General features: G+C 45.6%; 2 protein-coding genes across 2 annotated transcripts; one reads left to right on the top strand and one right to left on the bottom strand.

The window, feature by feature from the left end:
* Window positions 1-15,650: 15,650 nt before the first annotated feature.
* STARD8 (StAR related lipid transfer domain containing 8) lies at window positions 15,651-39,906 on the top strand. The gene is made up of 11 exons (XM_070952180.1): window positions 15,651-15,713; window positions 18,261-19,591; window positions 24,718-24,891; window positions 27,078-27,237; window positions 30,709-30,907; window positions 31,769-31,979; window positions 33,867-33,981; window positions 35,446-35,670; window positions 36,764-36,981; window positions 37,776-37,952; window positions 39,648-39,906. The coding sequence occupies exons 1-11, from the start codon at window positions 15,666-15,668 to the stop codon at window positions 39,763-39,765; spliced, it is 2,976 nt and encodes a 991-aa protein (XP_070808281.1). The 5' UTR covers window positions 15,651-15,665; the 3' UTR covers window positions 39,766-39,906.
* An 18,905-nt stretch (window positions 39,907-58,811) lies between these two features.
* Window positions 58,812-64,919, bottom strand: GPR83 (G protein-coupled receptor 83). The gene is made up of 4 exons (XM_070952105.1): window positions 64,548-64,919; window positions 62,973-63,098; window positions 61,203-61,336; window positions 58,812-59,448 (listed from the first exon to the last, which is right to left on the bottom strand). Exons 1-4 carry the CDS (start codon window positions 64,917-64,919, stop codon window positions 58,812-58,814), a joined length of 1,269 nt encoding a protein of 422 aa, XP_070808206.1.
* Window positions 64,920-71,056: the final 6,137 nt, after the last annotated feature.

Genomic DNA, 71,056 nt, shown 5'->3' with positions numbered 1-71,056 from the left:
AATTAATTATTTGGATTAAATTATGATTTTATTGTACTTGTTTCTTAACTTGTGTTCGCCGCCCTGAGTCCTTCGGGAGAATGGCGGCATATAAATACATGTAATAAATAAATAAATAAATAAATAAATAAATAAATAAATAAATAATAAATGAGATTGGCTCCCGTGCCACCTTCACTCAGTGGGTCCTTGGTATTATTAAACAGGAGCAATCTGACATCTGGAGCGGGTGCAGTGGGTTCCTCAGCCGAGCTCCAGTCGCCCTTCTACAGCTCATGGTACATTTTGTGAGTCAGGGACAGATGGATGTGCGTAAGTCCTGCTATCCCGGATGCATAAGCCTGCTTTCAGGATATCACTCTGGCCATCTTGTATCCTGTTTGGCAAGGCTCCTTGCATTCTTGCTAAAGCGATCTTGTCTTTTGACACCCCGTGTCATGTTTTAAAACCGAAAAAGCCTCGCCACAGAGGGGAGGAGGCTTCTAATTTTGGGGCCACGGAAGGAGCTCAAAGAGACGCCCTCCTGCAAACCTTGCTCGGTGGCCACTTCTAGTCTGAAGGGAGAATAACTTCCTGGTTGAGAAAAAGAGACCAGCGTGGGGGCTCCACGTTTTGGTGAGGCAAGGCAGATTGTCTTCCCCTTCTCTGCTCTCTGGGAAGAAGATCTCATTCTGAAGCGTGAAATCTGCCTGTGGGTTGATTCTGTAAAAACTGTTTACAAACATTCATTTGCAAACATACCCTTTGTCACCATGTTTTTCCCTTAAGTTTGGAGTCTAGCCCTGGAGTCCTAGAAGAAAAACTTGACGGTAGAAATCCTAGAACATAGAATCCTGGGGCTGGAAGGATCTTTACTGGGGTTGGAGGCCTTCTAGTCCAGTGTTTCTCAACCTTGGAAGCTTGAAGATGGGTGGACTTCAACTCCCAGAATCCCCCAGCCAGCGTTGCTGGCTGGGGGATTCTGGAAGTTGAAGTCCATCCATCTTCAAGCTACCAAGGTTGAGAAACACTGTTCTAGTCCAACCCTCTGCACAAGGCAGGAATCCTTATACTATTCCGGACCATTGAATGTCCAATCTTTTCTTGAAAACCTCCACTGATAGAGCACCCATGGCTCCAGGAGGCAGGCTCTTCCGTGGATTAATTGTCAGGAAATTCCTCCTTAGTTCTGAGTTGGATCTCTCTTTAACAAGTTTCTACCTGTTATTTTTTGTCCTGGCTTCTGGTGCGTCGGAGAATAAGTTGACCCCAGCCTTTCAAATATGGGAAGATGGCTCTCATATCTTATTTATTTATTTATTTATTTATTTATTTATTTATTTATTTATTTATTTATTTATTCATTCATTCATTCATTCATTCATTCATTCATTCATTCATTCATTCATTCAATTTATATGCCGCCCTTCTCCGGAGACTCAGGGTGGCTTACAATGTGTTAAGCAATAGCCTTCATCCTTTTGTATATACCTGCTTAGTAGGGCTTTCGCCCCCCCCCCCCACAAGCAGTGTTCTTTTTTATACAAAGTCAGCTTATTGCCCCCACAATCCGGGTCCTCATTTTACCTACCTCGGAAGGATGGAAGGCTGAGTCAACCTTGACTTCTTCTCTTCATTAGTCTAGGCATACGTGATTCCCTTAACCGTTCATTGTATGGTTTAGCCTCCAGACACTTTATCATCTTTGTTGCTCTTCTCTGTACTCTTTCTAGGGTCTCAACATCTTTTTTTTATTGTAGTAACCAAAACTAGACGTAGTATTCCATGTGTGGCCTCACTAGCATGGTATAAAGCAGTCTTATCTTTCTAGAGTTGCTTAAAGATCCTCTTCTCAGGTCGGGCAGCAAAAGCACATTCCCACAATTCAAGAAGAGTAGCCTTTGAGTCTCTTTCTTTCTTTCTTTTTCTTTCTTTCTTTTATTAGATTTATATACCGCCCTACTCCCGAAGGACTCAGGGTGGTGAACAGGCACAAAATAAAACACATAGATACAAAATTAATTAAAACCAGATTAAATAATTTAGCCCAAGACAATTAAAAAATCCCAATAATTTAAAACAGATTAAAATTTCAATTTAAAAGAATTTTAAAACAGGGGAGAAAATTAGGCCAGGCCGGCTTGCTGGAATAGGAGAATCTTAAGAGCACGGCGGAAAGTGCGTAGATCCGGGATCCTCTGTATCTCTGGGGGGAGCTCATTCCAGAGGGCAGGTGCCCCCACAGAAAAGGCCCTCCCCCTGGGGGCCACCAATCGACATTGTTTAGCTGACGGCACCCGGAGGTGTGTACGCTGACGGCACCCGGAGGTGTGTACGCTCTTTATGAGAGCGTACCGGCTGGTGGGAGGCTGCTTGTGGTAGTAGGCGGTCCCGTAAATAACCTCTCATTGAATCTCATTGATTCAGTCCCACTTGTCATTAAAAAAAATAAAATCTATGTTTAAAGAGAGGAAAAGAGCCTTCAGATGTATAAAACCTGTCAAGACATTGGACTAGAAGACTTCCAAGATCCTTTCCAACCCTATTACTCTAAGACTTTGTATTTGAGTTATGTGAGATCGTCTTTGGGGCCCCTTTTTTCGATTTGCTCGTATGGTTGAGGATCTTGAAAGGGGCACTTGCATGCCAGGCCAGGCAGTCTTGTTGTTGGAGGAGCTGATCCATGGCCAAGTACTGAATAGGGTGTGGGGCTATTCCAGCCAAGGGGCTTCATTGTGATTATGGGATGTCTTCTTGCCTTCTTTCATTTTCATTCCTACAAATCAGTGGTGGGATTCAGCCAGTTCGCACCACTTCGGGAAAACCGGTTCTTAACTTTCTGAGCAGTTTGGCAAACTGGTTGTTGGAAGAAATCATTAGGGCAGAGAACCGGTTGTTAAATTACTTGAAATATAATATAATAAATAAATAAATAAATAAACCGGTTGTTAAATTACTTGAATCCCACCATTGCTACAAATCCTACCTTTTGTAGGATTTCAATCACACCTGTCCCCAAGGAAAATGTATGTGCTACTTGTCATGAGCAAGTTGAATTTGAAAACGGATAAAATGCTTATCTGCTTTATGTGTATTGTGTCGCCAGCAGTTCAGAGTCTGTGATTCCTTTTTCCAGGCTTGTCCCTGCCACATTCCTTCCGTGGAACCCATCCTTCCACGGAGAGACCGTCTGAAATGAAAAGAGCGTCTATCACACTGAGAATTTACACCATCGACAGGTTCCACTCGTTCTTAATGGTTTGATTTTTATCTTTAGCTATAGGCGTAGGATTTGCGGATCTGATTTTAGAGCCAGTTTTGGAGTCCCTAATTAACTTTTTGGCCCAGCTGCCTGGGATATAAAATCCAGGCAAATCCAGAGGAAGGAAAAGGGAGAAAGGATGGATTCTGCTCCTACTTCCAAACTGCAAGTTTCACTCTAATCCCAGCCCAGTTTTGGTTTTCCAGTTCTTGTCACTCTTGACTCTGCTTTCTCCCCTGTCTCTTTCTCAAAGATCCAGAAAAATTTGGCTATCTATATAACATGAACAACTCTATAGAAACTATAATATCTATATTATTTGGGGCCAGTTTGCCTTAGCAAATTAACAGAGTTGGAAGGGACCTTGGAGGTCATCTAGTCCAACCCCCCGCCCAAGCAGGAGACCCTACACCATTTCTGACAGATGGCAGTCCGGTCTCTTCTGGAAAGCCTCCAGTGATGAAGCTCCATAACTCCCGAAGGCAACTTCTCTTCCATGGGTTGATTGTTCTCACTGTCAGAAAACTTCTCCTTATTTCCAGGTTGAATCTCTCCTTCATCAGTTTCCATCCATTATTCCTTGTCTGGCCTTTGGGTGCCTTGGAAAATAGGTTGACCCCTCCTCTTTGTGGCAGCCTTAGTAAAAGGGAAAGACATTTTAGTAAAAGGGAAAGATATTCTACTACCGTGTTTCCCCGAAAATAAGACCCTGTCTTATATTTTTTTGAACCGTGAAATAAGTGCTTGGCCTTATTGCCATGCACTCAAAAGCCTGATTAGGCTTATTATCAGGGGATGTCTTATTTTGGGGGAAACAGGGTAGATCCTTGACAATTCAGCAAATACTTCAGAATATCTCCAGTTTCCAAAAGATTATTACAATGTTAAATCTTTATATACCAGCCCATCTCTGTATTTTCAGGATATTAAACATTACCATCACGACCCCATATGGAGCTCAGTAAAACCCAGAGCAAGTAAAAAGTGATTCAATGTCTGAAGAAATAATAGACGTTTGCCTGGTAGCAAACTGATAGCAAATTAGCCCTCCAGGGAGCTGCATTCCCTGAAATAGCTCTTCCCCAGTTCAACCAGACAGCATTTTCCTTCAGTCACATTGAAGTGGTGAAGAGAACGGCTCTCCAGGCTGATCTCATACGCCTGCCTGCAGTCGGCCTCTGGAACAGGATTTCCCGGTGCCTAAGTCGGGGCGATACGTCAGCCTTTCCTCGTATGCGTGCATTCTTTGCACCAAACAGAAGAGCGTTTATATTACCGAGCAGTAAAATAGCTCACATTAAACTTTGGAAAAGCCATTTATTTTAGGCCATGTGAAAGCAACAGCTGGTCCTTAGAAAAGTCTGCCCACTCTCCTCTTTCACAGCTTTCCATGATGTCAGATATAGCCTTTTTTAAAAAAAAATCAGCATATGACTTGACTGTGGGGTTCTTTTAAAGGAGGAATTTGGGCTCTTTCAGTTAAAATTCAGGAGCCTGGGGGCTTTGATGCTCTTATAAAGGAGGAGGCAGAGTGAGGCTGCCTAGATTGATCCTTTTTTTCCTTGAGAGTATGTGAAGTACAAAACAGTTGGGGCTGAGGGAAGAGTAGTGAACTTGGAATGAAGAAACAGAGTGCTTATAAGTATATAATTGACTAATTTGAGCCCAAAACTAAAGGCCAGATTCTACAAGCTATGAAATACGTGTTCGTATCTACCATGCATTTGTTGCAGGAAAAGGTATGGTAAGATTTGCTACCTAAATTAAGTCCATTAACTTTGGACTTTGAAAAAGAATACATACATTTTTTTCTAAGCATTTCAAAGAGTGAAAGTGATCTGATTGGCTTCGCTGAAGCAAGGAGACCACCCGGTTTGGCTTTGATGGAGGGCTAGCCAAACTACCTGCAGCCTGGGAGGCTTCCAGCTGGATGCTGACTAGCCATCAGGGCTCTGGGGGTGGGGGGGATGGGCTGTAGCCCCCTCAGCTACAGACCTGGTGTCCTCCTGGCTGCACATGCCAGAAACACTGAATTGAAACCCCTCTTCTGGGATTCCCTGTATTCTGCATGTGAGTCCCCTGGAATACAGGAAACCCATTCATATATGCAAAGTGCCCTGATATGCAAATACATTGAATAAAACGTAAAATAAATAAAATAAGAACATTGAGTTAAAGTTCCCCTGAAAGAGGTTCAGGTGAGCAAAACAAGTTTCCCAAGACTTGACTGGATTCTGGATTCAGCAGTTCTTGATTATCACCTGATCTGGACAGGAGGCTGGACTGGCACGTTAAAAAAAAAACAACCCTGGAAATAGCAGTGCCCAATGACTTGGTATCCTTGCCAAGGAAATGACCCAGCTGTGCTCATGCAGTCAGCAAGCATTTCGTTCGAATTGAAGGGGAAGCTGGCTTGACCAGATGTGGATTGTTTTTGGAGGCACCGGTCTACCCATTTGTTCTTGGAGCGTCCTGATCTACCACCACAACTGCCTTTTAACACTGATCAGCTGTAGGGCGGCCCTTTGAAGCTCCGCGGCAAGAATTTAAACAGTTTTTTTTTCCTTCTAGCCGATCAGCTAGGACTCGGGAGGCAGCGAATAGATTGGGGGTGGGGCCAAATAAAAGGTAAGAATAATGCGGTGGTGGGCAGCTCCCGAACAAAGAGAACCGGTTCGGTGACGTCATATTGTCACCGCTACCGGCTTAGCGGAACCGGGTGGAACTGCGAGGAACCCACCACTGATAAGGAGCCTGTCTTGGGATGGAAGGAGGAACAGCCTGCTTGCTTTCTGGTAGGCGTTGTAGGTGAGCTTCTGAATGAGATGTTGGTCTTAAGATTGCAGGTACTTTTATTGGGTCCTCGCAACTAGAAGACCGAGTTAAGGAAAGTAATTAATGTAAAATCAATGATTGTGGTTGGCTGTCCACCACGTTTTCTTTCCCCAAGGGCAATGTCTATGGAGATTCTCAGTCATCCAGGTCACGGTTATCCCAAAGGTGCTTTTTTCAAGAGGCAACTGGACTTCCTTGTGTTTTCTTTTGAAGACATTTTGCTTCTCATCCAAAAAGCTTCTTCAGCTCTGACTGGATGGTGGGGAATGAAAGGATTTATATTCATTGCAGACAGACAGTCATTTGCATCCTTGTAGAGGGTCGTTGAGGCCACTTGGAGGTTTATCTATGTCCTCAGGGTCACCTGAGTGGTGCAAATGGGTGTGGAGCCATCTTGTGCTTGACACTTCTGCTGCCTGCCGGCTGCCAGCAGTTCAGCAGTTCGATTCTCACCAGCTCAACATTGACTTAGCTTTCCATCCTTCCGAGGTGGGTAAAATGAGGACCCAGATTGTTGGGGACAAGAGGCTGACTCCGTAAACCGCTTAGAGAGGGCTGTGAAGCACTGTGAAGCAGCATATGTCTTTGCTATTGTTACATGCTGTAAAATACCCTTTTTGAGGCTGTCGTAACCGAACGGTTGTTAAACGAGCAGTCATAAGTCAAGGACTTCCTGTAGTTGTTCAGGGATGTGTGTATATTTGTTTGTGCGTACAGACCGACCTTTTTACAATGAAAAAGTGTAGCGTTAGTCCTGCACAATGGACTGTGCAATGTGGGGCCGGGCTCGGATCCCTTGGCCTGAGGGAGTGGCTTGGACAGCTTTTGATGCCGGTGTGCAAAAAGGCATATTTCCCCCACCCACCCACCCATTTGCCCTGCCCCAAATTTCTTTGTTTTCGTCTTCTGCAGTTACAAAAACAAACGCTGTTCCGCTATAGTCTCGGGGAAAGGCCAGCTCCCTCCTCGTTTCCGGACTCCTCCGCCCTACTCCCATCCAGGGCCCTTTGGAAGAGAGGAAGGAAGGAAGGAAGGAAATGCCCCGCTGGAGTTCACATTCCCAGGGCTGATGTGAAGGAGAGTTCAGCAGGATCCCAGGCCTGCCCAGCTCACCCGCCCAGCTCCTCATCTGCTCTGCAGAGCTCTGGCCTGGCCGGGTCTGCATAGATGGTTTGATTTGCCTGCTTCCCGCGTGGAGCAACAAGCCAATCCTCTCCTGGAGGGAATGGTGGCTTCCGTCTGGCTTCTGCTTCTGAGGGGCCTGGATGGTGGAGCCTCGAGGGGCTTCTATCAGCAGCCGCTTCCTGCCTTCGGAGGGGTGAGCCCGAGTCTCCCCTCTGCTCTGCAGGGGAGGATATGCCGTCTTTACGCTGGGAAATTGGACTTTTACTTGTGAGAGCTGGAGCGTCTCAGAGCAGTGGGATTCTCTGGACCAGGCTTTTTGGAATGTGTTTTTTTTAATGGCTTTTATTTGCCCCAAGACCACTCAGTGCTGGGGACAGTCCACTCTGTTTTCCAGCCGGGAGACTCTTTTGCATCCGGAGCTGGGAAGAGGGCTGAGGTCAGACATCGTACAGGCCAGTGGTGAAATCTAAAATTTGTTACTACCGGTTCTGTGGGCGTGGCGTGGTGGGGGGGATGTAATGTGACTGGGTGGGCGTGGCCAATTTTTTTTTTTAACTTTTAAAACCATTTTTTCTACAACCTCTTCAGGGGTCCCAGCTGAGTTGCCTGATCAGCAGAGGTTTTTTTTCTTTTAAAAGCCTCTGCCGATCAGGCAACTCAGCTTGCATCGTCAGAGGCTTTTAAAAGCATTTTTTTCTACAATCTCTGAAGAGGTTGTAGAAAAAATGCTTTTAAAAGCCTTTGACGATCCCAGCTGAGCCGCACGATCATCAGAGGCTTTTTTTTTTTTTTTACTTTTAAAAGCATTTTTTCGGCGGAAGAGGTTGTAGAAAAAATGCTTTTAAAAATTTTAAAAAAAAGCCTCTGATGATTGTGTGGCTCAGCTGGGCATAGGGGGGGGCAGGGATTTTTGCTAGTGGTTCTCCGAACCACCCACCTCCATCGCTACCGGATCCGGTCCTAACCGGGAACATTTCACCCCTGATATAGGCTAACTCTGTATCCCAGATCCAGAGAGTACGCCTCCGGTGTTCCTTCTGAAAAATCAATGAGGGCTCAGTATTAAATGAGTATTTCTGTCTCCAAGCAAATTGTGGGGGGTGGGGAGGGGAGGAAATAGTTGTGAAATAGGTCCTTCAGAAATGGCTCTGGGCTGCGTGTAGCTGTCATGTGAAGTTGCCGGGAGAGGCTGTTCCTTTGAGTTCAGATTTTGAACCATCCGCGGAGGCTGGCTCTGCAACAGGCCCAGTTGGCCTGAGATTCACAACAGAAAAGAGGCTGGCAAAACACTTTCGGTCTTCCAGAATGGCTTTAAACAAGGCAGAGTTGAAGGTCCTGTTTTGCTCCCTCTTGCCCCAAGTTTCTCTTCTGCTGAACTTTGGCCAGTGAATGAATTAATTTGCTTTGGGTTGAGTTGCGTTCTGCAGAGCCATGTTGTTTTAGGGCAGTGTTTCTCAACCTTGGAAGCTTGAAGATGGATGGACTTCAACCCAGCGCTGGCTGGGGGATTCTGGGAGTTGAAGTCCACCCATCTTCAAGCTTCCAAGGTTGAGAAACACTGTCTTGGGGTCTTGTTTCTAGTGATTCTTCCCAGAGTTATAAACAGTCGGCAGTTCTGGAGCCCAATGCGAGAACTTCACCTTGGAGGCCACACTAAAGGATGCAGGGCAGCAGGCGGTCTCTTGAACTTCCCTGTCCCTGAGTCCATAAGGGCTCCTGCCACCATCCCACCCCCTGGCTTGGCTTGAAGGCAGATTCCGTGGCGAGAACTGATTGCCTCTTTTGAGTTAGTCCATCTGACCTGGTCCTTTCAGTCCAGATTATTGTTTGCAGGATCTTTTTGAGGGGCCTTGCCTTGAGAAGGCTGATTAGGACTGCAATGATCCTGGCATTCTGGATGCCCTGTGGGCTGCTGTGGCTCAATTGATGTGGAAGAGAAAGGGCTGTCCTGGAGAAGGGGGTTCCTGTTTGTGGCCTTTTGAAGCAGCTCCAAATCAGAACCTGGGGGCACCCAGTGGGGGAGGGATGGGGGAGATGGCCGGGGGGGGGGTCCCCGCAATCAGACATATGGATGAACAACTTCAGGGGCTCTCAGTGGCCATCACATTGAAACTGGGTCGCTTTTGGGTGGGGGTCTGTGGCAACTTTGAATGGTCATAAGTCGAGGACTGCCTGTAGCCAAGAGGATATTCAACTGAATCTTTGCTTGCTAACCTGCAATTAACGCCGTTATTTTTGCCCTGCTCTCCTTCCCTTGTTTTCCGTGAGATACCCTTGGCAGATGCAAAGAATTGTAAACAGTTTGGGGCTTTTACTGCATTGTCCCCTCACCCTTCCTTGGCTTTCTTTCAGACTCCGAGGCTCAGGAAGGTCCTGCATGGGGGCAGCCACTGGATCCCCTCACTATCCACAACTCCGTGAAGGTAGGAAGCCCTTCTGGGGTCCCAAGGGGGGGATAAGGGGTCTCTTGGGAGAGTCAGTGCTCTTCACACAGTGGGCATGTCGGTCACTTTGCAGAAAACAGTCACGTCCGTCATTAAAGTAGCCAGATGACCTTTCTTTGCCCCTTAGATCAGGGGTCTCTGAGCTTGGCAACTTTAAGACTTGTGGACTTTAACTCCCAGAATTCCTCAGCCAGTTTAGCATTCTTCCTCTTCCACACAGTCCGGATAAACACCCATCTCCTTTTACTTCCATAACCTCTATTAATTGTAGGAGTTCGAGGCTGGAATGAAAAAGGAAATATTGTATGGATGTGAAATGGAAAGTCTTAAGTTCCATTCAGGTCTCGCAACAATTCTTTAAAAGTTTGGAAACACCAATGCATTCAATAACTGCTTTTAATTGCTAGTTCTGCTTCAGTGATTTTTATCTACCTCGCCACTGCTTTGTTGCTAAGAAATGCGTTGTGATGATTCTAAGGCGTTGTCTGTTCTGTGCCTGCTTCCTTCCCTTACTCTGCGTCTTAGGGACATAACTCAAGCACCCTTGCTAAACTCCACAGAGGTTAACCTGCTCTGCAAAACTTCCACGGCTCTTGCTCTCAGCTGTTTTGCATTCCTGAAGTTTTCCCTTCAGGCAATCCTCTGGCCTGAGATTTTACAGGATGTTTAAGGAATGCCGGCATATCCTGTCTCTCTGAGAATTGAGGGGGGCTCCAGGCTGGCGCAGGAATCAGCAGTTTAGCTGGCTGGACATGGATAGGGAAAGCTCTGCTAGGCCGTGACTTGTGTGTGCAAAATATCAGCAACTCAAGCACTGCCGTCGTAAGAATGGGACGCACTTCCAAAAAAAATAGCTGGGGACCAAGACTTGTCTGATGTTTTCAAGGCTGGTTCCAATTCAGCTTCTGCTCCCTATGCATCTCCCTTCAGACAAAGAAAAAAAAATAGTGTGAGCTGCAGTCCTGTGGACGATATATGGAACTCAGTTGGATTTACTTCCTAGCCTAACTTCACTCAGGGGTTGGATTGTGTGTGGCAAATGCCAAGAAACTGTATGCTTTCACAGAGCTGAAAGAAGGGTAATATCCTGCCTGGTACTTTCTGGTTATTCTGGTAGTGATGTTCTATCAATTCACCATGAGCACAGAATTAGTGAATTCCGAACCCTCTGCTGGGAATATATGGTATTCAGCCGGTTCGGACTGGTTTGAGCGAACTGGTAGTGGCGAGCTGCAGGTGGGACCCATGCGGGACCCACCCTGGCGCTATGCCATCTTTAGCCACATTTTCTAAGCCCCGCACATGCGTGCAAACAAGCTGCGTGCACAAGCAAAGCGCATGCACGGAAGGCCATGTGCATGTGCGGAATGGCTCCCCCCCCTCGAGAGAAGCAAGTGAGCACATGCGCGCTTTCACATTTTCGGTGTGCGGCGAACCGGTGGTACAATTATGTGAAACCCACCTCTGGAACAAATTATAAGAGCGAAGAAGATTGTAAAGTCCAAACTCAGTGGAGGAAATACTATCAAGGCAATGAACACTTGGGCAATTCCAGGTGGCTGGAATAATGGACTGGACCTAAGCAGCATTAAAAGTCCTGGATAGGAAGACCAGAAAAATAATGATGATGGATTATGTCCTTCATCCCCACAGTGACATTGACAGAGTCTATTCAGCAAGGAAAATGGCTGGGCATGGAATGTTGCAAGTACGTCATATAGTTGAAGAAGAAAAAAGGACATTGGAAGAGTGTCTGAAGGACAATGAAGAAGATGCACTGAAGCTAGTAGGCATACTGAGTACTCAAGAGACCAACAAGTCAATTGCAAAAGACAGCTTTGCATCCTGCCTTTAACCATACCCGATGATACCTCTTAACACTGTCAAACAACATTTGCCTATCCCAGGTCTTTGGGAAGCGCTCGATAGGTTGACAAAAATGCCAGATCCAATGTAACCACCTGGCTGACTGCATGGCCAATCATAATCCTGCTTGGTAAGACAGCACTATCCACTCTAGACCAGTTCAAACCTCCAGGACTTGATGGATTAGATCCCAGAGTCCTAAAGGAATTGGCAGATGTGAACTCGGAACCATTAAATAATATCTTTCAAAGATCCTGGAGCCCCAGGAACCTACCAGAGGACTGAAAAACAGCTGATGTGGTTCCTATCTTCAAAAACGGGGGGGAATGGACAATCAGCCTGACATCAATACCTAGAGAATCCTGGAAAAGATAATCAAGCAACAGAACTGTGAACACCTACAAGCAAATCAAGTTATAACCAAAAGCCAACATGGGTTTGTCAAAAAAAAATCGTGTCAAATAAATCTTATTTCATTCTTTGGCAAAGTGACTCAACTAATGGCCCAGTGAAAGAGACTGGGCCTCTCTTTGTCTAAAATGGTATAGAATCTCCTGCTTGGGTGGAAGGTTGGACTGGAGAACCTCAGGGGGTCTCTTCCAACTCTATTATTCTGTTCTGTTCTTCTTTCTATGATCATGTGTTTCCATCCCATCAAGCCCAAAGAAAGTCTGGAATGGTAGGATCTGCTGACCTGGGCAGGGGGTTGGACTAGAAGACCTCCCAAGATCCCTTCCAACCCTATTATTCTATGTTCTGTATTCTACGTTCTATGTTCCGTTAGCTTCACTGCAGTGTAGCATCCACAGGAAGACTCTCCTTCCTGCTACCCTCTTGTTTTCCTCTTGCTTCCATTTGGATTATTGGCTTCCTCAAGAAATTCTATCCCGCTGCCCCACATTGCAGCCCAGAGAGAAGGGGAAGGAGGCCTTGGCTTCTGCTGGAGGAACTTCACTCCTTGCTCTGAGCCAGACAGTCACAGCCAAGGAGCAAATTTCGGCACAAAGAAACCACACCGTCTGACCATGGAATTTTACCACTTCTGATCTAGATCCTGTTCGAAGGACACAACTAATGTCTCTCTTCTTGAATTTCCTTCTTCTGTTCTTGCTTCTATGGCATGTTGCTTTTGCTTTCTCTGAATTGTTGTTTGAAAGCCAAATGAACAGCGCTCTACTTTGCCAAGACCCACTAATAGTTATATTCCAGGCTATTTAGGGACAGACAAGGAAAACCCTTCTTTCGTGATCGTTTGGCAAAAGGTTTGTGTTTATGCAGACTTGTTTGCTATGGGATGTTGGGTGGTTTTAAAAATGAGATGAAAAATAAAAAAGATTAAATCGAAAACTTCAAAGTGCCCTCGAGAGAGAATTTGAGTGAAAGTAGCAATGAAATTTGTCAAAGATAAATGTGAATGGTCAAATATTCAGGTGTAGCATTCTGGATTCCCTTTCTGGCAATCATATTTCCAGAAAGGATCTTGGAATTGGAATTGACCACAAGCAGAGTGTCAGTAGTGCAGTGGGGCTGCAGGCAAGGCCAGTGCAGTTGAAGGTTTCCCCAGATACGGGATGCAATTGCTGCCCTTTATTCTCCTCTAAGTAGACTCCCCACTTTCAAGTGCTGAGTCCTGTTGGGGGCACCAGAGTAACAAGATCCAGAAACTGGAACAGATGCAACAAAAGGTTGCAAGGGTGATAAGCAAACTAGTAATTAAGTCTTGCAACAAAAGACTTGTGTACCTTGTAGTGTACCTTGAGGCTGTGATTGTCCCATTTCAATATCCGAGGAAGCTCTCCAGAGACAATGACTAGGTCTTATTCTCCACCTTCTAAAATGCAGGCAGTATCATGACTTCAGAAAGAACGGTGGCATTCTTTTTGTAGGGGGGGTGGGGGGGTGGGGTAGGACATCCATCTATCTGGGGTGCTTTTGTTTGGACTCCTGCCCTGAGCAGAGAATTGGCTTGGTGAAGGCCCTGTTGAAAGATTTGTAAAGAAAAAGGAATGGGGAAATCACTCCTGGTTCTCCTGGCTTTCCCTGGAACATAGAAATATGTTCCCAGATGGATATTCTCAGGACTGAGAGATTGCTCAGCCACTTGGCTTCAATCTGATGAAAAAGAGCAGCCTGGGCGAAGATCAGACCACCTGCCCCTTTTCCTGGGAAAAGATGCTTTGGCCCCATCCTTTATGCCACTCTGGGTGGGAGAACCTTTGGGATATGTTATCAAATTTCTGGTGGTAAGATTGGTGTCTGCTGAGTCTCCTTATTCCCAGGGTGGTACGTTGCAGATTTGCTGATGGTTCCTTTAAAGAAGAACTCTAAACAAAAACGCAGTAGGCGTGAACGGTAGAGCAAGCTGGCTAAGAAGGAAGACAACAACAATGAATGAAACCAAGTAGTAGTAGCCCTTTAGTATTCTTCCCTCCCATTAACGTAATTAATCTGGCATAAAACAATTATAGTTGTTGGTGTAAGATACAAACTCGGATCGTAAATTTGAGAAGGCTTTAACTTTCCCTCCACCAGAATGCAGTGAGGCCACTTTCCAGCTCTGGCCACGCGCCAGACATTTTGGTCAGGTCATCGCTCTATTTTTCCAGCGTTGTGGACATTCTCGTGGCAAGTTCACAAAAAGTGTTGTTGATTTTGTAGCATAAACACTTGCATTTATATGATAGTAAAACTCTCATTATGTTTATCTGTTTATTTGTTTGTACTCTCAAGTTAACCCAATATATTATATCGCATATATAATGTGCTATATATTATATAGCACATTATATCGCAACAAATTTTGAATCAACTTGCCTAAAATCTGCTCACTTCAAGAGTGGCTTTGTGGTCCATTCGGTCACCCTGAGGTGGCTACAGCGGAGGCCCTCGATTCTGGCCCAGCCTTCGTGCTGCCACCACTGGGGGTTTTTTTGCAAAAAGTTTTTTTTTTTTTTCAAACATACAAATTACATCTTTTCAGAACAGAGGTTTGATCAGGTCCTCAATTTGTTCAATTTTTTGTCATTTTTAACAAAAAAATTAAATTCTATTTTGCTATAACACTTATTTCTTAATCTTAAATCACATATTTCAACTAATACCATCTTAGAAAAAGTTTACTCATATTTACTTAATCAATATAATTACCCTTCTATTAACCCATTCTTACCCTAAATCCTCACTATTAACAATACAGTTCAAACATGTTTATATTCCAAAATTATTTCCATTTCTAAAACTTCCTTACATTTATTTATTACTTCATGTAATGCTCATTAAATCTTTATTCCATTATTACTTTATCAAATTTAAATCTTATCACTAATCTTAAAAATATGGCAATTTAACATTTAAACATAGATCTTAATTCAAATAATGCTATTTAATACAATTTCCCAATTATTTGTGCTGCCTCCACTGTTGAGCCTTTCCTTCCTTTTGCAAACTTTCTAGAAAGTTGGATTAGTTTTGCCCCTTGAGGAAAACGATGATAATTGGAATGATGGTGGCTGCTTTTCCTGATTTGTTGTTTTCCACCTGTTGCGTTCATTTATTGCCTTTTTTTTCTTATTCCAGGTTAATATTGATTTTGATTGGATTTGATTAGAGCAAAAAGCGAGGCCATAATTTAAAATATAAATCATAAAGGTCAGGTCAGTGGACCTGGATGCAGGGGGTTTTACCAAGTCCTGGGGCTTTTGCTCATGAAAACAGAGACGGCTTGCGGTCCAAGTGAGCCTTTCAGCTGAGCCGAGTGGCTGGGAAGGGCAACAGCCTCCTCTGCATCTGGGGCTTACAAAGTCTTTGCTGGCACCAGATGAAAAGGCCCGGCAGTGACGCCAGGAGTGGCTTGAAGCTTCTGGCTCTGGAGGGTGAGAGGCCCACGAGCTGGCATCTCCTTGTGGGGGGAGGGACATGAAGCCAGCCCACCCCATGGGGATGAGCCTGCTTTCCTCAAGTGTGTGTGTGAGAGAGAGAGATTGTGTGTGTTGTAGAGCCTTGCGTGCTTCCTTGATCACCAGCTGTTTGCGTGTCAAGTGACAATGGCCTAAAACAAGGGCTGCTTGTTTTTAAATAGCATGACCAACCTCACAAATGCCGCCGGGGCTGAACAGCCGAGTGAAACGGATCTCTGCTTTGCTTGCAGGAGGCTCATGACTCTGAACTCGATGAAACTGGAAGTCCACTTTCAGCAGAAACAGGTAAGCTGCAAAGCGGGGTGCAAGGGTTGGGATGGGGAGCACGCTGGCTGGCCCTTTCCACCATCCCCTGGCTGCTCCTTCCCCGGGTCCTGTCCAGATGCCCTTTGAGCTGACACGGACGCTTTCCTAGAGCAACCCCTGGGGAGTTCAGCTGGAGAGTCCCAGGCCTCAGTTCTTGAGACCCTGGGAAAGAGAAATCCAGGAGTGGAGCAGTGATGGGTTCCTCCCGGTTTGGCCCGGTTCGGCCGAGCCGGTAGCAGTGACAATATGATGTCACCGAACCGGTTCTCTTTGTTTGGGAGCTGCCCCCCCCCCCGCGTTATTCTTACCTTTTATTTGGCCCCACCCCCAATCTATTGCTGCCTCCCGAGTCCCAGCTGATCAGCTAGAAAGAAAAAAACTGTTTAAACTCTTGCCGCGGGACTTCAAAGGGTTGCCCTACAGCTGATCAGTGTTAAAAAGCAGTGTGGTGGTAGACAGTGCGCTCGGAAAACAAATGGGTAGACCGGAACACTCCAAGAACAAATGGGTAGACCGGTACAGCTCTGCAAGCAGTTAAAAGCCTGGTAGACCAGTACCTCTGCTAAATCCTAAAGAATTGTCACATGACCATCAAACCACGCCCACAAAACAAGCCACGCCCACAGAACCAGTAGTAAAAAAAAATTAGAACCCACCCCTGGAGTGGAGACAGGCCCTGGGGGGAGTGGTGGACCCAGAAATTAAAGCTGTATTTACTTAGATAACTTACATCATGCCTTTTCACTAACAAATATAGTTCCCTGTACACACTTTGTACTTATTTCACCTGAATCAATCAATTTCCTGAGATTGCACACTACAGTACGTTGAAACAAACATGCTGGGGACCATGACTCAAAGCCCCTCTAATTAAGGTCAGTGCTAACCAAGTTTAATATTCAAATGAATGATTTAGCTCGGTCTTTAACTATCCAGGTAAAGACGGTTATGTAAATACAGCAAGTGTGGCAAAGAATTCATAAAAATGCTCAAGTCAAAAGAAGCCAGTTCAGTCAGCCTAAAAATTAACTAGAAAAAGGAGCAACCAGCGAGAGCAAATCCATCAAAGAAAGAGACAGAAAGGTTAGGGTTAGGGTTAGGGTAAAAACATAGAATAACAGGATTGCAGTGAAGCACAATCGGAGATCAACCATCTCTCTAGAAACCTCTCCCAATCCAAGGATTGCCAAATTCTCACGAGATTCGTGTATTTTTAATTTGTAGTTATTAAAATGTAATCTGAGTCTCCACGTTGCTGGAAAAGTACATGAACATCCAACATCTGTCTTTGTTCTGAATCATGATCGAGAAGGTTTGAGGTCACTTTTATGGAAAGAAAACTAAAATGGATATAAATAATTAAAATATTAGGTGTTCTGCCCTTTCAAAAGCATCGTCAATTTAGTTGGACTTTCGGTAATTACTCTGAAGGGTCTCTCACACTTAGGGTTTGAATGAATGGTAAGTGATGGATGGGTAATCCAAGGGTATCAAACTCAACTTCATTGAGGGCCGCATCAGGGTTGTGTTTGACCTCAGTGGGCCTGGGTAGGCGTGGGCAGAGTATACGTGGCCAGCTTGACATCACTCGTGTCAGGGGTGCCTGCGGGTGAATGCTCTGCCAGCGAAAATGGGCTCCCAATCTCCGTTTTTGGCTGGGACGGCCTCCTGCAACCCTCTGCCAGCAAAAACGGAGCACGCCGAGCTCCGTTTTTGCTGGCAGAGGGTTGCAGGAGGCTGTCCCAGCCAAAAACGGAGATTGGGAGCCCATTTTCGCTGGCAGAGGCACCTGTCCTTCACTGTTTCCAGAGCAGCACTGCCAGTGGTGGGTAGCTCCCAGTTAGCACTGGTTCGCAAAAACCGGTAGTAAAAATTTGTAGTAGTTCCGAGAACCGGTAATAACATTGGCTGGCCATGCCCCCAAACCAGTCCCCGGCCCGGTCGCCATTTGCTTACCCCGCCCACCTCATGAGAGGGGTTTTTTGTTTTTTTGTTTTACTTTTAAAAGCATTTTTTCTACAACCTCTTCGGCCGAAAAAATGCTTTTAAAAGTAAAAAAAAAAATCCTCTGACAATCCCAGCTGAGTTGCCTGATCGGCAGAAGCTTTTCAAAGCATTGTTTTCTGCAACCTCTTAAGGTTGTAGAAAAAATGCTTTTAAAAGTAAAAAAAAGAAAAAAAGTTGGCCACGCCCACCTAGTCACATTCCCCCCACCAAGCCACACCCACAAAATAAGCCACGCCCACAGAACTGGTAGTAAAAAAAAATAGAACCCAATCCTGGGCCCCGCAAGCCCGTTCTAAGCACCCCACGAGCCAGATTCGGCCCGCGGGCCTTGAGTTTGACACCCCTGAGGTAATCCAATGTACAATTCTTCGGGGTTAGTTCTTTGAATCAATTGTCACCCATCTAGCGGAGGTCATAAAACGATGCTTCTGACTATGCACAGAGGCCGCGCGGTTTCTTTAAGAGCCAGCCTCTTCCCACCCAGTTGTCCAATGACTCTGATTTCTGTGCTTGTTCTAGAATGAAGACTTGGATGATGAAGACATCTGTGCTCTTGGTGAACGATGGGCCTCCCAAAGAAACCGCAGAAGGTGGTCCCAAACTGACTCAAAGGAACATCTTGGAGAGAGCTTGCAGAGAGATGCCGCAATGAGGAAGTTTTCCAGCCAGGAAAGTGTCCTCACAGACCTCAGTGCTGACTTGGAGGCCATTTCACTCCACAGTACGAGCAGCACCACCACCCAAGGTCTTGTGGCTGTGGCACCCCATTCATTATCCACTCAGAACTCCCCAACTTTAACCAACTCTCCTGACAGCTTGAGTAACCATTCTCCAGCAGCCCAGTCTCCAAATGAAAGCAGCAAGGAAAAACCCAAGAAACGTCAGACACGGAGTTTCCTCAAAAGACTTGAATCTCTGAGAAAGAAAGACAAGGAGAAATTGGACTCCGCTAAAGCTCCAGATGGGGATAGAACTCACCTCATGTCTGGTTGGAACTCCTCAAAGGATGCCGGGGAACCTGTCTCTGGGACGCAGGTTGTAGTAGGAAATGAAAAGCCACGTTCTTTCTACAGCACTAAGACAATTTCAACAGGTGGTCGGACTAACCAGGCTCTGGCCTCAGTTAAAAGCAAGCTGCAACGTGAGCCCAAATATGGTAGTATTTATTTAGAGGATTATGAAACGAGTCCAAACAAGAAATGGGATGCCAGAATGTGGGATCACCAAATCGCATTTAAAAGAGATTATTTATTCCACATCCCAGGGGATTACAAACCAGGCACTTTCCCCAAATCTCTCTCCATCGAAAGCTTGTGTCCCTTGGAGAGTGGCTGTTTGGCAGACTGGAAATCGACCCCCAAAGCCTCCAGTCCTTTGGCAGGTGGCACTGGCATCAGCTGTGGTGTCCATGCGGGCAACTCTTCTCATGCCCTGGAGCACCGACCAAGGAGGCCTTCAAGCACTTCCACAGATAGCCGCACCAGCCTCTACGATAACGTTCCTGACTTTGGCAGTGGAGACGATCTCTTTGATCTGGACCAGGAAATGATCTATGAAAACCTAGATGACATCCTGCATCATGTTTGGGGTCTCCAGCAAAAAATAGAGCTCTGGTCAAAGGCAGTGAAGTTGGACATGGAGGATGAAACTATTGGGGTGGAGGAAAGGGAGGAAACAGATTCCGTAGAGGAGCCCACCAACCTGAACTTGGAGAACCACTCCATGTCTGACATTGGTACCTCCACCAGCGACTTTGAGAGCACGGCCAACTCTCTGAACGAGACTGAGGAGCCCGAAATGAGGGAACGCAGAGACTCTGGCGTGGGGGAATCGCTTACAAGACCTTGCAGGTAAGTGTGGGAAGAGTTTGGACCAGAGGCAACTTTTTTGGGGTAACTGGGAATCTCATGATCCTCTTCTGTCTCTAGGAAAGTCCATCTGAATGCTGCTCAGGCTTGTGATGGAATTGTATAGCCTATGCATTTAATAAAGAGCAATAATAATTTCAGATTGGTCTACCTGTCCCTGTTCAGAATTGGGATCGAAGCCCCTCACCCCCATTCGATGGCCGTTGATGAAGATGCCCCAGTGCTGTCTTTTGGAGCATTCTTCTCTCCAGTTTGTTCTGCAAATTCTTGCAGGATATACTGTCTATTCTCAGGACAGAAATTGTAGTTTTCGATACCATAAGAAATTCCGCAAATTTCTTTCGGGTGAAGTTGAACGTTGGCAATACGTTTAGCGTTACATGTAAAATGAAAACTACTATCTACAGTGTCATGAAAGATCAATAATTAGACTTTAAGAATTTTGTGAGATTTAAATCACTTTACAAAAATAATTTACAATGGGGCTTAGTTATTTATTGATGGATTAGAACTTTGTCCCAATCTGAAGGCATCTTGAATAAATGTCCCTCCTAGTTTTATTCCAGCAACATCCCTGTGAGGTAGGCTGTGCTGAAAGAGAGTGATAGCTGCCATGGCACCAAAGGCACTTCCCAGCCTAAGCTCAACCTTTACCCACTGCACAATGCCAGTGGGTAATTGGCAGCATTTGAGGCTGGAGTTGGGATGCTTGTGGGGACCTAAGACTAGGAAAGGGAAGGCATTTCTGGATCCAAGACTGTGAGTGGACTTTGAATGGACTGTCCCAGGCTGATCCAAGGAGAAAGGATCCAAGACAATAACTAAACTGGGTATGATCCCATTTTAATTCAGTTAAAACCAAATGAAAAATAGTGATATGATTATTCCTCAAATATTGACTTAAAAACTTGCTCTCTTTTCACTTTAAAAATATAGCTCAAAATCAAATTTTGGCTGGCTGTGGAGGCTTTGCCATGTCGGGGAGGGGAAGTTTGTGGCTCTAGACATCAGATTGCATTGGGGGCTGCAATTTCTGCTAGCCTTTTCAGATGCAAGAGACAATCAGGCATTCAGAAGTAAAGAAGAAAGCGGTGGCCCAGGCTTCTTCTTTCCAAATGCAGAAGTCACATTACAATTGTTGAAAGAGGAGGGAATCAAGAACCACGGTTGAATTGCACTCTCCACTAGATCCTGATTTCTCTTCTCTTCACCTACAACTAAGGCACTCCATTTCTGCAGTTTATTCACAAGGAATGGCCATCCAGAGTGCACGTGGTTGATCTCATCATCTCCCTTTGATCAAGGGAGGCTGTGCGTTCTCCGCTGCAGTCTTTCTCGATGCCTTCAGAGAGGGTCAGCCTGCCATATAATCCCAGTTCTCCCTCTAATTCTGTTCAGGAATGGACCTGTTGAGCAATGGACAATGAACACGGTTACTAGCCTCTTAGAGGCAGAATAATTCACCAAACTTTCATTTGAGTTTGAAAAAAAAACACCAAGTTTTAAAACATTTGATAGCTGTTTTTCACCTATAAAAATAATATTTTTCCCAACTTGTTTTCTAAACCAAGCTAGGAAAATCTGTCAATTTAACAAATGCTTAATTAATCAGTAGGTTACAGCAAAGGTACTAGGAGGCTGAATGCTTCCAGCTACCCCTATTGTAGTTTTTTTTTTCTCCCTGTGGCATATTATTCAAGTTGAATGACAGCAGAAGACATCTAGAACAGGGGTGAAATGCTCCCGGTTCAGACTGGCTCGGGCAAGTAGGTAGCGATGGTGGCGGGCAGTTTGGAGAACCCGTAACAAAAATCCCTGCCCCCGCCCCCCCATGCCCAGCTGAGCCGTGCGATCATCAGAGGCTTTTTTTCTTTTAAATGCCTCTGACGAGCCAAGCTCTGACGATCCCAGCTGAGTTGCCTGATCGTCAGAGGGTTTTTAAAAACCCTCTGCCGATCAGGCAACTCAACTGGGATCGTCAGAGCCTTTTGAAAGCATTTTTTACATGGTTTTACATGTAAAAAATGGTTTTAAAAGTAAAAAAAAAAAATTGGCCATGCCCACCCAGTCACATTACCCCACCACCACCAAGCCATGCCCACAGAACTGGTAGTAACAAATTTTAGATTTCACCACTGATCTAGAAGGGTTCTTGCCCCTTGCATCCCTGGCTCACAAGGAAGTCAGATTTGAGCGACAGACTTTCTGATTTGAATTCTTGGCCACATCACCTTTATTCCATTCTGGTTAATTTTTTATTGCATTTAATTTTAAAACAAGAAGCTCTGGTCTTAAAATTGCACTCAGGCAGGACCAGATGTGCAGGAAGAGACCTTAGGTGCTACTTCCTGCCTGGGACAGGATGTTAGGCTCTCGAATCAGAGGCTGCTTATCCTGAGCAAGACAGGTAAGGCGCCTTCCAGCTCTCTGTCCCGGCTTCTGCTCCAGGACATTACAGGATGGAAATTCTTCATTAAGGGCAAAATCACCCGCTTCCATTCCAGCTGGCCATGTCAAGTCATCCCACAGCTCTGTGAATTACCTAATTTACTCGTGATGGACAAGGCGACATGAGTTCCCAGCCCCACCCAGCCTTGCATAGACCAGCATGTGGTATTAGGCAAGCACTTCCTTATGGCTAGCCACAAATTACACAGAGTTCTCTCGGGAGCCCTTCTGCTCCGATATCCACTTTGGCTCTCCACAGAAAGACACGATCTGAGAGACATGGAGCTGTATCTGCATGGAGGGAATCATGCAGTGGGTCCCTCAAGGTTCTCTCTTAGGTCCTCAACAGTCCTCAACATCTTCATCAATGATTTAAGTGGGAGATAGAAGGAATACTCATCAAACTTGCAGACAACATCAAGCTGGTGAGGAATAGCCAACACTTAGGGCCAAAGATCCAGAAGGATCTTGACAGACTTGAGCACTGGATCCTATCCAATAAAATGCAATTCCATGGTGAGAAAAGAGAGGTTTGATACAGTGGTGGGTTCCTACTGATTCGCCCCGGTTCGCATGAACTGGTAGTGGTGGCAGCGGGAGACTCCGCCCACCTGCCCGGATGTCATAACGGACTGTCTGTGCATGCGCAGAAGGTTCTGTGCATGCACAGAAGCGCTGCGTGCACAGTCACATTTGCGAATCAGTAGCGAAGGTAAGCGGAACCCACCACTGGTTTGATACTTAGGCAAGAAAAGCCAAATGCAGAGGTACAGAATTGGTGGTGCCTGGCTCAACAGCAGCATCTGAGAGGGATCTAGGCATCCTAGTAGACCATTTGAGCCAGCAGTGTATTGCAACTGCAAAAAAGGAAATGCGTCCTTCAGAGGAAGCATTAAAATTCAGGCTGGGTGTTTGGTGCCCTCTAGTGAGTTGCAATTACCATAGCGATTACAACGGCATTACAATAGCGATGACAGAAAGGTGGCCTCCGTCTGGGCTTTCTTCCAATCGGAGGGTGGGAAGAGCCGTTTGGAGAGCAGGTCCAGCCCTCCCATTCCGCCCCACACAAAAGTCTCCTGGACCAAGGAAGGAGACACCTCCATGTTGGTGATAGGTTGGGAGAGGGGGAAAAATTAAAAAGAAAAAGAAAGAAAAGAAATACAAAAAGAAACAATTCAAAAGAGACAAATAGAAACATTTTGAATAAGTTAACACTTTAAATCCACATATCTAATAATATCCTGTTCCCCCTCTTCTTGTAAGGCCCTTTTTATTGCATCAGAAAATCTAAAGAGTAGGTTCTGGGGACACTTGAATTCTTCCAGAATTAAAATATTTTTTTCCATTCTGCGTTAGTGGGTCTCCTCCTTTAATTCTAAACTTTAATTCTTTCTGGTTGCTTCTAGTAACCGGCCTTCCAGCTCTTCTTTTATTATGTTTTTCGCTCATAGAATCAGAGAATAACAGAGTTTGAAGGGACCTTGGAGGTCTTCTAGTCCAACCCCCTGCTTAAGCTAAAGCAAGGCTGCTGGCACATATTTAAATGGTTGTCCACCAGGACTCCTAGATCCCGTTCACTCTTACATCTGTTGGGCCAGGTAGCACCTATTCCATACCTGTGCATTTGGTTTTTCCTGCCCATGGGTAGGGCCTTACTTTTCTCACTACTGAACTCCATATTGTTGGATAGGGCTCGATGCTCAAGTCTGTAAAGGTCCATCGGAATCTTGAGTCTGTCTTCCAAAATTCCCCCCCAGCTTGGTGGCATCTGCAAATTTGATGAGTTCCCCTACTATTCCCTCATCTAAATCCTATACAAAAATGTTGAAGAGTATAGAACTTCGGGGTCCCCCCACTGCATGCTTCCCTCCATGTAGATGTAGGGTTAGGTTAGGGTTAGGGTTCTTCCGGTCCTGAATTTTCTTTTGCCAATTGGGCCCACAGTACCTGCTGATGTCATCGATCCATCTTGTTTTAGGTCTCTTGTGGATGCTTTTGATCCAGTGGGATCCATTCTATGACCATGCCATCAGTTCTTCTTGCTCTGTGACCAGCCCATTTCCATTTCAATTCTTTGACTCTCTTGACGGCATCGTCTATTTCTGTTTGTTCTCTAATCCATGTGCAGGTCTTTCTATCTCGTCTTGAGCATGTCTCTTTCCATGGCTCTTTGTGACACTCGTAGCTTTGTGAGGTTAGTGTCCATATCCACTGGCAGATGTTAGAGCAGGTAGCACCCAGTGATTGAAAACTTTTCTCTTCAGGCATAGGGGGGAGGTTGTTCTTGAAAATTATGCTTAGCTTGCCGAATGCCTGCCAACCACATTCAATATGCCCTTCAATTTCCTTTATTGTATTGCCTTCATTGTATCACCAAGAATGCAGTATTGTAGCCTAATTCTGCTGACTGCCGGCTGCCAGCAGTTCAGCAGTTCGATTCTCACCAGCTCAACATTCCATCCTTCCGAGGTGGGTAAAATGAGGACCCAGATTGTTGGGGGCAAGAAGATGCTGACTCTGTAAACTGTTTAGAGAGGGCTGTAAAAGCACTGTGGAGCGGTATATAAGTGTAACTGCTAAGTGCTATTGCTAAGCAAATATACTGTATCTGCTCATTAGATAAACAAACAACTGCTTTTCTCCTCCTTGTCCCACCACAGGAAACTCCGCTGGCACAGTTTCCAGAACTCCCACCGGCCCAGCTTAAATTCGGCCTCCTTAGAGATCAACCGCCAGTCAGCAGCTCAGCTCAGCCTCCTCCAGAAGTGCTCCCTTCTCCGCCTCACAGCCATCGTGGAGAAGTTCTCGGTTCCACACAAGCAGTCCTGGGCCTGGTAAGTCCATGAGCACAGGAGGGTATTCAGGCCACAGTGGGAAGGTCAGCAACCAGCTGCCTCTCCTTAGGAGCTGAGGGGCAACTGAACAGGGGGAGTTGAAGAAAAGTAGGACCTCGATGGCATTGACGTGTCCTCCTTCTGTGGGGCGGCTTCTGTTCCATACATTTTGGGCTCTCTCTTCTGTGTGAGGCGTGGCTCATAGAATTGCCAAGTTAGAAGGCACCTCAGAGGTCTTCTGGTCTGACTCCCTCCTTGAAACAGGATTAACTGAACAATTTTAAACAGATCCAGCTATGATTTGAAGGCCTGCATCTCACGAAACAACCTATTCCATTGATTTTTATAGTCAATATACTACTTCTCTATAGTGTCAACTATTGGTTCTCTGGGCAAATGCAAGTCAATTCACTCCTTATTCTAAAGATTTGCTACAAACTCTCCTCTCACTTATCTTTTTGAAGACTAAACAGACCCAGATCTTTTAACAACTCCTCCTAAAATGCGGTTTCCACTTTGGCTGCCCTTCTCTGAACTGGTTCCAGTTGGTCAGGGTCCTTTTTAGAGCGGAGCACACAATCGTCCAGTTGTTGCACAGAAGTCATTTGACTCTTTCAGATCTTGACCCAGGGAATTACTAAACTCTGATCTCATGAGGCACCAAATGGAGGGCCTAGTCACTAGCCGCAAGTGTCTCACGTGGGCAAGACAACTCTGACTACAAAGAGTTAACGCCACACAGCGCCAGAACTGCTCTCTTTTGGTTGGAGACGATCATTTCTCTATTCCACCAGCGGGAAATGGAGAACCCTGTCAAAATAGGACTTCTCCAGGACTCATTTCCTTAATTAAGATGGGTGGCATAGAAATGTGATGAATAAATAAAATAAATAAAAGAGGAATGAGGTAATATTTCTCCACGCCAATGGGCAGGACTGATTAGCATTTATCAGAAAACTTTAGTTACTGAAAGCAAAGGTTCACGTACTTTTGCCACATACAAATGCTATATGTAGCTTTGGATAATTTTTTTAAAAATAATTTTTATTGAGTATAAATATTAAAAAAGACATAACATAACATATACACAACAAACATTTATACAACATATACACAAAAAGATTATGATTTTTTCTTAAGCATTTTTTCAAAGTGACATTCTACAATTCTACTTATAATATATTCCTTCACCTCTCCTTAATCTAATAACATTTTTTTAAATATATTTAAATAGGTAATATTTCCTCCTATACTTTTTTGTTTATTTCTCATTTTTAACCAATTATACCAATTATTCCATATTTTATAATATTCTGATTCTTCTCTTTCTTGTATTTCTTTGGTTAACCTATCCATTTCAGCACATTCTAAGATTTTTTCTATTACTTCTGTTTCATTTGGTGTTCTTTCTTGCTTCCAATTTTTTGCGTAAGTTATTCTTGCAGCAGTTAATATGTGAATTGTGAGATATTTGATATCTTTAGGATATGATTTGTTAAAAATTCCTAATAAAAATGTTTCTGGTTCTTTTTCTATCTGTGTTTCTGTTATTTGTTCCAACCATTTTTTAATGTTAGACCAAAATTTCTTTGCTGCCGGGCAAGTCCACCATAAATGATAGAAAGTCCCTTGTGTCTTTTTACACTTCCAACAGTGGATAATTTTCAATAAAGAAATGAACGTATTTTGTTTTTGACCAATTTATTTAGCTGGGTTCTATATATTTCATTTTAAGACTTATGTGCAAAATGTATCCCATCTGGGGTCGTATTTATGCAGAATTGGGGCTCCACTGAAGTCGGGTCATTATTTGAAATAAGTATGATTCCAATTATAGAATAGAATAACAGAGTTGGAAGGGACCTTGGAGGTCTTCTAGTCCAACCCCCTGCCCAGGCAGGAAACCCTACACCACTGCAGACAAATGGTTATCCAACATCTTCTTAAAAACTTCCAGTGTTGGAGCATCCACAACTTCTGGAGGCAAGTCATTCCACTGATTAATTGTTCTAACTGTCAAGAAATTTCTCCTTAGTTCTAAGTTGCTTAGGTGGACAATAAATTTAAAAAGATAGCATTGAAAATGTTTTAAGCACTACATCGTGGCAATTTTAAGACCCAGACTTCAGCTCTCAGAATTCCCCAGCCAGATCTTGCCTCCTAAATCACACTCTCTTCTCTGGCAGGACTGTTCCCAAGTTCATGAAGAGGAGCAAGCTCCCAAACTACAGGGGCAAGATGGTCTTTGGAGTCCCCTTGATTGTCAGTGTCCAAAGGACGGGACAGCCCCTGCCCCAGAGCATTCAGCAGGCCATGCGCTACATCCGAAGCCGGTGCTTGGACCAGGTAAGGAAAAATTCACACACGCACCCTCATTTCTCGCTGGGCCTAAAACAAACCAGGGGGAAGGAAGACACGAGGAGACAGATGAAATTAATTTTAATATTTGTTGAGGCCCGCCAGCAGCCTGCGTGGATCGTGGCTGATCCCGACGATGAGGAGGCTGGTGTGGTGTTGCGCCAGCAGCCGGCGCAGCCGGCGCACGTGTCGGATAGCGAGGAGGCTGAAGAGGATGTGGTGCCAGAGGCAGAGACTCAGCCAGGGCCTTCAGAACCTCCAGAGGCTCCTTCAAGTGGAGAGAGCGAAGTGGAGGAGCCTCTCCTCAATGCTCGAGCACGCAGGGCTGCCAAAAGGCAGGAGTGGCTACTCAGGAGGAGGAGGTCTCCTTGAGAGTAAGACTTGAGGATAGTTGGCCACTCCCTTAGCCTATTTAAGTCATACGCCATTAGTAAGTTTCTTGCTGGGAACAACTTGTAATTATCATCAGAGCATTTTTGGAAAAGTCTTATCGTATCTTGTTTTCTGGGCTGGTTGCCAACCTTTGCCGGGCTTTGGTTTATTCTTGCTACTTAATAAATTTGATAAGGACCGTTGGTGTGTGTCAATATCCTCGGGAATCCGGAGCTGGGGCAGAACAATATTAGTAGCTTGGGGTGATAGTTAGGTTGTTGGTTTGAGCTCCAAGCTTGGCAATTTGGTTGCAAACATTGTGTCACCATTCGAGGAGACATCATCAGTGCGCTTTGAATTGTGCTCGTCTGTGAGAACACTGGTCTTTAAATACCTTTTTTTTTGTATGATGCAAATTGGTGTGGATGTTGTTTGTTCGGCTATTTCTGAGTCATGGTCTGACTTCAGACTGCTTGATTGGCTGGATGTTGTTGCCAGGGCATGGTCTTTGGTTTTAAGTACCGTCCGTGTGATGTAAATTAGTGTTGTTGGTTTGGCTACTTTTGAGTCGTGATCTGAATGGTGGATGCCTTTTTTTGTTTAAAATGCTCTCTTCAGCTTCACAGCTGGTGAAGCTGGTGCAGTTCTTCCGTTCTCAGTGATTGGTAGATCGGATAGGTGTCAATATGTCTGTTTTTGGACTTGTTGGTGGAAAACCAGGCTTCAAAGAATTCTCTTTTGCTCCTTGACTTTGCCTGGGTTACCACTGCGGTCCCGGTTAGATCAAATTTGTGTCATTTTGAGTCCTCGTGGACGGACGTGAGAGATACTGTAGTGCAGAGGTGTCAATCTCTATTTTATTGAGGGCCGCAACAGGGTTGTGTTTGACGGGGGGGAGGGGTGTGTGGCCAGCTCAATGTCACTCGTGTTGGGAGCACCTGTGGTGGCCTAGGCGGGGCTCGGGGAATCCATTGTCTCCAGCAGAGGAAGGCGAAACCAGAGCAGCCTTCCCAAGTGCTAAGGCAGGACTTCCCTCCCTCCCTCCCTTCTTTTTCCTTCCCTCTTCATTCTCCTTTCTTCTTCCTTCCCCTCTTTCCTTCTTTTTCCTTTCTTGCTCTCTTCCCATCTTTCTTTCTTTTTCGTTGTCTTTCCCGTTTTCCTTTCCTGTCCCTTCTTGGATGCTCAAATGCAAAAGGGGGAACATTTCTCCTTTTATTTTGCCTTTAGTTTGAGAAGACAGAGAAAGGCCTGATCCTGTGATAATGGGGCACAAGCTCCCATACTGTAGAGGAGCAGAGGTGGGTGGGAGAACAGAGCTGATACATGGTCTGAATCCACTGAGATTTATAGATGATCCCATCTGAAAGCTAATTTTGCACAGACTGGGCCGAAGCATTGTTAAATGGGAAGTTGGAAAGAGAGCAGGAGGCTGAAGAAATACAACTCTCTGGCATTGTTGATATACAAGTGGAGGTTTTTTTTTCCCCCTGATGGGATTCACTTTTAATTTCCTTGGCATTTCTTCTTTGTTAAGGCCTGTAGACAGTGCTAAATAGTCCTCAACCTATGACCACAATTGAGCACAAGATTTTTGTTGCTAAGTGAGACAGTTGTAGGGTGGCTATTGTCTCATTTTGCGACCTTTCTTGCCACCGGTGTTGGGTGGGTTGCTGCAAGTGTTGGATTGGTGATGCGGTTGTTGAGTGAATCTCAACTTTGACTTATCAGAGGGTTGCAAGAGAAGATTGTGTGTTCTCGGGACACTGCAATTGTCATGGATGTGTGAACCCGTTACTGGGCGTCCAGGTTTTGATTGCATGACTACAGGGATGCTGTGGAGTTTGTGGGTATGAGAACTGGTCATGGATCACTTTTTTCAGTGTCCTTGTGGCTTTGAACAATCATTAAATAAACTGTTGTAAGTCAAGGACTACCTATAATACACTGCTGATGTAAATGTATTAGCGTATCCCCGGTATGAAAATTGGTTCTCTTCATACAGGTGCTGGATTCTCTAGCCTGAGTTTAAGAGTTAAAATTACAAGGAAGTAGATTCAGGACTGATAGGAGAGACCCAACCTAGGTCTAAGGAGAAATTTCCTGACAGCTGGAACAATTCATCAGTGGAATGACTTGTTTTAGGTTGCTTCTCTCCTTGATTAATTTTCTTTCGTTGCTTCTTGCCTGGCCTTCTTATGCTTGGAAAATAGTTGGCACCCCCCGTCCTTTGTGGCAGCTCCTCAAATATCGGAACACAGCTATCATGTCACCCCTAGTCGTTCTTTTCACTAGATTAAACTTACCCAATTCTTACAACCGTCCTTCATATGTTTTACCCTCCAGCTCTCTTTTTTTTGTTGCTCTTTTCTGCATTCTTTCCAGAATCTCAACATCTTTTTTATATTGTGGTCACCAAGACTGGATGCAGTGTTCCAAGTGTGGTCTTACTAAAGCTTTATAAATTGGTATTAATACTTCACATGATTGCATTGGCTTTTTGGGCAACTGAAGCACACTGCTGGCTCATATTTAAGTGATTGTCCACTAAGACTCCCTCTAGCAGTTATTGCTCTTGAGCCAGGAGGTCCAGCTATTCTGTACCTGTACATTTGGTTTTTTGTGGACAATCACTTAAATATGAGCCAAGAGTGTCTGTCAGCAGCTTCATCACTGCAGGTTTTTAAGAAGAGACTGGACAGCCGCTTGTCTGAAATGGGTCTCCTGCTTCAGAAGGGGGTTGGACTCGAAGACCTCCAAGGTCCTTTCCATTTTCTCTCCCTTTGAATTCCATTTTGTTTAATAGAATCGAGTGTTCAAATCTTTCAAGATCCTTCTGGATCTTGAGCCTGTCTTCTGGGGTTTTGGCTATTCCTGCCACTGGTTGGCAGAGCTTTGGACTCACCTAAAGACCAAAGCTCTGCCTTCCCTTCTGAGGTGAAGCTGCCATTTAATCAGCTGGGGCTTCTGACTTGGAGCACATTGGTTGAGTTGCAGATACTCTGTGGCTGCTGTCTGTGGTGGCATCCTATGCACTGAAGCTCTTACATCCAGAGTTGTCCACCTACCTGATATCTCTTTCCTGCACAGGTTGGCATCTTTCGCAAATCTGGTGTAAAGTCCCGGATCCAGAACCTCAGGCAGATGAGTGAAGCCTCTCCTGATTATGTGAATTACGAAGGGCAATCAGCCTATGATGTGGCTGACCTGTTGAAGCAGTACTTCCGTGATCTTCCAGAGCCGGTCTTCACCGGCAAGCTCACAGATACATTTCTGCAGATATACCAGTGTGAGTAGAGGTGGGGATGGGAAGTGGGGGGGGATGGAGGAGGAGACCCATGATTTGGAACTTTAGCTGAACTTTAGCTGATGAGCTTTGGTGGCACAGTGGACTAAGTGCTGTTAAAGTAGCACTCAGTTGCCAGCTGCCTGCAATTACTGCAAGTTCAAATCTCACCAGGCTCAAGGTTGACTCAGCCTTCCATCCTTTCGAGGTAGGTAAAATGAGGACCTGGATTGTGGGGGCAATAAGATGACTTTGTATAAAAAAAAAAAAGAATACCGCTTAGGGTGGGCCGAAAGCCCTACTAAGCAGGTATATACAAAAGTATGAAGGCTATTGCTTAATGCATTGTAAGCCGCCCTGAGTCTCCGGAGAAGGGCGGCATATAAATCGAATTAATAAATAAATAAATAATAAACTTTAGCTCCTGTTCTGCAGCTCTGGTGCTGCTGGTTTTACTGCACCACCAGCTGGGGAAAGCATGGTCATCCCACAGATGGGTTCACTGAATGGGTTTTGCCCACCTCACTAGAACCCCCCCCCCCCGTTCATCTATTGGTTGAATATCCAAATGTATTAAGAATTGGAAACACCTTTTTTTAATTTTATTATACTCAGTAGGAGGAAAGATCTGCCAATAAACTGGGCACAATCTCAGAAACCAGAGATAGAAGCGGAAATGGAATTTCTTCTCATGGGGAGGGATGGGAAGTCCTCTGTCCTGATCTGAAGAGTAGAGCAGGACTGAGCAGGGCTGGGCTGGACCATTTCGCCTCCAGTCCAACGGGATGCTAGCAAGTTCCCGCTGTTGTTAGTATTTAGTCCCCCACAGCGCAGGTACTCATTTCTGTTTCTTGAACTTTCCAGTTGTGCCCAAAGAGCAGAGGCTGCAAGCTGTCCAGGCCGCCATCATGTTAATGCCGGATGAGAATCGGGAGGTTTTGCAGACGTTGCTCTATTTTCTCAGCGACGTTGCCTCTTCCGAGGAGAACCAGATGACGGTGGGAAACCTGGCCGTGTGCTTGGCCCCCTCCATTTTTCACCTCAACGTCTCCAAGAAAGAGAGCGCTTCTCCAAGGTGAGGTGATATCTCCCAGCAGCAGGTCAGACCTGATGCTCAAACCCCAGGTGCATGGCACTTTAGAGGTTGCAGAGAGTCACTACTTCAGAACTGCAGCAAGGCGTCCGTTTTTGTTCTTTTAAATAGATTTTTATCAAAGTTTTACAAAACACAAAAAAGAGGGAGGGAGGGAGGGAGGGAGGAAAGAAGGAAGGAAGGAAGGAAGGAAGGAAGGAAGGAAGTTTTCCATTTTCTTTGCAGCGAATATGAGTACATTTACAAAATTCTTTCTTACTCTGTGATTTTTTTTCACAGTTTTACAAAACTGTTTTTAGATTTTTATCAAAGTTTTACAAAACACAAAAAAAAGGAAAGGAGGGAGGGAGGGAGGGAGGGAGGAAGGAAGGAAGGAAGGAAGGAAGGAAGGAAGGAAGGAAGGAAGGAAGGAAGGAAGGAAGTTTTCCATTTTCTTTGCAGCGAATATGAGTACATTTACAAAATTCTTTCTTACTCTGTGATTTTTTATCACAGTTTTACAAAACTGTTTTTAGATTTTTATCAAAGTTTTACAAAACAAAAAACGGAGGGAGGGAGGAAGGAAGGAAGGAAAGAAGAAAGAAAGGAAGGAAGGAAGTTTTCCATTTTCTTTGCAGCGAATATGAGTACATTTACAAAATTCTTTCTTACTCTATGATTTTTTTTTTAAAAAACCCAGAAACAGTTTATAAAGAGAATAAGGCTAAAATTCATGTTGTTACATGCCATTTTCCACAGAACGGGATTACTCACCATGGCCATCTCACTGCAGCCAACTGACTGCGGGACAATTCCATGCAGGATAAATCAATGTTCAAATTATTATCCGTCACCATTTCTTCGATGTTATTTCCATTGACAAACATGGAAATAATGTAGAACAGGGGTGTTAAACTCAAGGCCCGGGAGCCGGATTCGGCCCACAGGGTACTTAGATCTGGCCTGCAGGGCCTCCCTGAAACAGTGAAGGACCGGCCTGCGGTGCTTCTGCCAGTGAAAACAGGTTCCCAAGCTCCGTTTCCACCGGCAGAGGGTTGCAAGAGGCCATTGCAGCCGAAAACGAAGCTCAGGAACCCGTTTTTGCTAGCAGAGTGCTTGGGCCACCACAGGTGCCCCCGACAGGAGTGACGTCGAGCTGGCCACACACACCCCGCCCCCCCTCCTGAGGTCAAACACAACCCTGATGTGGCCCTCAATGAAATTGAGTTTGACACCCCTGATGTAGAAGAAACAGTGGCAGATAACATTTATCGTGTTGAGTTATCCCATGTGGATTTCCCACAGCAAATTATTCTGCGTAAGTGGACCACACCAAGATGGCTGCACCCAGATGGCTGTGGCGAGTTGTCCTGGACCCCCACTCTCCATTGTTGCAGAGCTGTTTCTGTGTGGAAAGCAGTGTGATTTTTGTGCTGACTACCTGAGTTTTCACGCTGCGTTTGTACAGTTTCTAATACGTTTTTCCAAAAGAGAGAGAAAAAGAAAAGGTCTATCATCTGAGAGTCTTATGTTGAAAGGCCCCCTGAATATGTATTAATAATTTTTGACATGAATTAAAATCAGAAATCTATAGCTGTGCAACCCTTAAGGAGGCCAAACTGACATTTATCATACTTATAAGTTAATGGCGGCTTATCAGAGTTTTTCTTAGATAAAACATTTAGAATCCTGGAAAAATAAGAACTGGCAGTAGGCATTGACGCAGGTCCTATCTGCTGGTGACACTGGTGGAGGATTCATCGTTGGCTTGGAAGAAGCCAACCTGGAAGAAGAGAACTTCCCCTGATCCTCCCTCATTGCTGACCGTGGCTAGAATGGCTCGACTACGAGCACAGACGTTGCTGACTTCTCTTTGTCCCCTCATGGCAGGTCGATTCACAGGAGGGGCACTGTGGGGAAACCAGACCAAAAAGACCTGAATGAAAACATGGCGGCCACCCAAGGCCTCTCCCACATGATTGCCAACTGCAAGAAGCTGTTCCAGGTGCCACTTGCTTGCTTTCCATGTTCTTTAGCTCAGGAGGCCTGGAGCGCCCAGAATTCTAGCTGGTTGCAGAGGGCATGACCTTGAGGGGCAGGAGGAAGAGCCCCTCCCGAGAGAGCGGTCAGCTAAGGAGAACAGAGCTTGCCCCCACTTCTCACTAAGATAAAAGGAGGAAGGGGTTGAGTGCTTTCATACTTGAAAAAGTCTGTTATTAAAGCTATACTGTATTAAAGAGCTGCGGTGGTGCAGTGGTTAGAGTGCAGTACTGCAGGCTACTTCTGCTGCCTGCCGCCTGCCTGCAATTTGGCAGTTCAAATCCCACCAGGCTCAAGGTTGACTCAGCCTTCCATCCTTCTGAGGTGGGTAAAATGAGGACCCAGATTGACTCTGTAAACTGCTTAGAAAGGTCTGGAAAGCTCTGTGAAGCGGTATAGAAGTTCTAAGTGCTATTGCTATTGTTATACAATAAAAGTAGTATTGATCTATATGATCAATTGGATTTCTTGTCTGATCTGCCTTTAAAGGGCTGACATAAGAAGTAGGACCCCAAAGGAGTTCTGGATGTGGCTCCAGATTCCCTCAGATGATTTTTAAATAATAATATTATTGTTATTGTTATTGTTATTGTTATTATTATTATTATTAATAATAATAATAATAATATACTTTTCTACTGCTTCCAACTTCAGTTTATAGAATGTTTTACAGTAAAATTTTTAAAAAAAACAGAACCATGCAAAATAAGAGTATACTTAGGATAGCAAATCAACATAAAAAGCTTTATGTAATCAAACACATTCTATCAAGTTGTTATCAATGCTTAGCAATCGCAAATGTATATTTTCTCCAATATGATCTATCCCTAGCTTGATCTTTCAAGTCTAAAGAAAAGAAGACTTAGGGATGACATGATAGCGGTATTCCAGTATTTGAGGGGCTGCCACAAAGAAGAGGGGGTCAAATTATTCTCCAAAACACCAGAAGGCAGGACAAGAAACGATGGTTAGAAACTAACCAAGGAGAGAAGCAACCTGGAATTAAGAAAAAACTTCCTAAAAGTGAGGACAATTAACCAGTGGAACAGCTTGCCACCAGAAATTGCGGGCGCTCTATCACTGGAGGTTTTTAAGAAGAGTCTCTAGACAGTCGCTTGTCTCAGATGATATAGGTTCTTCTGCCAGAGCAGTGGGCTGGACTAGAAGACCTCCAAGGTCCCTTCCAGCTCATTCATTCTATTCTTCCAATAGTGCCCCAATGCCAATGTAACAGAATCCCTGCTTCTTGCTGGTGATTGTCCTCTTCTCTTTAATTCCACTTCTCCCAGCACCAACCATCCCTGCCCTCTAGCAAAAACAGTGAGCACCAGAAGAATCCGTCTGGACAGGGAGAGCTTTACCGTTTGATGTAAGCAGATGTTTGTCCTCATTTGTAGACTCACTCAAAGGATCCTCTTCCTTTCTCCAGATCCCCCAAGACATGATCCTGCAGCTTAGCAGCTCCTACCTCTTGGCTGATGCTCAGCCGCTCTCCTTACCTGAGCTGATGGAGCAAAACCTGCAAGGAGAGATCCAGGATTCCCACCCAGTCTTGGAGGCCAGCATTCAAGGCCTGCTGAAGGAGTCATCCGAACACTTCAAAGGCTGGATCGGCACGCTTGGCCCCCAAAACACGGAGCTCTCGTGCAAGAAGGTAAGAGGGGGCCAAGGGAAGCCTTACAGCCGCTTTCCAAGTTATTGATGTATCCCCTGGGCAACCATTGGACTGTTTCTCTAGGTAGCCATCCATGATAGTTGTGTGTATGTTTTAGGATGATTTTCCTGTTGTTTCACCATTCGTTGGTAGCAGTGGTAGGTACCTCCGGGTTCGGCCCGGTTCGGCCGAGCTGGTAGCGGTGACAATATGATGTCACCGAACCAGTTCTCTTTGTTCGGGAGCTGGGCCCTCCCGCCCCCCCGCCCTCCCGTGCCCCCCCGCGTTATTCTTACCTTTTATTTGGCCCCACCCCCAATCTATTGCTGCCTCCCGAGTCCCAGCTGATTGGCTAGAAGGAAAAAAAACTGTTTAAACTCTTGCTATGGGGCTTCAAAGCCGCCCTACAGCTGATCAGTGTTAAAAGGCAGTGTGCTGATAGACCGGTGCCTCCAAGAACAAATGGGTAGACCGGTACAGCTCTGCAAGCAGTTAAAAGCCTGGTAGACCAGTACCTCTGCTAAATCCTAAAGAATTGTCACATGACCATCAAGCCACACCCACAAAATAAACCACGCCCACAGAACCGGTAGTAAAAAAAATTAGAACCCACCACTGGTTGGTAGGCAAAAATGCATCTTTTGGTAATTTTTAATACCAAGGCAGATCTTTTGCCAACATCTTGAATATGAACCAGCAATGTGCAGCAGCAGCCAAAAAAGCTAATACAATCCTGGATTGTATCAAGAGAGGCATAGAATCAAGGTCACGTGAAGTGTTACTACCGCTTTATAAAACCCTAGTAAGGCCACACCTGGAATACTTCAACCAATTTTGGTCACCATGCTACAAAAAAGATGTTGAGACTTTGGAAAAAGTTCAGAGGAGAGCAACTAAGGTGGCACCATCAAACAGTCTGGCCCAGGGCCACATGCTTATTCTCTTCAGTATTCACATAGGCTGAATCCACCTTTGTCCTGTCCAAGACCAAACACCAATAAAAACACACAAGAAGTGATTGAAACTTCACTGTGGCTCTGCCACTTGGACACTACCTGGCCCTAAGCAATAACAACGTCTTTGTGATATCCAGGTGGAGGATGGGCATCCCCTGCGGCTCTGGAAGGTCTCCACCGAAGTGGCTGCACCACCTCACGTGGTGCTCAAGCGGATTCTCAGGGAGCGGCACTTTTGGGATGAGGACCTTCTGCAGGGCCACGTGGTGGAGGCCCTGGACAAGAACACCGAAGTCTACCATTATGTGACCGATAGCATGGCTCCACACCCACGGCGGGACTTTGTGGTCCTCAGGTGAGGAACTCTAGAGGGGAAATCTCCGTAAACAAACACCGTGTCCCATCTCCGGCTCTGTGATCCCATCGCTTTCCGCACTAATCCTTTGCCTAGATCTTTTTAGCTGCAGTTGAGGATGCCCTCTGCCTTTGGGAAGCAGCTGAGAGTTCCTGGGCTTCAGCTTGTAGCCTTCCTTTGCTCCCTCATGCAACGTTTCCAGGTTCATGCCACTTCTCTCGATTTTGGGCTGCAGTGACTAGAAGTGGCTGTGAGATGCAGTCCTAGGCTACTCCTTCTCTCTCTGGCAGCTCCACATAGTTTGGGCTCATCATATAGTGTGCCAGCTCCCATCTGCCTGCTAATTTTTTTTAAATTTGCTATTTAGGTCTGTTTCTCTTTGGACACAAAGCCCTTCTTTTTTCCCTATCAATTCAGAATTGCCACCTAGTTTTTCAGTGCTTTTGCGATAAGTGGTGACCAGGCTCTATAGCCAGGCTGATATTCAGCCTAGGTTGGTTGAAAGTTAGAATCAGAGCTTCAGTGTTAGTTGAAAAGGTGACTCTTTAATGTCCAAACTGGAGCAAAGCCTCCTAACATTGTACTTGACTTTTGAACAAATTTAGCGCTGGCAATAATTCTAGACTTTCTCGGATTCTGTCTGTCCTCTGGGCCGAAAGCAAGCCATCAGGGCCTGCCTGTTCTTGCCCCGAGGATCCCAGCAGCTCTCCCATCAGTTGCTTCCTTGGGTAGCCTCTTGAGACTGAAAGGAGTAGACGCCTTTAGTCATACCTGAGCCAAGATCCCTTTTCTAGGTCGTGGCGGACAGGCCTACCTCGTGGGAGTTGCCTCCTGGTCTCCTTCTCTTTGGAGCATCAGAAGTTGCCACTGGAAGCTGGAGTCAGGGCCACGGTGCTCACCTCCCAGTACCTGATGGAGCCTTGTGGAACGGGACACTCCAGGGTGACACACATCTGTCAAACTGATCTCCGGTAAGAATTCAAGCCAGCTCTCCCACGTTTAATGGCAGGGAGGTGGGCATCCCTTTGGCCTCTACCCCCATAAAAGGGTTTAGCTTTCAGCAACACAAAAAGCCAAGACCGTTCCAATTTGCTTAGCCAAGATAATTTCTCAGTCCAAAGGGTGACAATATCATGGTAGGTCTAACAGGACTTCTACAAGCTGCTGCTGTCCAGACGTGCTGGTTTCAATGCCATAATTCCTGCACTGGCTAGCTATGATTGAAGTTGAGGGTTGAGAGCAACAGATGAGGGAATATTGTTTACACCACAGAGACAGAAAATACCTTCAGCTAAACCTGTTGCTTTTCAGTCCAATCTTGAAATATGGGGAAATCTTGCTGGGCACAAATATTTCCCCAAGATAACCTATTCAAAGCAAGGCCAGGATTTTGCAACTTAATTTAATTGTAGTAAACTTAGATTGCCTCTTTTAGTATTTTGTTTCTGCTTGTGTGGTAAAGGATAAAACCCAACCTCCCACCTCCCCCTGCCCCAGATTGCTTCAGAGGTTCCAGATGATTGAGTCTGTTTGGGTTCTGGATCCCATTTATTATTATTATTTTATTATTTATTATTTATTTAAATTTCTATACCGCCCTACTCCCGAAGGACTCAGGGCAGTGAACAGTCACAGGATAAAACACATAAATACAAAAATTTAAAATAGAATAAAAACGAATTAAATAATTTGGCTGAACAAATTTAAAATACCCCATAATTTAAAAACAAATTAAAATTTACATTTAAAAAGGGGAGAAGATTTAGGCCAGGCCAGCTTGATGAAATAAAAAAGTCTTAAGTGCGCGACGGAAGGTGCGCAGATCCGGGATCCTCCGTATCTCCAGGGGGAGCTCGTTCCAGATCGTAGGTGCCCCCACAGAGAAGGTTCTGTCCCTGGGGGCCGCCAGTCGACATTGTTTGGCCGACAGCACCCGGAGGGGTCCCTCTCTATGGAAGCGTACTGGCCGGTGGGAGGCTATTGGTGGTAGCAGGTGGTCCCTTAGGTAACCAGGTCCTAAGCCATGGAGCGCTCAAAGGGAGCTCTTGGCTTGAGTGTTGAGACTCTAGAGAGGGTGCAGAGAAAAGCAACAAAGACGATCAGAGGGCTAGAGGCTAAAACATGAAGAATGGCTGCAGGAGTTTATTCTAATGAAAAGAAGGACTAGGGGAGACAGGATAGCAGTGTTCCAATATCTAAGGTATTGCCACAGAGAGGAGGGGTATAGCTATTCTCCGAGGCACCAGAACGCAGGACAAGAAGCAATGGAAGGAAATTAATCAAGGAGAGAAGCAACCTCAAAATAAGGAGACATTTCCTGACAGTTAGAAAAATTAATTGGTGGAATGGCTTGCCTTCAGAAATGGTGGCTACTCCATCCCTGGAGGCTTTTAAGAAGAGATTGGACAGCCATTTGTCTCAAAATGTATAGTGCAGTGTTTCTCAATCTTGGGAGCTTGAAGATGGGTGGACTTCAACTCCCAGAATTCCCCAGCCAGCGCTGGGGGATTCTGGGAGTTGAAGTCCACTCATCTTCAAGCTACCAAGGTTAAGAAACACTGGTATAGTGTCTCCTGCTTGAGCAGGGAGCTGGACTAGAAGATCTCCAAGATCCTTTCCATCTCTATATTATTCTGTTGCTAATTCCCTGCTTTTTACATTACTAGAGGGAGGTCTCCAGACTGGTACAACAAGGTCTTTGGTCATCTCTGTGCTATGGAGCTGGTCAGGATTCGTGATTCTTTCCCAGTGTTCAATCAGTGTGGACCAGAAACCAAGATCTGAAGGATGCCACCAGATGGGTAGACTTCAAGTTGGAATGCTGTTGGAGCAGAATGTTGGAACTGATCCTTTGTTTCATGGAGTGCACCCTCCACCCTTTAATTTTCCCTTTGCTTCTTTGTTTCAAGGAACATGAGATCCAAGTCTTCCTAACAAGCATGTTCCTGTGTTATGATTCAGCAACATGATCCAGAGGTTAAGCTTTTTGCTAAGGGTTGCTTCTCCATAAATTATCTCCAGGGTTAGAAGGATTCTTTCAACACCGTTTACTAAAAGACACAATTGTGAAGAAGCTCCTGAGCTACTGCCTGCTTTGGGGTTCTCAGTTTGCCTCTGGTTATCATGAGGACAAGATGTTCGATAATCTGGACTGATCCTGCAAAACTTCTCATGATCTTCTGGGGAGTCTCTCAATCCACCTAAGTCAGGGAAAGCCAGCTTTGAAAACCCTTTAAAGCAGGGGTGTCAAAGCAAAAGCCCGTGGGCCGGATCTGGCCCGTGGGGTGCTTAGACCTCGCCAGTGGGGCCGCCCTGGAAATAGCGCAGGACCTGCCCGCAGTGCCTCTGCCAGCGAAAACAAAGCTCCACTTTCACTGGCAGAGGGCTGCAGGAGGATCCCCCCGGCCCCGTCCGGCCCACCACAGGTGCCCCTGACACGAGTGACATTGAGCTGGTCATGCCTTCCCCGCCCCGCCCACCCCCTAAGGTCAAACACAACCCTGATGCAGCCTTGAATGAAATCGAGTTTGACACCCCTGCTTTAAAGGCTTCGTCTGCTTTGCTGAGGGCTGTCCTCAGATGTAGCAGGTACAGTGTTTTGGGGTCAGGAGCTACCATCCCAAATCCAAGCCACTTTCCTGCAGCCTTTGAAAAATATCCTCATCTGGTTTGAGAGGGTTGGGAATTGGGGAATCAGTATTAGGCCCTGTCTCAGCACAAAATACAGGTTAGTCCTCAAGTTACAACTGTCCACTTAACGACTGTAGGTTGAGGACTACCTGTACCTCTTTGTGGCTTTTTAATTGCAATCACTGTTTCCTTAGCAGGTATGTGTACCTGTGCGGTGCAATACCTGGGAAGAGCCAGGGGAAGAGTAGCAGAGGTGGAATGAAGTCAAAGATGGCGGGCTGATCTCATGTTTAAGCATGAAGTGGTCTTGGAGAAAGGAAAGGGGAGCTGTGTGTGTCAGAGGCACTTCAGCGGGTGAGAAGTTTTTAATACTGCACTTGACGGAGAAAGAGGGATAGAAGAGAACACGTGTACGAAAAAGAGCCGGAGGTCGCATCTTGGGCACGGTGCCCATGACGTCTTCTTTGCTGCTCTGAGCCTCTTTTCATCCTGACTTCCGTCTCTTCAGCGGTTTAAGGCCAAAAGGGATTGAAATTATTCCAGGCCTTTGTCCTCTTTTGCTTAAGTGGAGGGAACATTCTTTTTTCCAGGAGTCTAATCTGTCAGCTAATGAGAATCCCCCAGTAATTAAAAGAATCAAGACAATGGAGAAAAAGTTAGGAATTCCCAGACTTCCTGCTTTTTTTTTCCTTCAGCATAATTTAAGGTTCTGTCCAGGTACCTGGATCAAGCTGTGCGAAATCTTTGGGTCTTAAAACCATCCCAGGGAATTGAGGGAAACCTTTACTCTTTTGTTGCTCACATTTCATTTGATGCTGACTGTTTTGGGGAGACGACAGTCAGCCTTTAATGCTAGGGTTGACAAAGAGAAGGATTAGGGAAAATTAGCCTGTCTGTCTACGATCTTGTTCATCTCGAGTGTTCAGGACCTCCGTCCTTATGGTGGGAAGTAGGACAAAGGGAAAGGGATGGCACTGGAACCGCAGAATTCTCTGGGCTGCTGAGGCAGGAGAGAGATGGAGAGCTTTCTTCAGGCTGGCCCCTCCACTTCCCAGACCCAGCATGGCTGTTACACCCTGCGTAGGAGCACAAGTACATGCCTGCATTCAGAGAATTTGACCACAAAGGAAGTGAAAGCCAAGTCAAGCCAAGAATTAAAGCAATTCCTTTGGAAATGACCTCCAAAGAAGGAAGTGCCTGAGAAATACCATAGCCAGAGAGCATTCTGCAGTGTATGGAAAAGGTGTGTTCTGTGTTTTGGGGATCCTCCTGAGCAACGGCACCATATCATTTCTCCATCTTGTGATCTGCCAGGACCTCCTTTTCTGTACTTCCTCTTAGACGCTGCCAAGGCCCATGGGGGGGGGACACATAAAGGGAGGAAAAACTACTTTTAACAGTAATCTGCAAATAATTCAGCAGAAAACACTGATCACACCAGTCGATCCATCTGTAGATCCCCTCTGGTCACCTGAGTGAAATGGCAGCTTGGGCAGCTCCAAATTCTCAGAAACAAACCAGTCGAAGAAAAAGCTGAGCCCAACCTGCCCTTCTTCATCCATCCACTCCACATCCAAGATCACCCTCAGAACTGGATGAAACTTAGGAGGATGAATCCCCAAATGCTCAGAAGCTGCTAATTGGTGGTCTGGAAGGGGAAGGAAGAGCCTTCGACCTCTAAATGCTACATGAGAAGATAGAAGCCACCTAAGATCTCCCAAACTCAGCACGCCATACCAGAAAGGCCACAGAAAGCCAGAAACTTCCTCTTGGCATCTCCTATCTCCTGGCTGTCCTCAGAGTTATGTAGAGCAGGGGTCTCCAACCTTGGCAAATTTAAGACTTGTGGACTTCAATTCCCAAAACTGGCTGAGGATCTGGGAGTTGAAGACCACAAGTCTTAAAGTTGCCAAGGTTGGAGACCCCTGATGTAGAGGACTGACTTGAGATCCAGAATTCTTCATCGCCATTTTGATCCTCTAATTGTTCCAAATGTACAGTTTGACCTTGGTTAATACTGGCCTGTAAGAATGTCAGTTTGTTCTTTAACCAGGGAGCCAGTTGATCAGACAGCCTTCCAACTGGAAGCAAGAAAACCTAATCTGTTAGAAATGTAGCTGGGTATTTTAGAGCTGATTCAGTGATTCTTGCCAGCTTCCTTCTGGTAAGAACTTGAGTGGTTTATATGGTTAATTATTTACGGGACTATTATTTTTTAATCATCATAAATGATATTTTTCCTAACTAACTGTAAATATTGTATAGTTGAAATATTAATTTAATATATAAAGAGTGTGAGAGCCTGTGAAATGGATGTACTCTCAGTAAAAGCTGTTTTATATTTAATGAACGTTTTGTACAATTCTGCAGACGGTTGACTGGAGAGAGGTTCCTCCTCTATTTGTATGACAAATAAAGACTAACAATTCCCAACAATTGGTTCAGAGACCATCTATCAAATCCTGAAGTGAGACGCCTGTGATTTTGTTTTTCATCTGACAATAGAGGGACACTTTGGATTTTAATTGTATTTGGGGTTGAGTTCTTCAGCATCAGAACTGTGAAAACCAAAAAGTTCATTTGGTTTTTCAAAATTTGCTAACTGTTATTAAATTCATCAAGACAAATTCTGAATGATTCCTGAAGGCCATGACGGCAGAGTCAACAAAATTGACCAAAGTGTGAGCCAAAATGCTGTTGAGTCTATTCAAGTTACGGTACAGAGATCTCAGATGCCTAAAGAAATGTCCTTGAAAGGACATTTGAACTTGATTTATCAGTCAAATGTCTTGAGGTGATTGACATAGCGCTTATCTTTTATATGATAATAGGGGTGGTGTGATAGATCAGCAGTTAAGGCACTGGGCTTGTCGGATGGAAAGCCAGCAGCCCAGGTTCGAGACTTGAGCTCCATGCATGATGGGGTGAGCTCCCATCCTCACCTTAGCTCTTGCCCATCCAGCAATTTGAAACATGCAAACATCAGTAGATAAATAGGTACCACTTCAGTGGGAAGTTAACAATGCTCCATGACATCATGCTGGCCACATGACCACAGAAATGCCTTCAGACAGCGCTGGCTCAATGGCCTTGAAATGGAAAGGAGCACCACCCCTAGAGTTGGCAACAACTGGTGGAGTAAAATTCACAGGGATCCCTTTTTTACCTTTATAGGACAACAGACAACCTGTGCCCCATTGACTCATCATTTCAGAGATATTTTCTTATCTAAATAGAGCAACAAAATGATCATGGCTGAGTACTGTAGAATTACAGAATAACAGAGTTGAAAGAGCCTTGGAGGTCTTCTTGTCCAACTTCCTCCTCAAGTGGGAGACTCTAGTCCTTCATTCCAGTCATTCCAGACAAATGACTGTTTAATCTCTTCTTGAAACCTCCCACGATGGAGCCCCCACAATTTCTGGAGGCAAGGCGTTCCATTGATTAATTGTTCTCAGTGTCAGGAAATTTCTCCTTAATTCTAGGTTAGATCTCTAACAAACTTCCACCCATTATTTCTTGATGTGCCCGGAGGTGCTTTGAAGAATATTTTAACCCTCTCTTCTATATGATAGGCCTCAAATATTGGAAGACTGCTATAATGTCACCCCTAATCCTACTCTTTGTTATAGACATACCTAGTTCCAGCAACCATTCATTGTTTTAGCCCCCTGTCCCGTAATCATCTTTCTTGCTCTTCTCTGCCCTCTTTCTAGAATCTCAACATCTTTTTTGTATCGTGGTGACCGAGACTGGATGAAGTATTCCTTATGTGGGCTCACCAATGCAGTGGCATTATCATTTCATGTAATCTTGATACTATCTGTCAGGATCTCCATCGCCGGCCTGGTGTTTTGCTGGGGTCCTGCCATCAAAGGGGAAGGGATGGGGGAGGCATTTTCATTTATTTATTTATTTATTTATTTATTTATTTATTTATTTATTTATTTATTTATTTATTTATTTATTTATTTATTTCAATTTGTATACTGCCCTTCTCCTAGTGGACTCAGGGCGATGCACAGCCAGAACTAAAACACATGCCAATACAAAATTTAAAATTGTTAAAAGAATTACATAACTGGCCCAATTTAAAACAATTCAATTAAAACCCAATGACAATTTAAAACTAAAAAACTAAAGAAGACTAAAAAAGGGGGAGGGGGTTCACGCCAGCCCTGCTTGATGGAAAAGAAAAGTTTTCAGGGCACGGCGAAAGATCCGGAGATCCGATATCCTTCGTATCTCCGGGGGCAAATCGTTCCAGAGGGCAGGAGCTGCCACAGAGAAGGCCCTCCCCCTGGGGGTCGCCAGCCGACATTGCCTGGCTGATGGCACCCTGAGGAGTCCCTCTCTGTGGGCGCGTACTGGTCAGTGGGAGGCTATCAGCGGCAGAAGGCGGTCCTGCAAATACCCAGGTCCTATGCCATGGAGCGCTTTAAAGGTGGTAACCAACACCTTGAAGCGCACCCGGAAGACAACTGGAAGCCAATGCAGCTCACGCAGGAAAGGTGTCACATGGGAGCGCCCCCTCGCTCCCATAATCCCCCGCGCGGCCACATTCTGCACCAGTTTGAGCCTCCGGGTGGATTTGTGGCAATCCACACCTGTGTATATAATGGTGGGAATTGGGGAGGGGGCAGTGATGTGAATAAGACCAGAGCTGTTTGTACCAGTTACACTGGGCATCTTCAAGGCCACTTGCCTTGGATGTGAAATTCCAACAGCCTAAACAACTCAGAGTTGGCCACAACATTGTGATGATCCTGGATTGGGTGGCAACGGACCAGACATTGGGGGGGATGGATGGGGAATATTGGGTTTGGCTCTTTGTATTGATGAGCAGAAACTTCAGATCCCACCTCACCCTCCTGCAACCAACAGCTTTAGTAAAAGTTCTTTTTACTTCAATCAATTGGAGTCGAGAGTCTGCTTTCCTAAATTATTGTTTTTGGGCAGGTCTTACACTATCTGATGATGCAGCCTAGGACTGCCTTTGCTTTTCTGGCAGTCGCAGCACACTTCTGGCTCATACTTAAGTAATTGTCCACTAGGACTCCTAGATCCCTCTCACAGTTGTTGCTGTTGAGCCAGTCTCCACCTATTCTGTACCTGTGCATTTGGTTTTTCTTGCCTCCGTGTAAAACCTACCATTTACCATTGAATTGCATTTTGTTGGGTAGGGCCCAGTGTTCAGGTCCGGCAAGACCCTTGCCAATACTTTGGTATGAGCCAGAAATGTGCTACAGCTACCAAAAAAGCCAATACAGTCCTGGGCTGCACCAACAGAAGGGTAGTTTCATGGTCACGAGAAATGATAGTACTGCTTTATATGACACTGGTGAGATCACACTTGGGATACTGCGTCCAGTTTTGTTCACTGTGATGCTTAAAAGATGCTGAGGTTCTGGAAAGTGCAGAAAAGAGCAGAAAAGATTATAAGGGGACTGGAGGCTAAACTACAATGAACGTTTGCAGGAACTGGGTATGTCTAGTCTAAGGAAGAGAAGGTGATACAATAGCAGTCTTCTAGTATTTGAGAAGGGGGTCATAGAGAAGAGGGGGTCAACAACCTGTTCTCCAAAGCACCTGAAGGCAGGACAAGAAGCAATGGATGAGAATTAATCAAGGAGAGAAGCAACCTGGAACTAAGGAAAAATTTCCTGACAGTTAGAACAATTAATCAGTGGAACAGCTTGCCTTCAGAAGTTATGGGTGCTCCATCGCTGGAGGTTTTTAAGAAAAAAATGGACAGATACTTGTCTGGAATTGTGTAGGGGCTCCTGCTTGAGCAGAGGATTGGACTAGAAGATCTCCAATGTCCCTTCCAACTTTGTTATTCTATCTTCTATGTATTTAGGTAATGGGTGAAAAAAATGGCACCTGTTTTCTCCGAAGAAAACCTATTATATTTGCTGAGGCAGACTGGCAAATCAACCAGGCCTTTTGAAAACAACGCGTCTCTTTCAGAGGACAATTTTAGACCTGAGAACAAATTATATCCTGTAATGAAGATGACAGACAGAACAATGCAACTCTTATGAGGAATCTCTCCAAATGGTTTTTGAAATAGAAAAGTCTTTGAAGATAGCAGTAGTTTGCCTGCTCCTGACACGGTTGATCCTGGAGCATTTTTCCTATTTGGGCCTCCAGCCGCTCTTCCACCAACTACATCTGAGAAGGGTGCGTCCCTCTTAAGGTGCTTGTAGTGAAGGCTTTGCACCAATAGAAATAGAAATAGAATAACAGAGTTGGAAGGGACCTTGGAGGTCTTCTAGTCCAACCCCCTGCCCAGGCAGGAAACCCTACACCACTGCAGACAAATGGTTATCCAACATCTTCTTAAAAATTTCCGGTGTTGGAGCATTTACAACTTCTGCAGGCAAGTTGTTCCACTGATTAATTGTTCTAAGTGTCAGGAAATTTCTCCTTAGTTCTAAGTTCTTCTCTCCTTGATTAGTTTCCACCCATTGCTTCTTGTTCTACCCTCAGGTGCTTTGAAGAATAGCTTGACTCCCTCTTCTTTGTGGCAACCCCTGAGATATTGGAAGACTGCTATCATGTCTCCCCTAGTCCTTCTCTTCATTAAACTAGACCTACCCAGTTCCTGCAACCGTTCTTCATATGTTTTAGCCTCCAGTCCCCTAATCATCTTTGTTGCTCTTCTCTGCACTCTTTCTAGAGTCTCAACATCTTTTTTACATCGTGGCGACAGAAACTGGATGCAGTATTCCAAGTGTGGCCTTACCAAGGCATTATAAAGTGGTATTAACACTTCACGTGATCTTGATTCTATCCCTCTGTTTATGCAGAGGTTGTCCACTAGGACTCCAAGATCCCTCTCACAGTCACTGCTATTGAGCAAGGTACCACATAGACGGTACCTGTGCATTTCGCTTTTTTCACTGTTGAATTTCATTTTGTTAGATAGCGCCCAATGTTCAAGTCTGTCAAGATCCTTCTGTTCCGAATCAGTCCTGGACCAGCCTAAGATATCAGAGTCAGGTGAGGCAGTCCCATCTAGAACTCACTGCAGTAATCAAGCCATGAGGTGATCAGGAGCCCCTGACCTAGGAAAGGATGCAACTGGTGTACCAGACACAGAGGTCTTCCTGGCCACAGCGGCCATCTGCTGCCCAAGCAGGAGCTGTAAGTCCAGGAAAACCCACAAATTGCACACCACCCTTGAATGGGAAAGTGCATCCTGCTGCACGGTCAAAGTTGGGATATCCCCAGATTTGGGTGAAGGTACTTGGTCAGGGTAGGATTGAGTCAGTTAGTTCTTCCCCATCCAAAGCTGCATGACCTCCAGGCCCTGGAACAGAACCTCCCACATGGTAAACATCCCAGGAATATGTTGCAGGATCCAATCTGGGTTGGTTACCAGGACCAGAGGTTTAGTCTTCCGAGCTTTCAGACTCATGCTGGAGCCCATCTTCAGGGAACTTCTCTCTAGCCGAGTGTGTGCTTTGGGCTGTTCAGCTGGTGGTATTATTATAGTGCCTGTTGTATGTGGCTTTTTAGATGTTGATTGGGGTGATGATAGCTGGCTATTAGGTCATTGGCAACTGTTTGTTTCTGCTACCAAGCTCTCACCTCCTAAGTACTTGATAAGCTGGTGGTAAATCAGCACTCCTGTTGTCTGACAAGGGGCCCATTTCCCAGGCTCCAATCACTTCCCTGGCTGTTATTGTGTCTGTTTGTCCAACAATCTTAGTAGCTGCATGTATGTCCTTGTTCATTGCAGTGAGGCTACCAATGAGTTCGGGTCTCTTATTCCATTTCAGACAAAATGACTGTCTAATCTCTTCTTACAAACCTCCAGTGTTGGAGCCCCCACAGCTTCTGAAGGCAAGCCACTCCACTGACCAATTGTTCTCACTGACAGGAAATTTCTCCTTCATTCCAAGTGGCTTCTCTCCTTGATTAGTTTCCATCCATTGCTCCTTGTCTTGCCCTCTGGTGCTTTGGAAATTAGGTTGACTCCCTCTTCTCTGTGATAGCCCTCAAATATTGGAAGATTGCTATCATGTCTTCCAATTTGGGTAGCTTCCCCCATTTGGCTCTGTTCATCACTTCTCAAGAGACCTTGGAGGGAGATCTGCCAGTGGAACAGTCCTTCCCATCAATCACCTACACGTCTCAATCCTGTAGAGTTTGATCAAGACCACTGAGATCTTTCCATGACGAGTTGAGTACACCTTAAATGCTGCTCCCTCTTCTAATTTTGTGGTTTTATTGTCACGGAGTTTTTGCATTGCTCCTTAGTAGGGAAAAGCAATTTGATGCTAGAAACGATCTGAAGTCAAAGAGATGCCTCAAAGGATCAACATTGTTCTCAGAACTCTGAGGGCCCTACAGTCCGTGCAAATCAGGTGATCGATTGTTTGGAAGGTCCTGTTAAGGATATTGTTGTTGTGTTACCAACCAGCAGAATGTAGAGCACAGAGAAACGTTGCTGAGAGCAATGAATAAGAGATGTGCAAACTGGTTTATCAAAAGTTTACTTTATAGTGAAATAACAATCTCATAGTCTTTAAACAAATCCAAGTCTTTGCCAGTTAAATCAGTCCAGTGATACAAGAACTCTTCTTACCACATAAACAGTAGTTGGTTAGAATAACAAACTCACTCTGGTAACAAACCATGATGGTAGCAGATCCATCCAACGATGATAGCATAATGGTAGCAACTCCACACACTATGGTAGCTTATCATCAACTGAATACTTTACAGTACCTTCCTTAAATACGTTCACAACCAGTGATTATCTAATTACAGCATGACTCAGCATTACAATGAATCAGCAGTAAAACTTTAAAGTCACACAATACATATTCATATTAAAGTCACAGAACACATATATTGCCTGGACAACTTGTTAGGCTCAAAACATATCCTAACAGGCCCAACTGAAGATTTCAATTTATGGTCCTGTGCTAAATGGAGCCAAAGGAAGAAAAAGAAATCTCTTTCTGGGGCCACAGGAGAAGGCGAGATTTCAGAAGAAAACAGCTTTGTTTTGGCTGAGGAAAGCCCACTAAAAACCACCCCAGTAAGACAATAAAGAAACCAGCATATTTCTCAGAATCCAACGTATACATTGGATTAATAAATAACCAAATAAAAGCCATTAGCATAAAAATACTCTTTTTCTAGCAAATACTCTGCAATCTGTTCCCAGCAATGTCTGCGGAGACTCCTGGTGATAATCCAAGGTTACATTTGAAGAAGCAAACTGGCTACTCTGGATACGCTCAGTCAGTCTGCAATTCCACCTTCACCTCAGCTGCCTTCTTTCTTCCAGTTTTGATGAAGAAACCTCACTGAGTGGATATTACCTGGCAAGGCAAGCCAGCTGGGAGCAGAAGAGGGATTTTGTGTTCAAGGTGAGGTGAAGCTTCCACTAAACGGCACAGGAGGGCAGCAGAGTCTGAGAACTGGGACAAAAGAGAGCCAAGCGTGGAATAAAGGACTGTGACGACACCTTGATGATTGGGATGCTTGAGGTGGCACTGCCACGGAAGACCCTCCAAGAGTACCAGCAAACCCCCCCCCCAATAAAGCTAACCTAAGCCACTTCTGGCATGCAAAGAGAACCCAATCTGATTCAAGTTTCCAATCTGAGAGCAAAAGGAATATGATTTGGGCTGCTTCAAGACTTAATTTGAAAAACAAATGTGTCCATAACTATTTATTTATTTATTTATTTATTTTATTGAATTTATATACCGCCCTACTCCCAAAGGACTCAGGGCGGTGAACAGCCATAGAATAAAACATATAAATACAAAATTTTAAATAAAATAAAACGAATTAAATAATTTGGCTGAACAAATTTAAAACCCCAATAATTTAAAACCAAATTTAAAATTTCCATTTAAAAAGGGGAAAGACTTAGGTCAGGCCAGCTTGATGAAATAAAAAGGTCTTTAGAGTGCGGCGGAAGGTGCGCAGATCCGGGATCCTCCGTATCTCCGGGGGGAGCTCGTTCCAGATAGTAGGTGCCCCCACAGAGAAGGCTCTCCCCCTGGGGGCCGCCAGTCAACATTGTTTGGCCGACGGCACCCGGAGGAGCCCCTCTCTATGGGAGCGTACTATAAAGTAGAAACCTCAAAATGCTACCAGCTACTTCATTTTTGGCACAGGGTTATCCATGGAAAGATCCCAAAAGAGAAGATGATAGCTCCAACTATGTGATCCAAGTTGCCACCTTGATTTTTGGTACCTCTTTCTAGGGTTGCCCTGAAGGGAATAATCTTTTTACAGGATTGTAACCATGTCAACTTTCATGTGGATGTCTTCCAGAGTTTCACTGCATTGAAGTTTGGAAATAATCTCCAATAAATAAGGAGCAAGTTTGAAGGAAGGACAACGCAGCAACCTTCCAACTGCCCATTAAGAGCCTCGTTGTGCCCTAGGGGGCTCTCAGGGCCCAGCCAGACAGTCGAAAAGGATGCCAGCATAAATTGTGCTGCCCTCATTGCCAATCCTGGTTCTGTGTAGGGGACAAATGAAGGAAGGGGTCGTGGGATTCCTTAGGCTTCATTTCTCTCCCAGCAATTGTCACCTGCAGGTGAGAAAAAAGCCTTTGCATACAATGGGCAAAATCAGGTGAGCAGAAGAGGGTGCTTGAACCAGAGGACTAAGCTGTGGTCCGGATGGCAGGACCAGACCATGGGGAGAGGAGAGAATCACATCTGGAAGGTCAGAAGTGGCCTTTGCCTCCCAGCTTGCCGCCTTTGCCCCCAACGGCTTTTGAGCTTCTGTGCAGGCTTCCTGCAGCTGGATTGCTGGCAGAACTCTTTAAAGGGGATCAGCCAATCTGGAGAAGACCTGTATTTGGGAAAGGCAACGGCCAGGGTGTCCTCAGGTCCGCTTAAACAAGTCAGCAGTGGCAGCATGATGAAAATTCCACCTTTGGCAGTGACTGTGCGCGTGACGCAGAGTAAATCAGGTCTAAAGCAGTTTTTCCCTGGTTTGTTTTGGAGATGTGAAGGCAACATATTTCATTGGCTTGGGATTCGCAGCACTGTGGAAACCCAGAGAATTGTTCAGGTCAGTAAACAAGTTAAATGTGTTGTGTAAACGCAGCCATTCTGGACCACGAAGCAGCCTGTTTTCTGCTCATCATTAATTAGTTTGTAGAAAGTGTGTCTCGCCATACATTGTGAATCCGGTCTGGAGTGTATTTATACCAACGACATCCGACTCTGGGCTAATCTTTCTGTGTCTCTTTCTTCTGCAGCGACTTCCTGGCAAGCATTACGATCATTAAGCCTGCTTATCATTGCGTGAAATACTTGCATTTCTCTCCCAGGTCTTCAGCCAGAGGCAGGAGTTCATAGCATTTGAGCAATGGTGTTTTTTCCTGGAAATTACTTCTGAATCTCCAGGTGACTTCAGACCAGAGAATTGTAAACAGCACAGAATGGCACTCCATAGTCCATTTCAGTGGTTGGCTGGGCCTAGGTTTTTTGTGTTATGTTATGTTTATTATATTTGTATACCACCCTTCTCCCGAAGGACTCGGGACAGTGAACAGCCAGCAGATAAAATACAAAAAAATACAAAATTTAAAACAATATTAAAATCCAATTAAATTAATTTGGCCCACAGTTAAAACACCCCTATATTAAAACCCATAATTTAACAATTTAAAATTAAAACAATTTTAAAAAGTTAGGTCAGGTCAGCCCGGCTTGATGAAACAGAAAGGTCTTTAAGGCACGGCGGAAGGTGCGCAGATCTGGGATCCGCCGTATCTCCGGGGGCAGCTTGTTCCAGAGGGTAGGTGCCCCCACAGAGAAGGCTCTCCCCCTGGGGGCCGCCAGCCGGCATTGTTTGGCCAATGGCACCCTGAGGAGCTCCTCTCTGTGGGAGCGTACTGGTTGGTGGGAGGCTACCAGCGGCAGAAGGCGGTCTCGTAAATACCCGGGTCCTAAGCCATGGAGCACTCTAAAGGTGGTAACCAAGACCTTGAAGCGCATCCAGAAGACCACTGGGAGCCAGTGCAGCTCGCACAGGAGAGGTGTTACATGGGAGCTCCGAGTCGCCCCCATAACCACCTGTGCGGCCGCGTTCTGGACCAGTTGGAGCCTCCGGGTGCTCCTCAAGGGGAGCCCCATGTAGAGAGCATTACAGTAGTCCAAGCGGGACATGACGAGGGCATGAGTGACCATGCATAAGGCATCCCGATTCAGAAAGGGACACAACTGGTGGATCAGGCGAACCTGATAAAAAGTCCCCCTGGCCACAGCCGTTATATGCTCTCCCCCCCCCAACTTGCAGAGAATCTAATTAAAATAGGGCATCTGATAAGACTTAGAATAAGAATAAGAAGAATAAGAATAATTTTATTTCTATACCGCCCTTCTCCCGAAGGACTCAGGGCGGTGTACAGCCTATTTAAAAACACAGAAACAAAACAATAATTAAAATTTAAAATCATTAAATAGTTAGGCTCCAATTAAAAATCCCAGAAATTTAAAATACCCCAATTTAAAACGTTATGTTAATAGCCCGGCCTGGCGGAACAACAGGGTCTTCAGAGCGCAGCAAAATACCCGGAGGTCGGAGATCTTACGTATTTCCGGGGGCAGTTCATTCCACAGGGCTGGGGCTCCCACAGAGAAGGCCCTCCCCCTGGGTGTCGCCAGCCGACATAACTTGGCCGATGGCACCCTGAGGAGACCCTCTCTGTGGGAGCGGACTGGCCGGTGGGAGGCTATTGGTGGCAGAAGTCGATCTCGAAGGTACCTGGGTCCTTTGCCATGGAGCGCTTTAAAGGTGGTGACCAACACCTTGAATTGCACCCGGAAGACCACTGGGAGCCAGTGCAGCTAGTGTAGGAGGGGTGTCACGTGGGCACAACGAGTTGCGCCCATAACCACCCGCGCGGCCGCATTCTAGACCAGTTGGAGCCTCCAAGTGCTCTTCAAGGGGAGCCCCATGTAGAGAGCATTACAATAGAAAGAGAGAGTGCTTTCCCAGATTATTGTTTATATGAAGCTGGATTTATTTTGGAAGCTGGAACAATTCATCAGTGGAACAACTTGCCTGCAGAAGTTGTGAATGCTCCAACACTGGAGGGTTTTCCTGCTTGAGGAGGGGGTTGGAGGTCCCTTCCAACTGTTATTCTGTTCTGCTGTCTTTGCCAAACCTGAGGATTTGGGGACAGTGGTGTCACAGTGGTTAGAATGCAGGTTAATTCTGCTGACTGCCAATTACGAGCAGTTTGGCAGTTTAATCAGTTAGAACAATTAATCAGTGGAACGACTTGCCTGCAGAAGTTGTGAATGCTCCAACACTGGAAATTTTTAAGAAGATGTTGGACAACCATTTGTCTGAAGTAGTGTAGGGTTTCCTGGCTGGGCAGGGGGTTGGACTAGAAGACCTCCAAGGTCCCTTCCAACTCTCTTATTCTATTCTATTCTATTCTATTCTATTCTATTCTATTCTATTCTATTCTATTCTATTCTATTCTATTCTAATCTAATCTAATCTAATCTAATCTAATTTAATCCTGACCGTCTGAAGGTTGACTCAGCCTTCCACCCTTCTGTGGTCAGTAAAATGAGGACTCAGATAGTTGGTGACAATACGCTGACTCTGTAAACCACCTAGAGAGGGCTCTAAAGCATTGTGAAGCGGTACATAAGTCTAAGTGCTATATTGCTATTTGTTGGAAGGGGAAGCAAACCAGCAAGATAATGGATGTGGGGATACCAGGGGATGGTAGAATAGATGGCAAAGAATTGGAGAAGCTCACAAAGTATTAAGATCTGGAAAGTGAAGTTGAAAATTGTGGTGATCCTGATAGTTATCATCACAGTTGAGCGCCTTACCCAAAAATCCTGCATGTTGACAAAATTCCCATTGGCCAGTTACAAAGGGTCACACTGCTTGGATCCACACATATACTATGCATATATTACAACAATACTTGGTTCTTAGGAAGAACCTGATATTTATGAAGACCAACACCAGCTGAAGAATTGGCAACTATAACTTCACATTGTTGTGATATAGAGTAATAGGTACTGTAGACAAAAATGCCAAATCCAATCTAAACTTCTGGCTGACTGTGCAACTACCCATTATAGTACCAATAGGCGCCTTGGGTGCAATCCCAAAACAACTGGACTGGAACACCATTGGAATTGACAAATTTGCTGTCAGTCATTTGCAAAAGGCAGCTTTACTCAGAACAGCTGACATCCTGCAGTGAGACCTTTAACACTATCAAACATTCACATCCCTTGGAAAGAACTTAATAGATAGACAAAAATGCCAAATCCAACCTGAACATCTGATTTTCTATGTGAAGAACATATAAATTGAATTTATATACTGCCTAACTCCCAGTGACTCTGGATTCAGAATGGGCTCCCAGACAGGGTTCCTGTATTAAATGCAACTCTGATAAGTAAAAATCATATGAGAAGAATAAAAACCAAGTAGAGCCTTTTTTGCAAACTGAACCGATGAAACAGCAAAAGATCTGCAGAGTTTTATCTTAATCTGAAGTTGCTTTATTTAGGAAAGGATACCAGCTTTAGTAGCAAAAGCCACGGTCACAGTTTAAGTTCTCTGAATGAAATTTGTGCCATGAGAAGAGATCAGGTAGAATGATCCGAAAGGATCCAGTTCTGCTCAGAGGCAAAGGAATGTGGAGAAGGAAGCTTGTTGGGGGGGGGGGCATCTCCCTGGTGGATTGAAGTAATATTTCTGCAGACCAAAGTACTGTGCCTCTGTTTCATCCCTTCGGTTGGCCATGTCAGCATGATGGGCTTCTGCACCATCAGCAATGTTGAGACATCACAACTGTTCATGGGAGGGTCAGCCTTTCACACCCGATCTCCACCATGGCTTTGTGAGCATCTTCCTTTGTGAGCTATCCAGGCTTCTCAAAGCCATCCATCTTGGCTGAAGAGGTGGACATTTCTGATCCAGAAATACCCTTCTGATCTGCAGCACAATGACTAGGCCGACTTCCTTGGGAGGGAAGCTTTCACAGTGTAGAAACAGCATGTTTCTAGTCCTCTGTATGATGTTTGCACAGAGTTCTATTCTTTGGGAAGGTGCACTTTAAGGCTCTTCGTTTTCCTTCCTCTGCAATCTTTTGCTCTAATCAAGTCCCATCCTGGGGGATTTGGGGAACTGGTGTCTTCAGCCGTACAAGGAATGGCCGAAGGCAGAAGAGTGGGGCTTCCTTTGCTACAGCTGAAATTTTGATGGGCGAGCACGTGGTCCCAATCCAGAACAAGTTCCTCTGAGCTAGGGCTATCTGCTGAGGAGGGTAAAAATATTCAAGATAATAATAATAATAATAATAATAATAATAATAATAATAATAATAATAATAATAATAGTAATAATAATAATAATTTTATTTCTATACCGCCCTTCTCCCGAAGGACTCAGGGCGGTGTACAGCCAATTTAAAAACACAAGACACAACAATAATTAAAAATTAAAATAATTAAATAGATTTGGCCGATTTAAAACCCCAAAAATTAAAATACCCCAATTTAAAATTATTATATTGACAGCCCTGCCTGGCGGAATAACAGGGTCTTCAGTGCGCAGCGGAACACCCGGAGGTCGGAGATCTTACGTATTTCCGGGGGCAGTTCATTCCACAGGGTTGGGGCTCCCACAGAGAAGGCCCTCCCCCTGGGTGTTGCCAGCCGACATAACTTGGCTGATGGCACCCTGAGGAGACCCTCTCTGTGGGAGCGGACTGGTCGGTGGGAGGCTATTGGTGGCAGAAGACGGTCTCGAAGGGACCGGGGTCCAATGCCATGGAGTGCTTTAAAGGTGGTAACCAACACCTTGAATCACACCCGGAAGACCACTGGGAGCCAGTGCAGCTCGCGCAGGAGGGGTGTTACGTGGGCACAACGAGTTGCGCCCATAACCACCCGCGCGGCTGCATTCTGGACCAGCTGCAGCCTCCGAGTGCTCTTCAAGGGGAGCCCCATGTAGAGAGCATTACAATAGTACAGCCGGGAGGTGACAAGGGCATGAGTGACCGTGCGCAAGGCGTCCCGGTCCAGAAAGGGCTGCAACTGGTGGATCAGGCAAACCTGATAAAAGGCCCCCCTGGCCACGGCCGTCATATGCTCTTCTAAAGACAGCCGTGCGTCCAGGAGGACACCCAGATTGCGAGCCCTCTCTGTGGGGGGCAAAGATTCACCCCCAATAGTCAGCGATGGCACCTGCTGACTATATCGGGATGCCGGAAGCCACAACCACTCGGTCTTGGAAGGGTTGAGTCTGAGCCTGTTCCTCCCCATCCAGACCCGCACGGCCTCCAGGCAGCGGGACATCACACCACAAGATGGTGGTGACCATGATGAAGGGATCAATGCTCTGCCCGTGTTTTTAAGGGTGCTGCATATATGATGCACTTAAAAACCAGGTTGATTGCACCATGGTAGTTACCATTTGTTGTGGCCCGTCAGCGGCCTGTGCAGATTGTAGCTGATTCAGACAGCGAGGAGGCTGGTGTGGTGCTGCACCAGCAGCCTGTGCAGCTGGCACTCGAGTCGGACAGTGAGGAGGCCGGAGAAGATGCGGTGCCAGAGGCGGGGATTCAGCCAGGGCCTTCAGAACCTCCAGAAGCTCCCTTAAGTGAAGAGGATGAAGAGGAGGAGCCTCTTCTCGATGCACAGGCGCGCAGAGCTGCCAAAAGGCAGGAGTGGCTCCTCAGGAGGAGGTCTCCTCGAGAGTAAGGCTTGGGGCTAATTGGCCACTCCCTTAGCTTATTTAAGGAGGAACGCTGACTGAAGCAATTTGCAGGGAACAACTTCGTTCACTCTCCTTGATCTTAGTTCTCTGCAAATTGCTTCTGGGCTTTCTGCCAACCATAGTAAGATTAAGATTATTTATTCTTTGGATTTTTGCAGGCTGTTAAGAAAGTTAATTAAGAGCCTTTGTTTGAAAAATAAACCCTGATTTTATTTTAGTAAACTAAGGTTCGTACAGACTTTGTGTATGCTGCGTTCTTTGGGGTCAGAAATGTTAGCAAGAGAAAAACACAGGAAGGAATGTGTGCTGATTGAAGGGCTTGGCTCTCAGTACGCTTTATCAAAATTGCTATGGCAACTTAATGGCTGTGGTTCTTTTTATTAAGACAATAACTCTTTCTTGAGGATTGTAATAGGAGAAGGATGGAGCAGTAACATGAGTTTTGTTAAAGCGAATTATAAATATCGGTGCTTACATTACCCGTTGCCTATGCATACGTATAACTGCATCATTTTCTCCACCTTTCCTGCAATGTATAAATGTGAGTGTGTCCTTTTGCTTGCGGCAGTCCTTCCCATGGTTTTCCCCAGGGAATTCCTCCAGGGCACGCTGAGTAAATAAATTCTGCAGTGAACCGTGATTATTGGTTGTGGGGTCCTGCGTTTGATTCCACAAGATCCCTTTCCTGTGGCCGCTTTTCCAAAAGCACCACCAAATTTAAGTATCGCATCATAATTGCTATCACTTTGAGACTGAAGTCATTGCTCAAAACCTACCCCCTCCCAAGTGGGTGAAAAATCCCAGCCTTGCCCCAGGAATTGTGGGCTGCTGCTACTTTTACCTCCTGCTCCTGCCACCGAGTGTTTCCTAAAAATAATGAAGTGAATTTCCAGACCTTCTCACCTGAAAGCGAATTCTGTCCCTGCTGAGGCCTCTGAAGCTCCCCAGCTTGATTTATTTCAGTCACAAATGGGTGTTCAAATCTGTAGCTTTCTTTTAGGCAAAGCACAGAGAAAGCTGCCTCTTCTTCTGCCCAATGTTTATCTACATCATTTTGGTCTGCAGATTATTTTCTTTCAAAATAATGACTTGTTAAAACCAGCGTTTCTCAACTTTGGCCACTTTAAGTTACGGGGACTTCTCCATGCTGGCTGGAGAAATTCTGGGAGTTGAAGTCCACGTATCGTAAAGCAGTCAGGCCCGAGAAACACTTCATGAAACACTGGGTTGGGCTCCAGACAATGAAGGTATCAACACTGACGTCAAGGCTTTTGGACTGCAATTTTCCCCATCACTCATGGAAAGCAGCAACCTAAAGTGATGTCCACTCGTGTAATGCTGATGTGATAAATTCTTGTCAGAAAGCCCGAGATGTGGGTGTGGCAAAGGGCTGGACAGTAGATGACCCAACTACAGAAGTGTTACTAAACTGGAGTGAGGCTGCTTCATTCCACATTCAAGCTGCCTGTTGTGATCAACTCGACAATAGAGATGTCCGTCTGTGCAGAGTTCCTGTGAGACGACTCCCTTGTCCGCTGAGTGGCGGCCTCTTGTTTGCAGCAATTAATGCCATCCCAGGTGAGCCTGAAGGCAGCCGATAGGGACCGCAGGGACTGACTGCTGGAAGCCTGCTTCTTACAGCACATTCCCAGCAGGGCCCTGAGTTCTGTGCGGAAACCTTCATTGAGCCAGCAGTAAATGAAGGGGTTGTAGCAGGCACTACTCATGGCAAACCAGTGGAAAGCAAAGTAAAGGCCATTGTTGCGATCGATGGTTTGGCTGGACATGAGGATCAAGTAGCAATTCAGGGGGAACCAGCAGACCCCAAACACCATCACGACCACCATCAACATCCTCAGGGTCATCTTCTTTTTCCGCTGCTGGGCATAATATTGGTCCATGGTCACATCGCCAATGGCGTTCCTCATCCAGAGTTTCTTGGCCACTGATATGTAAGTGACGGAGGTCACTGCCAAGGGCAGGAGATACAGAAGCACAAAAGTGGCCATGTCCAAGTACTTCCAGTAGAGAGCTGTCGGAGGAGGGAAGCTGGAGAGGCACGCCATCCGGATGGTCCTGTTTCTGGAAGACAGAAGATGATGAAACCATGTTTAGTGGAAGATGTTGCCCTTTGAAAGGTCCATCCTTGCACACAGGTGGCAGGGATCAAGTCTCCTTTCTATCTCCTCTCATTTTCTGCTTGAAAGAGGATGGACAACACAGCTCCTCTTTCGTCAGTTCACCCGTTCAGACGAATCAGACAAATCACTGAGAGCAATTTCTGATGCAACTGGCAAAAGTATCGTTTTGTAAAGATTTTGGCCAAAATTATTTGGTGGACGAAGTTAATAGAGGCACAAGCAATTTTCAAAAACATAGATACCAGTACTTAGATGAAATTATTTTTTAAATTGTTACTCATACCATGTTACAATCAATGAGTCCAACAGTTAATTGTATTGCCTGATTATTATCAATTTTTTACCGACTGGATCTCAGCTTGGACTCTGTCAGGATAAAAGAGAGCTGCCCGTGCTTTGCAGATCATTTGGAAGAAATGCTTTTTGATCTTGCATGAACACAGCAGAAGCCTGGGAGAAAAAGCTACTTGGAAAGAATCTTTTATGGCTGAATTCCTTAAATCAGGAATCGTTTTTTTCTTTCAGGTTTGCGTAATAGCTTGAAAAGAAGGGGAGAGGCAATTGCATTACCTCTTTAGAAACAGGGGACAGACAATTGCAATCACTTCCAAATTATTTTGAAATATGCACTTACCAAATATGAAGCAAAGATGCGTGAATAGCAAGGCTTTACTTGTATTTTTCCATCCATTCATATGTTAATTTTTAAAACATTATTGGGTTTAATTTTGACTATTAAACCATTCAAGATATGTTATGGAAATTTAAATATATAAATATATACACATACTCTGTGCATTTGTGTGTGTGTTTGTGCCTTTGAGTCTGTCTTGATTCTTAGGAAACACCTGGACTCGCCTCTGACGTTTTCTTCGCAAGATTTTCACAAACGGTTTGCCCTTGCCTTCTTCCTGGGGCTGAGAGTGAGTGACCGGCCCAAGGTCACCTGGCTGGCTTCTGTGCCTAAACCAGGGCCAGAAACTCAACGATGTCCTAGTTTCTAGGCTGGTGTTTTACACCAAAGTGGATCTCCTCTACACATATAGTACATGCATTCTCGGGAATGCCAAACACAACACAGAATCATACGCATGAAAGGCATGTCAGAAGGGTGTGTACCAGGCATGAAATGCTCCCGGTTCGGATCGGATCGGGCAAGTAGGTAGTGATGGCGGCGGGCAGTTCGGAGAACCGGTAGCAAAAATCCCTGCCCCCGCCCCCCATGCCCAGCTGGGCGATCATCAGAGGCTTTTTTTCTTTTAAATGCCTCTGACGATCCAAGCTCTGACGAGCCCAGCTGAGTTGCCTGATCGGCAGAGGGTTTTTTAAAAGCCCTCTGATGATCAGGCAACTCAGCTGGGATCGTCAGAGCCTTTCGAAAGCATTTTTTTACATGTAAAAAATAGTTTTAAAAGTAAAAAAAAAATTGGCCACGCCCATCCAGTCACATTACACCCTCCCACTAAGCCACGCCCACAGAACTGGTAGTAACAAATTTTAGATTTCACCACTGGTGTGTACCAAAATCTGCACAAAGGCCAGCGCAGTGTCACAGTACAAGCCTCTCCCCCGTGGGAAGTGCCTGGGGAGAAGGTTTCAATCCCTCCCCAATCCTTGTCCATCATTTCTGATGTTGAGAGTGGTGGCGGATGAGAGGCCTTCCTTTTTCTCTTTGGTGACCTTGGTCAGTCTTACCCGTAAGGCAGCCTCACGAGGTTCTGGTGGATGGCGTAGGGCAGAGAGAAGCAACTGGCCATCACCCAAATGGCCAGGATGCACAACCCTCCTTTCACGAGGGACATTCGGGGCTTGAAGGGATGCATGATAGCCTAAAAGAGAGTCAGAGTTAAGCAGGCGGAAACCCCGTCAAGCACCCAACCAGGTAGCACAAAAGGGGTGTCTACGGTTCAGAGTTGTGTGTATGAGCTTGACCTTTTTGACGGCCTTTGGGATGTCCCTGTGAACCCCGATGGTCAACGCTTCAGGGCAAGTTCATTTCAATCTTGGTGAATCCACTTCCACTAATAATCAGCATCTTCTGGTGGGATGCCTTCCCTTCCCCAGCTGCAGCTGCACCATTTATTCCAGCTGCAGAACAAGATATTCTCTTAGTGCAGAGCTGAGTCTGAGTTTGGGGCAGTAAAGAGGCAAGATCAGCACATGTGATTCTGCTGGGCCTTGGTTCAAAACGTGTTTAAAAGTGGATCACCAAAAAATTGAAGACAGTAAGGTCCGTCCTTCCTTCCTTCCTTCCTTCCTTCCTTCCTTCCTTCCTTCCTTCCTTCCTTCCTTCCTTCCTTCCTTTCTTCCCTGCCTACTTTTATATTTATATATCATGATGGCTTAGAAATTCAAATGTTTTAATTTTTAGTTCTAGCATAAAACTTTTTTTTTTAACATTTGGGAGAAGTTTTTTTTTTATTATTTCCTTTCTGATTTTTTTCATAGGCAATCTAATAGATTCATTTCATTTTTTCTTTCTCATATATAAATACACATACACACACATAATAAAAATAGAGCAGTGTGTACCTATTCTAAACTACATTTTTAATTGTACAATAGTAATATAGGTACATTATTACACTGCTGCTTAATTTTTACATTATAGGTATTTTTTAAAGGATGTATTAAAGGTGGTTCTTGACTTAATGACCATAATTGAGCCCAACATTTCTGTTGCTAAACGAGGCAGTTGTTAAATGAGTTTTGCTCCATGTTATGACCTTTCTTGCCCTCGTTGTTAAGTGAATCACTGCAGTCATTAAGTTAGTCACAGGGCTGTTAAGTGAATCTGGCTTCCCTGTTGACTTTGTTTGCCAACAAAGGTCGCAAAAGAGAATCGCGTGTCCTTGGGACACAGCAGCCGTAATAATGAGCCAGTGGCCAAGTGTCCCAACTGTGACTATGAGGATGTTGCCTTGGTCGTAAGTATGAAAAATGATCATAAATTACTTTTTTTTCAGTGCTGTTGTAACTTTGAAAGGTCACTGAATGCATGTTCGTAAGTCGAGGATTGCTTACATTGTGAGATGTTTTGAAAATTGAAACAAAGAGTTTAGAGATTTTTTAAAGGAGCCTTGGTGGTGCAGTGGACTAAACTGCTGTTAAAGTAGCACTTAGCTGCCAGCTGCCTGCAATTACTGCGAGTTCAATTCTCACCAGGCTCAAGGTTGACTCAGCCTTCCATCCTTTCGAGGTAGGTAAAATGAGGACCCAGTTTGTGGGGGCAATAAGCTGTCTTTGTATAAAATAGAACACCGCTCGGAGGGGGGGGCGAAAGCCCTACTAAGCAGGTATATACAAAAGTATAAAGGCTATTGCTTAACGCATTGTAAGCTGTCCTGAGTCTCTGGAGAAGGGCAGCATATAAACCGAACCAATAAATAAATAAATAAATAAATAAATAGATAGATAGATAGATAGATAGATAGTTCCCAGAAGAGATTCTAGAGTGGCCCTTACCTGGTGACGGTCCAGAGCAATGGCGGCAAAGGTCAGTGCGGACACGTGGATGGAGCAATACTGGACAAAGCGACTTATATGGCACATCAGTTTTCCAAAAACCCAGGTACTGCTGACAAAGCGCACCTAGAAGAGAAAGTTAGTCTCCGCCTAGAATCAGGTCTAAGGCAGGCTCCCCTTGGGCTTGTCCCGTGCCTCTCCTCCAGCAGAAGCCAGATGGTACAGCAGCCATCCCCTTTTGAGAGGGGATGGTTTCACATGAGCAGCAGGCACACGTGCAGCTCCGTTTGCACATGTGGCAGGCATGCGCATGAGCTGCTCATCACCTGCCACTCACACAAATGGAGCTGGGCACACATGTACACTCGCCTGCTGCTCACACAAATGCAGCTGCGTGCACAGGTGTGCATGCCCACTGCTTCTGTGGCCAGTTCCAAACAAGCCACAGCCCAGTACTGGGGCAAGGCCCAGGAGTGGGGGACCTCTGCTTTAAGTCTTCTCAAAGCAGACTTACTGGGTACATTAGGCTGGGAGAAACAGCTGAACATCTAAACTCAACTGCTCACTGAATTAACCGGACTCTGTTAAAATGGATAGCTTGTAATGCAACAGATTGAGAGAAACCCACCCACTCATTAATTGAATAAACTATTGAACACTGATTGATCACAGGTGGCGTGGCTCAGACCTTGGTGAAGAATGCACTGCCTGTGAGCAGAGCAAGTTGTTTTGGGCACCTGGGTGTTGGGTATGAACCCAACCACCCAGACTTCATAGGCTGTTGTTACAGCTATTCACACCACAAACTCAAACATCTAGGAAGAAAGGTTCCTCCCATCTTTAGGATGCCACGTCAACTTTCGGTGCTCAGGTGGGACCAGGCAAAGGTCACAATCTTACTCAGGTCACCATGAAAGCCCTCAAAAAAAGGAGCTAGTGGACATCCCATTTCCTGGGGAGATTTTGGTGGAGGTGGGGATTGGAAGGAGAATTCCATGGGAGAGGGGCAATGTTTCTGGAATGCCTTCAGCATAGCACAATTTCTGCAAAGACCAAGCCTGGAGCAGCCTTACACAGCCCAATGACTTCCAAGTGCATAGGATCTTAAGCCCCATCATTCTCCTCAAGAAAACACATCACAGCTTCAACTTTGAAGGACCACCCTCCTCCAAACTCTCTTTCTCATCCATTCCTCTCTGTTCTTTGAATGGTCTACTTGGGAGTATAATAAGATGGACTGGATCACGGACTTGAACAAAGCAAAACAAGGCTAATCCAGGAGGTGACCTTCAACAATTTCTCAAGACTACATCTTTTCAGATCTCACAGTCTCCTCTTCTAGCAAAAATGTTTGGCAAACGAAACACTTTTTCAGAGCTGAGGTGCTTTTCCTAAGCTTTAAGTCCTGGTGCCTTGGGCAAAAAGGAAGGAAGGAAGGACCCCAAATCCATTGGACTTCTCTAGAACTCTCCCTGCGGAATCCTGAGCCCCAGCGACTGGCCCGGTCTTTCAATGGAGGAGTCTACATTGGGGGGCCCTCTTCAGGAAGGCGATTGTGGGGCCAGGGTTACTTACCAGGGTGAAAGGCATGTTCAGGAGGGTGATCAGGATATCGGCTGCAGCCAAGTTGACAATGAAAAGGCCGGTGGCTGAGTGCATCCTCTTGTTCTTGACCACCACATGGCACACCACAACATTGCCAAAAAGCGAGATGCAAATAATGGCAGAATAAGCCACCATCAGGAGAGCTTTCACCGTCTGGCTCTGCGATTCCTCTTTGTAACCGGTGCCACTCTCGAATTCTCCTGTGGGCTTTACATCCAGGTCCTCGTGGAAGGAGGATCGATTGTGGAATGAAAAGAGGATGGAGTTGGTGCTGTTGGATCTTCCCACCCAACGGAATGACTTGGAGTCATGTGGAGAAGAGAACCACATGTGCCTGTTCATGGCTGGGAGAAGACAAGGCAACAGAAAAGTTTTCTTCTCTCCAGAATCAAGGGGACCTGGAGGGATGTCCCCCTTCTCCCAACTTCTCTCCTTTTAGTGCCTGTCCTGAACTCAACGTTCCTGCAGATTTTTCAGATCCAGCTTGGAATGGTGATTGTTTCCTTCCTCTTAAGTTCCTACAGTTACTGTCTGTTTCTTTTAATTTCCATTAGATTTTCCTGCTTCCTGTCTCCGCAGAGCTCTTCAAAAGTGTGGAGTTTGCTTTCTGTTCCTCCAGGCTGGTCAGTTTTCCCAGCAATCAAAGCCACGAATGAAGACAGAAAGGCTTAGGAGGCAAGCAAATCCTTTCCCAGCTTTTCTCCTTCCACGTCCTGCTCGGAAGCCAGGCTGCGCTGGACGCCTGCTCTGCCTTAGGTGTATCTGCAGCTGTTCGGATGTTATGCTGAGCGACACGAGCAGTGTCCTTTGCCACTTCTTTCCAATCCCAGATACAAGCGGGGCGGGGGCTGGGGGGGGGAAGAGAATTAGTTGCAAGGAAGCCGTTCCAGAGCTATTGCTGGGAGCTGCTTATCCATCGATCTGGCAGACCAACCTCCTTCAGGGGCTGGCTCCCCCCCCCTCCTCTCTTTCCAGCATTTGCATGCAAGCTCTGGGGAGGAATTGTTTGTCCACAAGTTGCAGCAAGTCACACCAGCATGAATGCAGGGCTCAGAAACAGGTGCTGGCAACAGAAATGCCTGAGAGGGAATGCTGGATCAAAGAGGGAGGGGGGGGGCTGCTGCTTCTTGCCAACCTTTTGTTGGCAAAGATCTTGCAGGTCGCCTTGCGGTCCACTGGAGAGGGCTCCCCTCCCTTCCTATAAAGAATTTGGAAATCAGGAAGAACTTAATCCAGGACCACCATAAATCCCAACAGTCTCCAGATGGGTCACAGCTTTGATCCAGTTTTTCCAAAAGCCAGAATCTACCCCACCCCTCACCTTCCCCAGGCAAGAAGTGGCTTCAGCTAAATGCCTTTGCTTAAATCTCTGATCACCTCCCCCCCACTCCCCCCCCCAAAAAAAACCTAGTCAAAAAAATCTGCCAAACTGTACCCTCCCAAAAAGACAGGAGGAGTTAAGGAGGCATAGGACCCCCAGCCCTCCGGTTTTATTCCCTATGAGCTATTGCTTTATGAGACAAGTACTGGATGAAGCCTTGGAAGGCACCATGCGCATATTCCAAGGTGCTGGGAAGTGTTTACAATACCATTTCTCAACCATGGCAATCCCAGAATTCCCCAGCCAGCTAACACATCTGCTTTACAGAGGCAGGAAGTCGATTTGGTTTCTTTTGCCACGTCTTGAGCCTTCAAGAGTCATTCTGGTGAAAGTGCTGCTCTCTCAAGTTACCTGTTGAACTACAACATGAGGTAGGAGGCTAACATCCAGAAAATCAACACAGAAGCCCAAGGAAACCGTGGGCATTTACACAGGCACACGCACACACAGAGAGAAAGAGAGATTAACAGATTAACCGAATTGGAAGGGACCTTGGAGGCCATCTAGTCCGCCACCACCCCTATCGCCCAAGCAGGAGACCCTACACCATTTCTGACGAATGGAAGCCCAGTCTTTCTTTCTTTACTTTCTTTTCTTTATTCAAATTTCTATACCGCCCTTCTCCTTTCGGACTCAGGGCGGTGAACAGCCAAAAAATAAAACATTTTATATACAAAAGTTAAAATAAATTCAAAATAATTAAATAAATTTGGCCCATTAATTTAAAACATTCCAATTAAAAGCCATATCAAAATTATTAAAACCAATCATAAAATCAGGACAGCCCAGCTAACTGAAAAAAATAGGTTTTGAGAGCCCGACGAAAAGTCCGGAGGTCTGGGATCACTCGTATCTCTGGGGGTAGATTGTTCCAGAGGGTGGGTGCTACCACAGAGAAGGCTCTCCCCCTGGGGGTCGGCAGCCGACATTGCCTGGCTAACGGCACCCTGAGGAGGCCCTCTCTGTGGGAGCGAACTGGCCGGTGGGAGGCAATTGGTGGCAGGAGGCAGTCCCGTAGATACCCCGGCCCTAAACCATGGAGCGCTTTAAAGGTGATCACCAACACCTTGAAGTGCACCCGGAAGTCCACCGGGAGCCAATGTAGCTCACGCAGGAGAGGAGTCACATGGGAGCGCCCCGTTGCTCCCATAATCCCTCGCGCGGCCGCATTCTGCACCAGTTGGAGCCTCCGGGTGCACCCCAAGGGGAGCCCCATGTAGAGAGCGTTACAATAGTCCAGATGAGAGGTGACAAGTGCTTGAGTGACCGTGCGTAGGGAGTCCCGATCCAGAAAGGGGCGCAACTGGCATATCAGGCGGACCTGATAGAAGCCCCCCCCCCGGCCATAGCCATTGTATGCCCTTCTAAAGACAGCCGTGCATCCAGGAGGACACCCAAGTTGCGGGCCCTTTCCGTGGGAGCCAATGATTCGCCCCCAATAGCCAGCGATGGTGCCAGCTGGCTATACCGGGACGCCGGCAGCCACAGCCACTCGGTCTTGGAAGGGTGAGTCGGAGCCTGTTTCTCCCCATCCAGACCCGCACGGCCTCCAGGCACTGGGACATCACTTCCAAGGCATCGTTGGGATGGTCTGGGGTGGAGTTGTACAGCTGAGTATCATCAGCGTACTGGTGGAACTCCACCCCAAAACCACAGATGATCTCACCCAGCGGCTTCACATAAATGTTGAACAGAAGGGGCGAGAGGACCGACCCTTGTGGCACCCCACAAACAAGGCACCTCGGGGTCGACCGCTGCCCCCCTGTCAACACAGATTGCGACCGGTCGGAGAGATAGGAGGAGAACCACCGCAAAACGGTGCCCCCCACTCCCAGTCCCTCCAGCCGGCGCAACATGATACCATGGTCGATGGTATCAAAAGCCGCTGAGAGATCTAACAGGACCAGTATAGAGGAATAACCCCTACCCCGAGCCCTCCAGAGATCATCCACCAACGCGACCAATGCCGTTTCCGTGCTGTACCCAGGCCTGAAACCGGACTGAAGTTGATCCAAATAGTCTCTTCTTGAAATCCTCCAGTAATGAAGCTCCCACAACTTCTGAAGGCAACTTCTGTTCCATGGGTTGACTGCTCTCACTCTCAGAAAATTCCTCCTTATTTCCAGGTTGAATCTCTACAAAAATCCATCCATTCACCCAGCCAAGAGTTCAGTAGCTGTCTCAAGACTGCATGCTGTTGTTGATTCAATAAACTTTCTTTCTTAAGCAGCCTCCATTTTATTCCCAGCTTGGAACTGAACCTGATTTTTCTTTCCATATCGCTACCTCACCCTTCTTGTTTCTCTGTTTTCTAGACAGACCTAGCTTTGTGTCACAGAGATGATAGGCATTTCCTCCCTCTTTCCATCCAAGTCCCTAATAAATGCATTGAAGACTATCAGAATCGGGACTGAATTCTGTGACATCCTACTTGTTGCCTCTTTGCAGTTGGGGAACTGATGCTGAACACACCTTGAGTTTGGTTTTTCAAGTTAGCTCTATGTCCACTTAAATATGCCATCCCACCCTCAATTACCAAATTCATTACCAAAGTTTGGTAATTAAAATATCAATGCATTCCATGAAATGCTTGGTTAAAATCAATATATATATATATATATATTTTCTCAGGTTTTCGCGGGTGTTTGTATGTAGGTCTTTGGTTATTCGGGTCTTCTCCCACGTAAAATTGGAAGTGTCTTGGCGACGTTTCGACGAAGTCTCATTCGTCATCTTCAGGCTGGTGTTCTCGGCTTCGTGCTTCCAGGAGCTCATAGGTGCTCAATTTAAACCGAGGCTTTTCACAATCGAGCTTAATATCCTGCTATTGCCAGCGATGATAAAATTGCATTTCCTGTATCCTCCTCCTCTTGGGTGAAGCTGCAAACTCTCTTCTTTGAAACGTCCCCAATTTCCTCCTCACCAGGGACCGCAGTCCCTTCGGGGAGGTGACATCCTAATGCAACATCAATCATTCCCGTCTGGACCCGTTTAGCATCATCGCTTAGCAGCAAATCACAGGCAGGCATAAGGTGACAGCTGACAGGGAATTTCCTATAAAATACAGGCAGAGGCTTGTTTGCTCTCCAAACTTGGTGGTTTCCTTGCAGGCATATCATTGCCCAATCTAGGTAAAATCAATGCTAGAAGAATTGAAAAGCAACCTTTACTCCCTTCCAGGTCTGATGATGTTGGGTAATGAAATGTTTGCAAGAAAACCAACAAGCACAGAGAGCACAAAGCATCCCTCATTTTAACCCTGAGCTACAAATATCCTCTTCTATATTCTCCTCTTTGTTGGCACCATCACAGCCATCATCCCCTGCAGACATTTCTGAGATTGAGTAGCCTGGCAGCCAACATCCTCTCTGTAAACAGCTTCCACTGTTTAGTGAACCGACTTATTTATTGATGTGTTTATTTAATAAATGTATCTGGCCACCTATCTGATTCGCAAAACTCTGGGTAGCAAACAGCTAAAAACAGAACAAAATAGTAAAAAAATAAATAAATAATCAAATTTAAAAATAACAGAAATAACAAAATAGCACAGCAGCCGAGACCTTCCATTAAAAAAAGCAAGGCCAGCTTTTCAATGCCTTGTGAAAGTCTAAGCGCTGGCTGGGGGATTCTGGGAGTTGAAGTCCACCCATCTTCAAGCTTCCAAGGTTGAGAAACACTGGTCTAAGGGGACAAGGAGACACCACTGGGAGAGGTGGCCCCGGAAAAACCTCACCCCAAGTCATGAAGGGCTTTAAGAGTAACCATCAACACCTTGAGCTGCACCCAGAAGCAATGCTGGTAGCCAATGCTATTCGTGCAATCGTGTCACATATGGTGAACAAGCGGCACCCATAATTGCCTCTTCCGCTGCCATGATTTGCATCAGTTGAAGCTTCTGAATACTCTTCAAGGGCAGCCCCATGCGCAGTGCAGAAATCCAAGTGGAATCAAGACCCTGATTGCTTGGAATGTGAGGAAGAGTGGGTTGCCAGGAGAAGAACTCCTGGGACATGGAACTGTCCCTTTTTAAGGCCCATCGGAAATGCTTCTGCGTTGCACGACTGGCTCAGTCTCCGTTGCTTCTGCCCATGGGCAAGGCCATCGTGTGTGGCATCTCCTCCATCAAGACGTTTGGGGAGGGGAAGTGGAAGATCCAGAGGTTCATGGTCAGCGATTTCCATCAACCTTTGTAAACAAGGTTAATTGGATCCTCTTTGTGTTGGGCCAGGTCAGTCAGAAGTAACCTTGGCAACCACTTGTCTTGTTCACCTGGATTCTTTTCTGCTCGTGGCTCTCTAGGATGTTCAGCTGAAGTGGGGAGGCATGAGGGCCATCATTCGTTTACTCGATTCTTATCCCTTCTGGCTGATTCAATTGACTTGGCTGGGATTTGCTCTATGTTTAAGGAGGGTGATTAATGATTCCTTCAGTAAGGGATGTGCTGTTTCTTGCTAGGAGGAGGAAATTATAAGATTCTACTTGAACTGCCTTCCCCCACCTTATAAGCCATTCTCAAATATCCCGTTCTTGTTTAATGGGCTGGTGAAAGTCGTCTTCTGACTGCTCAGATGCCTTAATCTCCATGCCCGAAATTGGACGCAGAGAGTGCAACTCTGCTATTTTCTGGGCTTCTTGATGGCTTTAGACACCATCAAGCTTAGTTTCTTCCTGGTATGGTTGTACATGGAGGAGACTGTTTAGTAGTGGTTCTGGTCTTGCTTGTTGGGATATGTCCAACGGGTAGTGCTGGGTACCATGGACCAAAGCGGTATAACACATACTGGTACAGAGTTTGCCTACAATGAATACTCTGAACTGGCTGAGTGGTACAATTTGAGGGGCTGATGTTGAGTTTTGAAGCTATAGACATCTCTGGACTTATTTATCTATGGCAGTGTTTTTCAACCTTGGTAGCTTGAAGATGGGTGGACTTCAACTCCCAGAATTCCCCAGCCAGCAACGCTGGGAGTTGAAGTCCAACCCATCTTCAAGCTTCTAAGGTTGAGAAACACTGATCTATGGGGCTGTCTCTCCTGCTATGAACCTGCCCAGTTATTCACAGTCATCAAGAGAACCTTGTGGAGATGCTCCTGTT

Source organism: Pituophis catenifer, unplaced genomic scaffold (genome assembly GCF_029215685.1).
Source record: "Pituophis catenifer annectens isolate HBS135680 unplaced genomic scaffold, rPitCat1.0.hap2 SCAF_11, whole genome shotgun sequence".
Lineage (NCBI taxonomy): Eukaryota > Metazoa > Chordata > Lepidosauria > Squamata > Colubridae > Pituophis > Pituophis catenifer.
This window is presented reverse-complemented; position numbering and strand designations above follow the sequence as displayed.

Coding starts and splice junctions, on each gene's coding strand:
- STARD8 (XM_070952180.1), top strand. CDS start 15,666: ATGACTCTGAACTCGATGAAACTGGAAGTCCACTTTCAGCAGAAACAG. Junction 35,671..36,763: donor CGGAGCTCTCGTGCAAGAAG/GTAAGAGGGGGC, acceptor TGTGATATCCAG/GTGGAGGATGGGCATCCCCT. Junction 36,982..37,775: donor CGGGACTTTGTGGTCCTCAG/GTGAGGAACTCT, acceptor TCCCTTTTCTAG/GTCGTGGCGGACAGGCCTAC.
- GPR83 (XM_070952105.1), bottom strand. CDS start 64,919: ATGAACAGGCACATGTGGTTCTCTTCTCCACATGACTCCAAGTCATTC. Junction 63,099..64,547: donor TGAACATGCCTTTCACCCTG/GTAAGTAACCCT, acceptor TTTCTCTTCTAG/GTGCGCTTTGTCAGCAGTAC. Junction 61,337..62,972: donor TTGCTCTGGACCGTCACCAG/GTAAGGGCCACT, acceptor ACTCTCTTTTAG/GCTATCATGCATCCCTTCAA.